Genomic DNA, 70,381 nt, shown 5'->3' on the forward strand with positions numbered 1-70,381 from the left:
TTTAGTTGGAGGAAACGTTCCCGTCGTCTACGAGGCGCCTTTGGTGTCTTCGTCAACCACAAGATGATATGCCAGCTCAGTCTCTCGGAGCTGCTCATAGTGATAGCGTGTGCGTGTGTGTTCATATGAATGAGAGTATGCGCGTATATATAAGCGCCTACAATTGTACTGTGTACAAGGAAAAAAGACTCTCGCGTGAAGTCGATCGCAAAATGGGCTCGCCGAGGTGCACGGGAGCCATACGTTCGTTCTTTGTTTTTTCCATGTTTCTTCTTTTCTTTTTTGTTGTATTTGATTTTTGTTTATCCTTCCAACTAAATAACGGGATTATTAAAAACACTTTACATAAAAATACTTGAAAAAACTATTATCCCAGCCTTAGAAAAATGTGTGTTTATAGAAAATATTTCTCATGTATACGAAAAATGTTTTAAAAATTACAATGTGAGTGTAAAAAGTTGATAATGCATTAAAAAAACTCAATCAACATTTAGAAAATATTAAACAAGTGTTTAAAAATGTTAAAAAATTTGAACAAGCATTTGAAAAATGTTTAAAAGTGTATAGAAAAAAATATTGACCATGTATTAAAAAATTGTTAAAATCGCATTTAAAATTGTTAATAAAGCATTGAAAAATGTTAAACATGCGTAGAAAAATTGTTGACCATGTATTCATAAATTTTAATTTTGTATTTGAAAAATGTTGGTTAAGTATATGAAAAATGTTAAAGGTGTATAGAAAAAAGTTGATCATGTATAAAAAATTAATATTGTACCTGAAATTAATCAAGCAATTAGAAAAAAAATAAATGCATGTAAAATTATATTCACCATGTATTTTTAAAATAAACTTATATTTGAAAGATGTTAAATATATATTAGAAAAATGTAGATATATATAATAAAATATACATTGTGTATGAAAAAAGTAGAGATTATAAAATAAATTTTTTAAATGTAATCAGGAATTTGAAAATATAAAAGATGTATATAAATATTTTTCTGATGTGGGTGAAAAATGTTGAATGTGTACTGGAAAAAAGTTAACATGTGTTGAAGAAAAAAACACGACGAAAATTAACAAAAAAAAGAAAAAAAAGGAAAGCCAATAAAAACCAATAAGAAAAACAAAAAATCAAAATAAATGAAAATCCGAAGAAAGCACTGCGAAAAGAATGAAACTGAGAAAGAAATAATGGAAAAAAACAAAGGAAGAAAGAAAAGCCCGAAAACAACGGATACCGATAAAGAAAGACATAAAAATGAAGAAAAAAAATGGATGAAAGGCAAGAAAGAAACGGAAACGAAAAAAAATCAGACAAAACTATGAATAAAACAAATAAAACCGATAAAAACAAAGGGAAAACAAAAAAACTAGAGAAAACTAGATAAGAAACAAAACAAAAAGAGGAAAGAAAAACATATACGAACCAGCAAAGCGATCGACCGCCCGCGAGCGAGCTTCACGTGGCAGTGATCGGAAAAATGAATATAGATGGGCCGGCCCAATTGCTATGCGGAGATAAGAAGTCCTTCAGCGAGAGAAGCTACCATCTTTTATAAGCGAGAATTTCTCAAAAAAATAAATTATAAGTGAGAAATAGCTCTCGCAGTCGTTAACACATTGGTTGCACCAAATGCCCTCGTGCATCAGATACATTCAACCCCGGTGAAATTTTCAAAGGGAGGACAGAATTAGTGGGAAGGTTTTGTAAGTGGTAAGTCATGCCCGGACCCTCTACATGCCGAGCTGGCAGGGTGCATGGAGGGCATAGCATTGGCCCTCCAATGGACGGAGTTGCCGTTCATCGTCGAGAGCGATAGTCTGCAGGCAGTGCAGCTGATCAATGCCTCAGGTCAAGACCGCTCGCAGTACGCCATGGTGGTCTCGGAGGTGAAGCGTCTTATGAGTGAAAGGGCGTGTCGTGTTGTTCATATTTCTCGAGAGCAGAATAATGTAAACCATATGTTGGCTAACTTTAGGAGAACGGAAGACCGTACTGTGGTCTGGCTCAGCTATGACCCTTCTTGGCTCTTGAGTAATACAAATCCCTTTTACCCCCGCAAAAAAAAAAAAGTGGTAACAGCTCGCAGGTCTAGGTTTTCTGCCGCCGTGGTTCATCATATATGGTTTGGTCAAGGGCACTAAGGAAAATGAAGGTGCCAAATGCAGAGAGATTAAAATATGTGATATTTTGACGATGCAATTGATCGAGGATCTCTCCATTGGAGGCGGGAAAGGAATTAACCATGCACCGCATGGCATCAGTAAGCCACCGGCTACCACTGGCGCATCACCGCCAGACGGACTCCAAGACAAGGGAGTTCCCTATGCACTCGTGGCTGCAGAATGCCCCTCGCCCCCGAGGACACAGACCGGTCGAGACGTGTCAGCGCGCGGGCCAACTGGAGCAGCGTCAGGCGTCCAGGCGGCGGAGGCGCCGCTAGCGTCCCGGCGACGTGCCGGGCCCGGGCCGGCGGCGCGGCGAGCGCGGCACCTGGCAGCGGCAGGAGAGCCGCGCGCACGTGAAGCAGATGACGGTTGTCCCGATCGATCGATCGCCGTGCCAAACTGCGAAACGAGGCCAGCGCTCGACGACCACTTGTTGGCGCCACGGCGCCGTGGACGGGACACCTGGACCTCGGCCCTTTTTCCTGTTCGGCGTGACGGCGTCGGTGTCGTGCCTTGCCATGGCCCATGGCGTTCAGCCTTGGCGTAACGCTTTGTTCTCTGGAATCCAACAGTGCATGCATGCTTATCACATGTTCCAGATGGCGCCACACCTTAACTTTATAGAAGGAGAGAAATACAGCCATACAACTACATCTACCTCTCGCTGCGAACAAGGAGCGTAGCACAACTCCACACCCGACACAAACAAAGACAACCACACACGACTACACAACTACGACATACAAGAGCCTACCCAAACCGATAGCCTCGCCGCATCTCGACCGACACCGGTGATCACCGAAGAACAGCAACTCCAGCTTCCTTGATAGAGCCAGCGACGACCGAACATGGCGTCAGAGAAGAACGATCCGGGCAGCGATGCACGCCGGAAGAGCGCAACATAGGGCCTCTTATCTCCCAGCATGATGCTCCCAACAGAGAAACAACGTCAGAAGATGCCGCCATCGTGCCAATCCTACGAATCAAGGCTTTCGCCCCGGAGATGCTTGCCGATACAAGGTAACGTGGAAAATGGCGCTACACTCGGCGACGCCTCCAGAAAGGGGAATGACACCCACGGGTGCACATATCCACGCCTCCAAGATTTCGGCCAGCCCCGAAAGTTGTCTCGCATCACCAACACCGCAGCCACTTGCAGTCGGAGCCACAAAACACTGCCGAGGAAGCACGCCTCAAGCCACCACCTTCAACACACTTGGAACCGCAGCAACCACCAGGCGACGCGGGGACCAGATCCGTCGCAATGGCCTTCACCCGCACCTAGGGACTGCCACACCGGTGGATCTGACCCGCACCATCAACCACACTTCGACGCCAACTTCACCGAGGCATCACCGCCGGCACCTCACACGTAGGTGGTCGGGCGCCCGCTGCTCGCCAGGGCCCTGCCTAGCCGAGCCTCGCAGCACCGCCGCCTCCATGGCTGCACATGCGCTGCCGCCTCCGACGACTTCAGTGCACCACCCACATCCACTCTCCCGCTGCACCCCTCGTGCAAATCAAGGGGACCGCCGTCGTGCATCCCGTTGTGAACCTGCCACCCGCTGCACCCGACCGGGAGCCGCCCGACGCGCCAGATCTGGCTCGAGTAGCCATGGATCCGTGCAAGGGAGGCCGACCGGCGGCCGACCCGACGCCGACCAAGGGCGCCACAGGCCGGGCGAGGTCGCGCCGAGCCGCCCGGAGCAGGGCACCGCCGACCCCAGACGCCGCCGGCTCGTCCCGCGCCACCCGGAGCAAGGCCACGCCACTCCGCCCCGACGAGAACCAAGTGCCCGCCGCGCCTCGCCAGAGCCACCCCCGCCCGCCGCCGGCACGCGACGACCACCCCGGCGAGAGGACCTCCGCGACAGATCTGGGCGTCCCGCGCCGCCTGGAGCCTGGAGAGGAGGGGAGAAACCCTGCCGCCGCCGACACACCCGGGCTTTGCCCGGCGTCGTCCCTTTGGCGGCGGCGAGGGGGTGGGGAGGCGGGGTGGGAGGACTGGCGGCGGCGCGCTTAGGGTTCCACCCGGGCCGCTCGCGGGAGCGGCACGGGGGACGGGGGGTGGGGTGGTGTGTGTGTGTGTGTGGGTGTGTGTGTGTGTGTGTGTGTGTGTGTGGGGGGGGGGGGCAGGTCACCGCATTAATCTGATGGCGCCATGTCCAAAGCGTAGTAGCACTACTAGTAGGAAGTACTGTGCTCCGCGGCAACTTTATCACGTTTCTCTTGTCTGAACTTTTTCCGTGGTGCAGTGCAGCACAAACCTACGGTGTTAATCCTCACACAGTGGCACGTATGCTAGCGCAGTTGTGCATTATACTCGAGGATTAGCAGACAGAAGCAACTGCACCCCGATAGTTTCCAGTCTCCTGTTAGATAGTTTAAGCACTGGGAACGGATTAATAAGTCGGCAGCCATGTGAACCGGAATGACCGAGACTTCTCGTGTGATTCAGGGGGGCAGCATTCAGTAGCACACTAGCATAAAATACGTATGCCTCTTGAGCCGGAAGAAAGGGCAAATTAAAGATGCAACGAAGCCCCCCTCTATAAAGTACGATTACACCTGGAATTGGTTACTTCATAAGCTACATAAAACCAAACCATATGACTACATGAGTAAGCGTAACAACACAAGTAATTGACCAATCAAATTGATCAATCCACAGCTAGCAGATTGCCGTATCCTACCTGCGAACTGACCAAGTGCCCCCAATAGTTTGTGCCACCTGTTTGAAGTAAAAAGTAAAGAACGAGAGAGTTGAATGAAAGATAATCCATAAGTCTTTATTGATGATAGAAGTGGGGTATTTATACCTAGGTGGAAGTACACATGGTGCTTGGCGGTCAAGTAAACACATAGTTACTTGAGACCCAAGGAATTACATAGTTGCCTTGAGAGCCAAGGAAGTACATGGTTGCTTGAGAACCAAGCAATCTATCTAACAGTTAACTTAATCCTAATTAGCTTAATTAATAAGCAACTATCCTATTCTTAACACTCCCCCTTGTACAACGCCTCTTCTTTGGTATATCCATCATCTTGACAAATTCTTTGAATAATCTTGAATGTCTCCTCCAAAAATCATGTGGGAAAAATATGAGGAGAATAGTGCAATATGTTGCTAAAACTCCTTTAAATCCAGTGAGAAAAATATATAATAAGGAGAAAATGATGCGACATATAATGATTATTGTCTCTTGAACTCATATAAGAAAAACCTTTGAAGAAGGAGAAAACCCATCAGTGAGTTTAGAGAACAATTAATATGTCTTGAGTACTTTCTTTAAAGAAAACCGATAGGAAAAATAGAAAGTATGACGTATGATCTTTGGTAAGATATTGCCTCGTTAAAAACCATTATGAGAAACTTTGAGATAAAACTCATAAGGGAAAAGAGTGCGATATGATATGCCATTGAAAACTCCTTTAAAACCCAGTGGGAAAAATATAAGGAGAAAGTGTATGACATATACGGGCACTTGTGTTTATATTGTCTCGTTAAAAACCTTTATGAGAAACCATTAGGTAAAACTCATGAAGGGAAAAAGAGTACAATATATGCAATCTTAGGATTGTTAATAGGTTATAGATTTAGGAAATTACTCCCCCTGAACTTTGCAAACCTGGAGAATGTGTAATAAAAAATCCATTGATATGATCATGACATTATGAATAATCTGTAGGATTTTCAAAGTATGTTGTTTGCATATTGTTTCCTCACTTCCTATAATTCGTGAGGATAAGTAATTTTCGAGCAATGTACTTTATGATATTGCTCTTCATATAACCTGTAGTTTTTGAGTAACACAAGTGGTAGGGTCTTGATAAATCAAGTTATGCGATTCTGATGAATCTCAACCACATGATTTTGAGTGTGGATAATCATTCTGTTATGCCATGCATATTTTGCAATGCTTTTAGATAAAGCAATTATGTCAGAACGATAACTGGAAATAGCCATTAAAGCCAATTTAGATGACTTCCATATGAAGGCTATTCCAGCAAATCTAGTCAATTATATGGCATTGTTGGGATCAAAGAAAGAGCCAATATCATTATATCATATTATGGCCATATCTTGTATTTCCTGATGGAAATATCCAAGATTTATTGTGAGCTTGAGATATAAGCTGATATTTCTTATATTGACCATATACCTTTTGTTGGGGGTTGCACTCTGGACAAAGATAGCAAATATAGTGTCAGGCCTGACTTAGTTTGCAATTATATGAGTACTTTGACATTAGTGAGATATAAAACTTCAGGTCCTGATATCACTTCATTAACACCCATAGGTATGAATGGATTTGTACCCTATCAAGGGTAGTATGACCATATTACATGTCTTTTATTGATATGATATATCCACATTGAACTTCTCGTATATGTTTTGGATATATGTAGACTGATATATGTACTCTTGAGAGAATGCTCAAGTTGTAAACTTAAGCTAAATTTGGTTGAATCCAAATTTCCCGTCTTGAGATGATTGTGTGGATGTTTAGGTCTTGTATAGACATTGATGATGAGGTCATCAATATACACTGAGGTGATGAAAGGAAGTCAAAATGATTCCTTTATTAAACATGTAAATAATCAACATTAATCGAGTAGTCCTTTTTAAGAAGGAACTCATTTAGTCGGTAGTACCATATGATTTCCTACTATTTCAAGTCATGGAGCGACTTATGAAGTTTTACACAAAACTTGTTGCGATTTGCTTTTGGATTCAGGAGTATAAGCCCTTCAGGGACTTAAAAAAATCCGAAATGAGTGACTCATATGAGTATGTAGCCACTTCATCCATGAACTGCATGGATAATGTTATTATTTTTATTGCCAATGATATTTAGTATCGAAACGTAAATCCACCCATACCAAGAGGGTATGTTACATCATAATTGATGTCGAGTCTCTGCGTGAACCCATTTGCTACAAGCCTCGCTTTCTCACCAACTCGTTGACTTTGTCTATGAATGTAAAGTTTTTAGTATTCCATATGGAAGATACTTATGAGGAGTAGGTATTACTGCGGTAAACACCACTCATTTGTTGAGCGAGTGCTATTTTTCATTACTTGCTTCCTTTTATGTGAACCAATATGAGTGTAAGAGGCACTCTACCATGGATTTTGATTCTGGGCCCAAAAGGTTTTAGCAAATTGAGAAGAAATATATGTCGACAAATGTAGTCTTTAGTTTATATGATCCTGGTGGAATCATTGAAGTTTGTGGATAAAATATTTATTCCTTTTTAACTCCTTGTGATTTCCTACAACAAATGGAGTGAAGGTGTTTCGATGTCCCGGCACCAAAACATTTGTGCACATTTATGCCGGGCTTTGGATGATGAGCATCCAGTGAGGTGTCTTTCAACTTGATGTTGAATTACATTTACTGGTTGAGGATTTGATTTCCTCTGTTTCCGCGGAAGCATATGAGAAGTTATATCTCGTCTTGTCAGATTTTCTCCCCTCTTGCTCTCATTTGGGGGAGAAGAGTGGTTTATCAGGTACCTCCACTCTTTTTGATACTTTATTGCAGGAATATAGAATTTAGTGACACCTTGTCATCAGTAAATGTATGTGGCAGATTTGCAATGTGTTACAAATATATGATTCTCTAAACTTCTAGTTCAGATTCTTTGAGTACGTGGATATAAGGATAGAATGTCAATAACATTTCTAATTTATTTCTCGGCATTCTTTGTGGTACTTATCTCCCCCTAATGCTGAAAAATATCCTTATTGTTGATGCAATCAGCATACGGGCTATGAATAATTTTGATTGACGGATAAATTGTTATTCCTCACATAGATCCCTAATTTTCGTGAGTGCCCATTGATGTACGCTGGAGTGGTGATATCGGTATGTAACCGAATTATCGCAGATACGAAATACTTTGTTGATTTCCACGTAGTAACTACAAGGGGAAAGTAGTATGCTTGCAATTGGTATGATTTAGATTATAATTACGGTGTGTAAGGCCGTATGTGTCCAGCAAGAGGCTGGTAAATTTACAATTCTTTAAAAGTGGTCATGTAATTCATTTAACTCTCTTTGATAAGAAATTTAGGTAAACCATTCTGGGTATGTACATAAAGTACTTAATGCAAAAAAATTTGCTCATTGAATGAGTTCAACAACATTCTTCATTCGAATGGGTTTATAGATCCTGTTTTCAGGAGAATTTGCTCTTACTTTGATAAGTTGAGCAATTTATTTAGTAAGATCATGCATGGTTGTGTGTGAGACACTTAAAAACATTTTATGAATGTGTATATGAGTACCATGAAGTATCTAAATTACCCCAGATAATGGTTAAGCAATATCTTTTGAATGTTTTTAAGGAAGAATAAGTGTCTTGCTTAGAATTTTAAGGTGAGAGTGGCTTAAAACTTATTTCCCCTATGGCACATGTGGTGCACATAAAATCTGATGATTTGGGAAATTTGTAATTTGATAAGTTGTGACCAACAGGATTGTCAATAATTTTCTAATCATCCCCAAACCAGGATGGTTAAGGCTACCAAGTCAAATATTTAATTTGTTAAGATCTAGAAAATTATTGTGTATGCAACAATATTGAGTATGACTTGAGAGTTGTCTTTGTGATCCTTTGAAAATGATATATTCCCTATTAAGAGGTAATTTTGTCTTTGGTTGTCTATTAGCCTCCACTTTACTTCGTATTCCTCATGGTTCTATTTTGTGGCCACTGTCTTGCATAGTATTCTTAGTACCAGCAAATATTTCAAATAATGGTATATCACCTGTTGGGTGAATCTGATGATTTTAAGAAATTCTATGTTACTTGATCATGGAAAATTGTAGTACCATCATAAGAGGATGTAAAGTGTATGAAGGGCATATGGAAATATTTGATCACAAGATCTCAACTTGAAGTTGATTAAGTGATAGAATTGTGAGCTGCGATAGACTTGAGGTCTTGAAAAACGATGGGTAATCATTCGCGATGTGCTCAAGGCACCATGTTTATATTAAGGGAAATACTCAAGGTGAATAAATATTCATCCATTATATGTTTAGTTTGAGAACTAAGTGGAGTTCATGACACATAAAATGCATATGAGCATTGCAACTTTAGAGACACCACCAAAAACATAGACATTGCATGTTTAACATTGGTTAGTCACCATGAAAGTATAACCACAATGTGATTTGGACATGGCAAAAGTGTTGAGACACTCAATCATTGCCATAAATTAGGGGATCCATCTTGATGGATGGACGACACTATAATTATAAATAGTGACATAGGCTCCATTGCCATGTATTTTACCAATGTAATAGAAGGTAATCCCCATGGTATGCAAATATTTGCGTAATTTTCTATGAAATATTCAAGCAAAGTGAGGCTTGAATTAGCACAAGATTACCATTTCGGCATATAGTGATTGCTAATGAATAATATTTACTATGAGAGTAAATCATTTTAGTGAACAACAACAAATGCTTCTGAGGAGCAAATTTTATAAATGTAGCTGATGCTATCGGGGTCTTATATGTATACCACAAATTAAATAGATAACACTTTAAATATAATCACCAAATGCGGTGTAGATCTCGCAGTAATAGAAAACATAGTCTGACTTTTGTCAGTAGATGTTCATACCTCTATTACCTTATGTTATGCTAAATGTATGAAATCACTTTGAAGGTAATCATCTGTCAGAGTGACATGATGTAGACCTTGCAGTAATAGTGGATAGTCTGCAAAATTTTGCAGTAGATGCCAATATTACCTAATGATATCTTGATGAGGTAGTCATATCTAATATTAATATTCGGAAGAGCACGTTGAAGGTAGTCATCTTGTTAAAGTGGCAAGACGTAGACCTCACAGTATTGATGGATAATCTGCAAATTATGCAGTAGATACCACCATCACCTTGTGATTCACAAATTTCTGGGTAGTGGCATTAGTTTTGACACTAATTCTTGTTTGATTACGTCGACATTTGCAAAAAGAATGATTTTTTATTGCAAAGTATAGCCATTGTATTAAAATGACGTAACATAGACAATGCCGAGGCAAACATATGCCAAAAGTTCTATGTTGTCTATGTTAGTCAATGCCAAAGGCAATACCACACGGTGTGTAGTAGTGTGCATAAAATGCATTGTGGCTATATATCATGAACTCCATCTTGAGTACGACCGATGCAGTCACATAAATTACATTGTGAACAATGCATGAACAACTTATAAATTGTATGTTTATAATTTTATGCACAATATGGAAAGACCAGAGAGGGTCTAAGTCATATAAGAGTGAGCCTGATGGCTACTATACTAATACTCCCTCTGTTCCTAAATATTTGTCTACGTAAAGATTTCAACAAGTGACTACATACGAAGCAAAGTGAGTGAATCTACACTCTAAAATATGTCTATATACATCCGTATGTGGTAGTCCATTTGTAATCTTAAAAAGACAAATATTTAAGAGCGGAGGGAGCAGTTATGATGAGCCTGATGGCCTAAAAATGCAAAACAATACAATATTGATGCCAAACTGCATAAATAATTAAGCCAAAGGTCAATCGATTTATTTGTATGCAGCTTTGTACAGGGGCCTCCACTGTCTTGAGAGATCAGGATGGAGAGGTGTGCCGGCGAGCCAGAGGACGTCGTCCTCGTGCATGGGCCGTTGGCCGGCCTTCGCCCCGTCTTTTGCGGTCGCACGGTGGAGTACCGCAATTGTCGGCGCTGCCGTCCCTCCAGGATGTAGGCCGGGCGCCGCATCAGTCACCGCCGTTCCTACTTCCTAGATAGAAGGTCGAGCCATGGAGGGATGGATGAGGATCATTGTGGGCGATGGACCACGTCGATCGCCATGCACCGTCTTGCCGTGGGCAATGCTTGGTCAAAACGGTTTTTCCATTCCGTTGAAATAAAGTGGATGCTGATTATATGAGTTCATCCGTTGAAATAAGTACATGATCATAATCAATCCTATCAAGGTAGTATTTTAATGAGTGCATGCAAACTGGAAAATGATCAATCCAATCGATTTTCCTTCAGTGTGTTGGCAAGTCGTGATTAGGAGCAGGTGCCCGCTACATGCTTCTTCCCGCTGATGCCGCTCTCGTCGATTCACATCGCCGTAATTTTTTATTTCGAATACTTGCTGATTCAGGAAAAATATAATTGGTCAATGAATCACTGATGCTAATCATAAATAGAAAATCAAGTTGGCTTTCTCCCAATGGATTTCTTGTATGCATGCATCATAGATGCATGTTCGTCTTTTCCATGGATGGTGTGCTAGAGCCAGCCGATGGCTAGGACCAGGCTGCGTGCCGACTGTGACCCGGGACATGGCAGAGGGCCACGCCGGGGTTGTCTTGTTCGCCTCGGTTGCCGTGAGGACGAGTGCGTCGTGCTGAAGGCTGTACCGCCGCCGTAGTTGGTGCCGAGGACGCTGCCGTGCGGAGACCGACGCCATGGGCTGCTGTTGTGCCGCCACCGGGTGTGCAAGTCCGGCGCCGCTGCGTCTGCTTGTCAGAGATAATTCGCCTCTGTTCTACTCTGTTTTAGCCTATCGCTCTAAGAGCAACTCTAGCAGACCCCGCATCCTCCCGATACGCAAAACATTTTTGCAGTTCGCGGAAAAACGTCTTTGCGGGTCGGCACGGACGGCCGCAGTTGCAGAACCCGCATAATGGACCGTAAAAAAGGATAATATCCTTTTTACGGGTTGGGGTTGCGGCGTCTGATCTGGCGCATCTCCTCCCGGCCCGCAAAACTTAAATTTGCAACTCAATTTGATCTAGCGTATTGCATTGCTTTGACAACATTGAATACAAAAAGCATCACCAAATCTTTGCTAGAATAGCAAGACCAAAGAAAACAAGAACTACAAGAATGCATTTTAGAAGATTTCCAATTTCCATAACTGCTCCCACTAGTTGGATTAATATCTTCTCCATGCATTCGTTGTTGATCTGTGGATTCTTGATTTTGCATTCTTCTTTCTTCATCTTTGGTTCGGTAGAAGTAGATGTTGCTTCCCCTCTAGTTGCACATGCAGCCGCATCATTGCCTTCGATTGTACTAAGGAGTGCACTAACATCTATTAAATTTCTTTCTATCAACAAATCAATGTATTGCCCTTCCCAAAACCAAAATGAGCATCCTTCGTCCTACACAAAAGAATGAGCAAGCTCGAAGTGAGCCACCGCAATTTAGCTAAAGAATGAACTATGAAACGAGCTACCGCAAGTGCACGTACCCCGTCGTTTTCGCATTTGAAGAACACCCATCCGGGGTGCTTCGGCGTGCTCGAAGTGAGCCACAACACTTTCCGTGCACAGTCGTCGCACTCTATGAGCGGCATCGGCAAGCCACAAAGATGCTGCGCGAGCGCCGAGCCCGGTGGACGGCGACGGCGGGCGGACGAACTCGCACCTGCATGCGGCGATGCACCCTTGCCTGGGTTGCGGGAGAGGCTCTCCGACCACTCCATCGCTTGGGGCAGCAACCGGCGGCCGGAAAAAGCCAAATCCGGCGGCCCGCGATGAAGTGTCGCAGATCTGCAAATCCGGCGGCCCGCCGACGCAGGGGGAGGGGGAGGCCTCGTGCGCGTGGCGGCCTTCTGGCGTGCTCCTGCCGGCTGCGGTCGCCGGAATCTTGGGCGGCGGCCGGCGGCGGCGCGAGAGGGGAGAGGGGAGGTGGTTGGTGGGAGAAAGCGCGGGATGAAATGTCCCCCCACCAACCGCTTCCGCGAGGGGGAAACCCGCGTTTTCCCGGATTGGGCTCGGGATTTTGCCGCGTCCCCTAAAATTTTTTGCGGGCCGGGGCGGAATGCGGGGTCTGATCGGGCGGGTTTTTCCGCCCCGGCCCGCATTTTGGCGGTTATTTTACGGGTCGGGACGGGATGCGGGGTCTGCTAGAGTTGCTTTAATGGAGAGCAAAGTGCATGATAACGTGTTTGAAGTAAAAAGTAAAGAACGAGAGAGTTGAATAAAAGATAATCCATAAGTCTTTATTGATGATAGAAGTGGGGTATTTATACCCAGGCGGAAGTACACATGGTGCTTGGCGGTCAAGTAAATACATAATTATTTGAGACCCAAGGAATTACATAGTTGCCTTGAGAGCCAAGGAAGTACATGGTTGCTTGAGAACCAAGCAACCTATCTAACAGTTAACTTAATCCTAATTAGCTTAATTAATAAGCAACTATTTCACCTGGAATTGGTTACTTCATAAGCTACATAAAACCAAACCATATGACTACATGAGTAAGCGTAACAACACAAGTAATTGACCAATCAAATTGATCAATCCACAGCTAGCAGCAGATTGCCGTATCCTACCTGCGAACTGATCAAGTGCCCCCAATAGTTTGTGCCACCCACAGCGGCCACCACAACTTACGTTTGGGATGTTATGACGACACATGGCCACACTAAACATGCTACTCTTGACTCGCAGAAGGTGCATGCATGCATGGGACCTAAAGTAGATTCATCCATTCCTTAGCTGAGCCACCTTTCTCCCGGCCAAGCGACCGACAAACCTCGATCGTACGATAGCTTCCAGGTTCAGCGGCATATTATTTTGGTATCACTATATCACAAGCCGGTTGATCGATCTGCTGCAGCTTTAGTAGTAGACGCGGATGTGGATGGAAAAGAAGGCGGCCGGGTCCAATGTCCCCCGGACTGCAAACCAAAGCAACATCCATTGAGTACAAAACGCAACTGCAGCTAGAATATATAGCACCATGACCACATAAAAGTCTATGCACGGCGTGGTGGTGATTGATAGCTCGCTAGATTGCTACCCTGCCGGTTTATCGCGTTGCCGCTGTCGTGCGACAACAAACAATTACTCCCTCCGTTTTTAAATATATTTTTTTAGAGATTTTGAATGAACTACCACATACAGATATATATAGACATATTTTAGAGTGTAGATTCACTTATTTTGCTCCGTACGTAGTCACTTGTTGAAATCTCTAGAAAAACAAATATTTAGAAACGGAGGGAGTACATGTCATGGCGCTTCTTCGTGTCCTAGTAGTATCATAATATAAGGTACATCTGTTGCTTTCGAGAGAAATATACTGCATCCGTTCTCTCTGTGAAGGAACGGGTGATGAAGTATACATCGTGACCTTGCGAGGCAGGCGTGAAAGCAATGAGGCTGTTTGCGGTAATGCTACACCCATGTAAGGCTACGTATGTGTTTTACGTAATATGCAAGGTGGACCAATCAGATTAGAGGAAGGAGGATGAAGCGGCCCACCCTCTTGAAAATTAGGGAGGGGGGGGGGGGTGAAGTTAATTAGTTAGGAAGGTAGGATTATCGGGCTGTTTGTAATGGGTAGTACTATCATAAGTTAGTATCATGCATATGATACTACCTTCCTAATGCATAGTATCATACTCCCTCCTTTCTGGTTTATAGGGCTCAATTCAAAAATCTCACCAACCAAGGTAGATGATGAGTGCTGGAATAATTTTTGTAATTTACAAAAGAACCCAATTAATGCTCTTGTTTTCCTCAAAAATTTATGTTTATCAATGCATTAATTGCAATGCATGCATGCATAAAGTACATCCATTGGTCAATTTTCTCTTAATACTTGCATGCAATTATTTAATGCACCCTTGAAATCTGAACTTGTGATGGGGAACAACAAAATTAAGCCTTATAAAATGAAAAAACTAAGATTTTGAGATAAATGCATATGACACTCGGCTGTGCACGTCAGTGTGTCAGACAGATGAAGCTGTGGAATGTGTGCATTTCTAGGCCAGCTGCTTCTCACATGCAATAAAATCGAGTTGACACGTCGTGCATCTGATCTGGTCCGGCCGCAGGTTGGACGTCTAGGAGGGTTCATGGATACGTTTTAGTCCCATGACTAAAAGTAGTGGGATTAAAACTGGCTAGCCTCATCCATGCTTGGATCTAAATACTAAAGAGACTAAAATTAAGTTAATGAACATTTATTATCCTTCAAACCCTCCAATCCAGAACTCGCGTGTGTTAAAGGGAAAGAGTTAAATGAGGAGAGAGATGACTAATCCACATTTTAGTAGGGGTACCCCTGACTAAAATTTTTTAGTCTCAAGGCTAGTTTTAGCCCCTCTTTAGTTAGGGGTGCTTGGAACTTTAACCTCTTAAAGAGACTATTTTTATTTAAACTAAAATAAGCCCCTTGGATCAAAAACCCTCTAGGATAGGCTAGCATCACAGACGGGCGTGGTCGCGCCTCGCTTGGCTGGCTGCCTTATCTGTCTCCGCTTCCCGAGGCGAGGCCCATTGTCGCATTGCTCTCAACGACCCGGCCGCGTATCAGGTTATCTATCGGTCATGAGCGAGCAGCAATGGAAAATGAAGGTGCCATACGCAGCAGACGGAATGAAAACACGTGCAATTCGACGATGCAATTGATCCATGGCGTCACATGGCACCAACGACAACCGCTAATAAACACCCCGGCTACCAGGTCGATGGGTGCATCAGATCGACGGACTACTACTGTAGCTTGTACACGCGGACGCCTTAAACACGAGGGCGGAGGCGCCCACAGCGCGTCGGCGACGTGCCGGGCCAGCGGCGCGGCGGGAGCGGCACCTGGCTGTCGCAGGGGAGCCGCGAGCACGTGAAGCAGATGACCATTGTTCGTTTGTCCGCCGAGCCAAACTGCCAAATCGAGGCCAGCGCTGGACAACCACCTGTTGGCATCACGGCGTCGTGGCGTAGACACCTGGCCCTTCGCCGTTTCCTTCCCCGGCACCTTTGCGTCGGTCGGTGTCCTTCATCTTTGGCATTGCACTTTCTTCTCTCCAATAGTGCATGCATGCTTTTCATGTTCCAGATGGCGCATGTCTAAAGCCGTACTACTGTACTACACGGCTCCTCGTCGTGTGATCTATGGCGGACAACGCCATCTTTTTATTTTGCCGGCAAGTGTGCCGCATGACCACGGGAGATGGCGTGGTTGTTCCCACATCTCTTTTTGTGTGCTGGTAGTGCCGCCCGTTGGCAAGTGCGCCGGTATACACTGTGTAGTGTTTGTTTTAGGTTGTCATGGCGTCGACATGAACTCTGGTCGATGGCATGGCCACTGACATGATCTATTGTCGTGTGCCTTTTTAGAATTCATACCGTTTTCTGCGCGAACGAGAATTGGGTCGGCCGGCTGGGCGCACGACCGACCCAAACGCAGAAGGGGCGGACGAGCTGACCCAAACGGACAAAAATTAAGCGGACAAAGCGCCATCCAGCGCGGTGGAGTTGCTCTTAGGCCAACTTCGACCTTGGCCGCGTCCTTTGAAGCTAAACAGACATAAATCACGGTCCAACGTGTAGGAGCAAATGGATAAACGTTCGTTTTTTGTCTGTTTTTATACATTCCCGGTCTAAATTTGGGCCGCGTTTGCGTCGAAACGGACAGCGCGCGAACGGGCGGTTGTCCTCCCCTGGCCCGCCCGTCAGGGACACAACACCCATTTTCTCTTCCCCTACACCTCTCCCCGCCCTCCGCCCCCCGCCACAGCCGCCGCCACCCATTTTTCCGACCGCCTCATCGCTTTCTAACCCAGCCGCCCAAACCACGATCATCCCTCGCCATAGCCGCCCCACGCCTGCGTTTCGGAGGAATTTGTGTGCTACCAAATGTCACAACCATGACTATGAGATTATGCAACTCCCGTTTACCGGAGGAACACTTTGTGTGCTACCAAATATCACAACGTAACTGGGTGATTATAAAGGTGCTCTACAGGTGTCTCCAAAGGTACTTGTTGAGTTGGCGTATTTCGAGATTAGGATTTGTCACTCCGATTGTCGGAGAGGTATCTCTGGGCCCACTCGGTAATACACATCATTATAAGCCTTGCAAACATTGTAACTAATGAGTTAGTTGCGGGATGATGTATTACGGAACGAGTAAAGGGACTTGCCGGTAAAGAGATTGAACTAGGTATTGAGATACCGACGATCGAACCTCGGGCAATTAACATACCGATGACAAAGGGAACAACGTATGTTGTTATGCGGTTCGACCGATAAAGATCTTCGTAGAATATGTAGGAGCCAATATGGGCATCCAGGTTCCGCTATTGGTTATTGACCAGAGAGATGTCTCGGTCATGTCTACATAGTTCTCGAACCCGTAGGGTCCGCACGCTTAACGTTCGTTGACGATATAGTATTTATGAGTTATGTATGTTGGTAACCGAATGTTGTTCGGAGTTCCGGATAAGATCACGGACATGACGAGGAACTCTGGAAGGGTTCCGGAATTCATCGGAAGGGGTTCCGGATGTTTCCCGAAATGTTTGGGCACGAGAACACTTTATTTGGGCCAAAGGGAAAAGCCCACGAGGTTTTTGGAAAGTGCAAAAGGAAGTTTTACGGAGACCAGAGGCTAGACGCCCTGGCGTCTAGGGGGTAGACGCCGGGAACCCTGGCGTCTAGCCCTGGAGTCCGAGAAGGACTCTTGCCTTTCGGGCAAAACCGACTTTGAGGAGGCTTTTACTCCAAGTTTCGACCCCAGGGCTCAAAATATAAATAGAGGGGTAGGGCTAGCACCCAAGACGCATCAAGAAACACCAAGCCGTGTGCCGGCAACCCCGTCCCCTCTAGTTTATCCTCCGTCATAGTTTTCGTAGTGCTTAGGCGAAGCCCTGCGGAGATTGTTCTTCACCAACACCATCACCACGCCGTCGTGCTGCCGGAACTCATCTACTATTTCGCCCGTCTTGCTGGATCAAGAAGGCGAGGACGTCATCGAGCTGAACGTGTGCTGAACTCGGAGGTGCCGTGCGTCCGTTACTTGGATCAGTCGGATCGTGAAGACGTACGACTACATCAACCGCGTTGATAAAACGCTTCCGCTTACGGTCTACGAGGGTAGACAACACTCTCCCCTCTCATTGCTATGCATCAACCATGATCTTGCGTGTGCGTAGGATTTTTTTTAAAATTACTACGTTCCCCAGCAGTGGCATCAGAGCCAGGTTTATGCATAGATGTTATATGCACGAGTAGAACACAAGTGAGTTGTGGGCGATACAAGTCATACTGCTTACCAGCATGTCATACTTTGATTCGGCGGTATTGTTGGATGAAGCGGTCCGGACCGACATTACGCGTACGCTTACGCGAGACTGGTTCTACCGACGTGCTTTGCACACAGGTGGCTGGCGGGTGTCAGTTTTTCCAACTTTAGTAGAACCGAGTGTGACTATGCCCGGTCTTTGAGAAGGTTAAAACAGCACTAACTTGATGAACTATCGTTGTGGTTTTGATGCGTAGGTAAGAACGGTTCTTGCTCAGCCCGTAGCAGCCACGTAAAACTTGCAACAACAAAGTAGAGGACGTCTAACTTGTTTTTGCAGGGCATGTTGTGATGTGATATGGTCAAGACATGATGCTATATTTTATTGTATGAGATGATCATGTTTTGTAACCGAGTTATCGGCAACTGGCAGGAGCCATATGGTTGTCGCTTTATTGTATGCAATGCAATCGCCCTGTAATTGCTTTACTTTATCACTAAGGGGTAGCGATAGTCGTAGAAGCAATAGTTGGCGAGACGACAACGATGCTACGATGGAGATCAAGGTGTCGCGCCGGTGACGATGGTGATCATGATGGTGCTTCGGAGATGGAGATCACAAGCACAAGATGATGATGGCCATATCATATCACTTATATTGATTGCATGTGATGTTTATCTTTTATGCATCTTATTTTGCTTAGATCGACGGTAGCATTATAAGATGATCTCTCACTAAATTTCAAGGTATAAGTGTTCTTCCTGAGTATGCACCGTTGCGAAAGTTCTTCGTGCTGAGACACCACGTGATGATCGGGTGTGATAAGCTCTACGTTCAAATACAACGGGTGCAAGACAGTTTTGCACACGCGGAATACTCATGTTAAACTTGACGAACCTAGCATATGCAGATATGGCCTCGGAACACTGAGACCGAAAGGTCGAGCGTGAATCATATAGAAGATATGATCAACATAGTGATGTTCACCATTGAAAACTACTCCATCTCATGTGATGATCGGACATGGTTTAGTTGATATGGATCACGTGATCACTTAGATGATTAGAGGGATGTCTATCTAAGTGGGAGTTCTTTAATAATTTGATTAACTGAACTTTAATTTATCATGAACTTAGTCCTGGTAGTATTAGCATATCTATGTTGTAGATCAATAGCTCGCGTTTAGCTCCCCTGTTTTATTTTTGATATGTTCCTAGAGAAAACTAAGTTGAAAGATGTTAGTAGCAATGATGCGGATTGGATCCGTGATCTGAGGACTATCCTCATTGCTGCACAGAAGAATTATGTCCTTGATGCATTGCTAGGTGACAGACCGATTGCAGGAGCAGATGCAGACGTTATGAATGTTTGGCAAGCTCGATATGTTGACTACTTGATAGTTTAGTGCACCATGCTTTACGGCTTAGAATCGGGGCTTCAAAGACGTTTTGAACGCCACGGAGCATATGAGATGTTCCAAGAGTTGAAATTAGTATTTCAGACTCATGCCGATGTCGAAAGGTATGAGAACTTTGCCAAGTACTTTGACTACAAGATGGAGGAGAATTGCTCAGCTAGTGAGCATGTGCTCAGAATGTCTGAGTAATACAATCACTTGAATCAAGTGGGAGTTAATCTTCCAGATATGATAGTGATTGACAGAGTTCTCTAGTCACTATCACCAAGTTACTAGAACATCGTGATGAACTATAATATGCAAGGGATAACGGAAACGGCTCCCAAGCTCTTCGTGATGCTGAAATCGACGAAGGTAGAAATCAAGAAAAGCATCAAGTGTTGATGGTTGACAAGACCACTAGTTTAAAAAAAGGCAAAGAGAAGAAGGGGAACTTCAAGAAGAACGGCAAGCAAGTTTCTGTTGAAGTGAAGAAACCCAAGTCTGGACCTAAGTCTGAGACTGAGTGCTTCTACTGCAAAGGGACTAGTCACTGGAAGTGGAACTGCCCTAGATACTTAGCGGATAAGAAGGATGGCAAAATGAACAAAGGTATATTTGATATACATGTTATTGATGTGTACTTTACTAGTGTTTATAGCAACCCTTCAGTATTTGATACTAGTTCAGTTGCTAAGATTAGTAACTCGAAACGGGAGTTGCAGAATGAACAGAGACTAGTTAAAGGTGAAGTGACGATGTGTGTTGGAAGTGGTTCCAAGATTGATACGATCATCATCGCACACTCCCTATACTTTCAGGATTAGTGTTGAACCTAAATAAATGTTATTTGGTGTTTGCGTTAAGCATGAATATGATTTGATCATATTTATAGCAATACGGTTATTCATTTAAAGTCGGAGAATAATTGTTGTTCTGTTTACATGAAAAAAACCTTCAATGGTCATACACCCAAGGTGAATAGTTTATTGAATCTCGATCATAGTGATACACATATTCATAATATTGAAGCCAAAAGATGCAAAGTTAATAATGATAGTGCAACTTGTTTGTGGCACTGCCGTTTAGGTCATATTGGTGTAAAGCGCGTGAAGAAAATCCATGCTGATGGGCTTTTGGAATCACTTGATTATGAATTAGTTGATGCTTGCGAACCATGCCTCATGGGCAAGATGACTAACACTCCGTTCTCTGGAACAATGGAGCGAGCAACAGACTTGTTGGAAATAATACATACTGATGTATGCAGTCCGATGAGTGTTGAGTCTCGCGGCAGGTACCGTTATTTTCTGACCTTCACAGATGATTTGAGCAGATATGGGTATATCTACTTGATGAAACATAAATCTAAAACATTTGAAAAGTTCAAATAATTTCAGAGTGAAGTGGAAAATCATCGTAACAAGAAAATAAAAGTTTATACGATTTGATCGTGGAGGAGAATATTTGAGTTACGAGTTTGGTCTTCGTTTGAAACAATGCGGAATAGTTTCACAACTCACGCCACCTGGAACACCACAGCGTGATGGTGTGTCCGAACATCGTAACCGTACTTTATTAGATATAGTGCAATCTATGATGTCTCTTATCGATTTACCACTATCGTTTTGGGGTTATGCATTAGAGATAGCTGCATTCACGTTAAATAGGGCACCATATAAATCCGTTGAGACGACACCATATGAACTGTTGTTTGGCAAGAAACCAAAGTTGTCGTTTCTTAAAAGTTTGGGGTTGCGATGCTTATGTGAAAAAAGTTTCATCCTAATAAGCTCAAACCCAAATCGGAGAAATGTGTCTTCATAGGATACCCAAAGGAGACAGTTGGGTACACCTCCTACCACAGATCCGAAGGCAAGACATTCATTGCTAAGAATGGATCCTTTCTAGAGAAGGAGTTTCTCTTGAAAGAAGTGAGTGGGAGGAAAGTAGAACTTGATGAGGTAACTGTACCTGCTCCCTTATTGGAAAGTAGTTCATCACAGAAATCTGTTCCTGTGACTCCTACACCAATTAGTGTGGAAGCTAATGATGATGATCATGTAACTTCAGATCAAGTTACTACCGAACCTCGTAGGTCAACCAGAGTGAGATCCACACAAGACTGGTACGGTAATCCTGTTCTGCAGGTCATGTTACATGACCATGACGAACCTACGAACTATGAGGAAGCGATGATGAGCCCAGATTTCTCGAAATGGCTTGAGGCCATGAAATCTGAGATGGGATCCATGTATGAGAACAAAGTGTGGACTTTGGTTGACTTGCCCGATGATCGGCAAGCCATAGAAAATAAATGGATCTTCAAGAGGAAGACGGACGCTCATAGTAGTGTTACTATCTACAATAGACTTGTCGAAAAAGGTTTTTGACTACGATGGGATTTTCTCACTCGTAGCAATGCTTATGTCTGTCCGAATCATGTTAGCAAATTGCCACATTTTATGAAATCTGGCAATGGATGTCAAAACTACATTCCTTAATGGATTTCTTAAAGAAGAGTTGTATATGATGCAACCAGAAGGATTTGTTGATCCTAAAGGTGCTAACAAAATGTGCAAGCTCCAGCGATCCATCTATGGACTGGTGCAAGCATCTCGGAGTTGGAATATACGCTTTGATGAGTTGATCAAAGCATATAGTTTTATACAAACTTGCGGTGAAGCCTGTATTTACAAGCAAGTGAGTGGGAGCACTACAGCATTTCTGATAAGTATATGTGAATGACATATTGTTGATCGGAAATAATGTAAATTTTTTTCTGGAAAGCATAAAGGAGTATTTGAAAGGAGTTTTTTTTTAAAGAAAGACCTCGGTGAAGCTGCTTACATATTGAGCATCAAGATCTATAGAGATAGATCAAGACGCTTGATAAGTTTTTTCAATGAGTACATACCTTGACAAGATTTTGAAGTAGTGGAACAGTCAAAGAAAGAGTTCTTACATGTGTTACAAGGTGTGAAATTGAGTAAGACTCAAAGCCCGACCACGACAGAAGATAGAAAGAGAATGAAAGTCATTCCCTATGCCTCAGCCATAGGTTCTATAAAGTATGCCATGTTATGTACCAGACCTATTGTATACCCTGCCCTGAGTTTGGCAATGGAGTACAATAGTGATCTAGGAGTAGATCACTGGACATTGGTCAAAATTATCCTTAGAGGACTAAGAAAATATTTCTCGGTTATGGAGGTGATATAGAGTTCGTCGTAAAGAGTTACGTTGATGCAAGCTTTGACACCGATCTAGATGACTTTGAGTCTCGATCTAGATACATATTGAAAGTGGGAGCAATTAGCTAGAGTAGCTCAGTGCAGAGCATTGTAGACATAGGAATTTGCAAAGTACATACAGATCTGAATATTGCAGATCCGTCGACTAAACTTCTCTCACAAGCAAAACATGATCACACCTTAGTACTCTTTGGGTGTTAATCACATGGCGATGTGAACTAGATTACTGACTCTAGTAAACCCTTTGAGTGTTGGCCATATGGCAATGTGAACTATGGACATGGTGATGTGAACTATTGGTGTTAAGTCACATGGCAATGTGAACTAGATTATTGACTCTAGTGCAAGTGGGAGACTGAAGGAAATATGCCCTAGAGGCAATAATAAAGTTGTTATTTATATTTCCTTATATCATGATAAATGTTTATTATTCATGCTAGAATTGTATTAACCGGAAACTTAGTACATGTGTGAATACATAGACAAACAGAGTATCACTAGTATGCCTCTACTTGACTAGCTCGTTGAATCAAAGATGGTTAAGTTTCCTAGCCATAGACATGAGTTGTCATTTGATTAAACGGGATCACATCATTAGAGAATGATGTGATTGACTTGACCCATTCCGTTAGCTTAGCACTTGATCGTTTAGTATGTTGCTATTACTTTCTTCATGACTTAAACATGTTCCTATGACTATGAGATTATGCAACTCCCGTTTACCGGAGGAACACTTTATGTGATACCAAATGTCACAACGTAACTGGGTGATTATAAAGGTGCTCTACAGGTGTCTCCGAAGGTACTTGTTGAGTTGGCGTATTTCGAGATTAGGATTTGTCACTCCGATTGTCGGAGAGGTATCTCTGGGCCCACTCGGTAATACACATCACTATAAGCCTTGCAAGCATTGTAACTAATGAGTTAGTTGCGGGATGATATATTACGGAACGAGTAAAGAGACTTGCCGGCAACGAGATTGAACTAGGTATTGAGATACCGACGATCGAACCTCGGGCAAGTAACATACCGATGACAAAGGGAACAACGTATGTTGTTATGCGGTTCAACCGATAAAGATCTTCGTAGAATATGTAGGAGCCAATATGGGCATCTAGGTTCCGCTATTGGTTATTGACCAAAGAGATGTCTCGGTCATGTCTACATAGTTCTCGAACCCATAGGGTCCGCACGCTTAACGTTCGTTGACGATATAGTATTTATGAGTTATGTATGTTGGTAACCGAATGTTGTTCGGAGTTTCGGATAAGATCACGGACATGACGAGGAACTCCCGAATGGTCCGAAGATAAAGATTGATATATGGGATAATAGTGTTTGGTCTCCGGAAGGGTTCCGGAATTCATCGGAAGGGGTTCCGGATGTTTCCCGAAATGTTTGGGCACGAGAACACTTTATTTGGGCCAAAGGGAAAAGCCCACGAGGTTTTTGGAAAGTGCAAAAGGAAGTTTTATGGAGACCAGAGGCTAGACGCCCTGGCATCTAGGGGGTAGACGCCGGGAACCCTGGTGTCTAGCCCTGGAGTCCGAGAAGGACTCTTGCCTTTCGGGCAAAACCGACTTTGAGGAGGCTTCTACTCCAAGTTTCGACCCCAGGGCTCAACATATAAATAGAGGGGTAGGGCTAGCACCCAAGACACATCAAGAAACACCAAGCCGTGTGCCGGCAACCCCGTCCCCTCTAGTTTATCCTCCGTCATAGTTTTTGTAGTGCTTAGGCGAAGCCCTGCGGAGATTGTTCTTCACCAACACCGTCACCACGCCGTCGTGCTGCCGGAACTCATCTACTACTTCGCCCGTCTTGTTGGATCAAGAAGGTAAGGACGTCATCGAGCTGAACGTGTGCTGAACTCGGAGGTGCCGTGCGTTCGGTACTTGGATCGGTCGGATCGTGAAGACGTACGACTACATCAACCGCGTTGATAAAACGCTTCCGCTTACGGTCTACGAGGGTACGTAGACAACACTCTCCCCTCTCGTTGCTATGCATCAACCATGATCTTGCGTGTGCGTAGGAATTTTTTTGAAATTACTACGTTCCCCAACAGTATATTCATATTGGACCAGAAAAAAAAACAAATTTTAGGACGCAGGGGATTCTCACCATGTGTGCTCGCTTGCCTTCATGTGGCAGCTGCACGCGTGGGATGGAGGCGGAGCCGCGCAAGGCCGCCACGTGCGAAGAAGAGGGGCGCTGCTGCTTCCCTTCTCCGGATCAAGGCCGCGACTGCTGCTCCCCTCCAGATCTCACTAATGGCTGCCGCCGCGTGGAAGATTCCGGTTCTGCTTGGGGTGCCATCATGGAAGGAGAATGAACATCCGACAGGGTTCTTTGGCTTACCGCTTGTTGGGCAGCCATAGCTATACGTGACAGAATTAATTTTTATAACAGACTATACATAAGAACCACAAACAATTAGAATTTAAAAACAACTTCCAGAAAAGATGGCAGCCATAAACATCTATCATGGATGCACACGCAGATCACTTACGTATTCATGAAACATGTCACAATTATAAGCATCTAATCAACGTAGTATGGTACTACTAAACCATCTGTACCACGGAGCGCTCAGCATCATACATTCCATGTTGTTAACTTCCTCGATACTTCAGATTTAAAAATGCTTTAGCATCATTAGGGTGTCTTCATTTAACATTTTTTTAGGACTAAATGTATTTCTGTGCAGACCTAGTTTACAAAATCAGAATACAAATTTAGCATAACAACAAAAGAAAGCAAACAAGTATCAGTTCTTGATAGGAAAAAAATGGCAGCATCGAAGATCCAAAAGCAAGTGAGTACCAACCATTAGCAAAGGCAGCAGCAGTTTTATATATGTTCTCATAATTAATCATCACTAAGAAGCAATACAATAGGATATCATGAGTGCATCAATCATATGTGCGTAGTTGTTCTTATAAGTGAATTTTGTGATTGAATATTGAATGGAATCCAAAAGTTATGAATCTAGTAATGGAATTATCTTCCAATAGCTCTAGTGCACATTCTAAATAACCAAATTCTTCGTCCATATCGCAACCATCTACGAAGAAACACACTTCTCAGTTTTTACTGATGAGCAATCCGGCTAAAGCTCCTACAAATTAAAATAAAATATTCAGAAGGGGAAAAGAACATCAATAACTTTCAGATGTTGGCATAGGCATAGCTGGACCAACTAAGATGCAAGATTTGCCGATATAAATCCATTCATAAAATAATAATGTTGCTCTGCAATCTTTTCAGTTGTTGTGGTGTAATCTTCAGGAGCAAGGTCGCTAGCTGAGTTCATTTCAGCAAGAAAAATTAACCCTCTTCCTTTTGGTAAACCATTCAATACCACAACACAAAAGTACTAACACTATTTTGACACATGAACGTTTTTTAAGCCAATCAAGTAAATTAATCTCCAGTTGTACTAACTGGCACCAATATATTAACTACCACCATTTTTTCCTGCCCAAGATACCTCGAACATTTAACACAAGCATCAAATTCGCACCCAGATAACCCAAAAAGAAACGGTCACCCTAATTAACCTAATAAACCAAATCAAACAGGTTTACCCGTAAGAATCAGAGCAAAAATGGAGGTAAGGAAGAACAAGGAGATGCATGGCAGGAGGCACGTACCTGGCAGAGAGGCAATGGATGAAGATGCGGGCGCTCTCGGCGAAGGCGGCCATGGTGTCCTTGTCCTTGACCAGCCGCCGCACGATGGCCTTGGGGAGCTCCTCCACCTCCGCCTCCGTCATCGGAGCAGCCAGCGCAGGCTTGGCCCTTGACCCCTCCCCATCGTGGTCGGCTGTAACTCCTTTGTCTTCCACACCATAGATCCCTGCGCTGCCTTTGGTGTTGGCTGTTGAGGCGAGGCACGACGTCGTCGAGAAAGAAGAGAGGAAGAGGACGAAGGGGTGGAGGCGCCGGACTTCCCACAGCCTGCTACCCCCGCTCCAACTGCTCCGACCACATCACGTGGTCTAGATCCGGAGGCAGGGAAGGAGGAGAGGAAGGGGAGGAGAAGGTGCTGAAGGCGGAGGGGGCGAGGCAGCCGTGAGGGACGGGGAAGAGGAGGAGGCTGCGGTGGCATGGGGAAGAGGAGCCGGATGAGAAGGGAGAGGGAGAAAGAGGAGATATTTTCTTAGAAGAGAGAGGGGTCAACCAATCAGGCTCGCTGTGGTCCATCCCAATTCTTTTACTTTTCTCTCGCTACCCCCGCTCGCTCGCTCATTGGCTGTCCGGTCGCTCACTATTCATAGCTGACGTGGAGCCATCGGTTGCACCGAGCACCCCAGCATCCTTTATAAGGTAAATGGCTACCATTACAATAAGGGATACTACCTAGCTGATGGTATCTATCCTCAATGGTCAACTCTTTTGAAGACAATACCCAATCCGCAAGGAGAAAAGACACAGAGATTTGCCCAAATGCAAGAGAGTGCTAGGAAGGATGTAGAGCGTGCTTTTGGTGTGCTTCAATCTCGATGGGTATCGTTCGAAATCCTGCAGTGACATGGAGCACCGAGAAGCTTTGGGAGGTGACGATTGCTTGTGTGATCATGCACAACATCATTGTGGTGGATGAGCGTGATGACAACATCGACGACCGAGGGTTTGATTTTCAGGGTGAAAATGTTGAGCCTCAGCACCAAGAACTGGCAAAGTTTGAACTGCTCACCCAATTCCATCGTGAAATGCGTGATTGGCATATACTCATATGCAGCTCCAAGATGACTTGGTTGAGCACATGTGAAATCACATTGACCAGTATGTATTGGTTCATTTTCTTTCCATCTATTGAAGACAGTTTCGTTTGGGTTGTAAAATTATTTGATTATGTTTTTTCTCGGATATGAAACTATTTGTTTATAAAACTATTTGCAATGCTTTATTTATTTGATTGTAAAAAATATTTACAATGTGTATAGTGCATACATAGGGGCTCCAGCGGCCGTGGCGGACCAGATGCGTCCGCGCGTTGGGCACACGGCCAGCGCATCCAGAAAAAAACGGCCGGACGTCGCCCCATTTCCCTATCCAAGCGGATAAAATTCGGACAAAATAGACGTCTGTTTGGGGTCGTACGTTGGAGTTGGCTTTAATCCCCACACTGTAGTATACTAGCTCCATGCTAAATTTTATACTCCTACAATTTAGCCGGACGTCAGTCTTAGGAAAGAAAGCCTAGTGGTTGGTCTGGTTGTCATGCTTGGGTTGGGCCTCGGTTCAATCTTGCCGATTCTACCTAGACATGGCTCAAAATGAAGAATTTAAAATTTGAGCCAGTTAATGCTTTTGGGAATGAAGCGGCAACCGTGCGGAGCACCAAGGCCGCCGATAGCAGCACCGGGGCGAATGAAGCGAGGCCCGGTGATGCGGTCAAGGCCACGGCCAGGAACGAGCCGTAGTCGGTGGCAACCGACGGTGGCAAGCATGGAACTTGATAGTTTGGGGTGGAAGGGGGTGCAGGCCTCGGTGAAATCTGGTGCTTCGCCGGTTTAGAGGGATGGCTGTGGGCAGCGCCAGCACGGCCGTGGCCGACGGTGAGGCTGACGCAGGGGCGCCGGTTACGGATGGCGGAGGCCAGCGGTTGGGTTGGTGGTACTTTGGGCGGTTTGGAGAAGAGGGGAAAGATACGAGGTTGAAGAAGGACATCTTCATTGGTTTTGCATGACATTTGTTGATGTCTTCACTCCGGCCATGAGATTTTTTTTATTTTGGACAGGTGACAAACCTCCGTGCAACTGTATAGATGTCCATGCAGTGCAGTCACTGCCGTGTGGATCCGGCCCCATACGTCATCCTCACTACAGCACTGTACGGTACTGCAGAGGATCTCAACCCCCAAATGTTATACTCCCTCCGCTTTTATTTAGTTCGCGTATTAGCTTTGGTCAAAGTCAAGCTTTGTAAACTTTGACAAAATTTCTAAACAAAAGTATTAACATATATAATAACAAATCAATACCATTATATTTATTATTAAATGTACTTTCACATTATATAGATTTGATATGGTAAATGTTTACATTGTTTTTTATAAACTTAGTCAAACTTTACGTAGTTTGACTTCAGTCAAATCTAATACGCGAACTAAATAAAAATGGAGGGAGTACCTGTATTGATTGATCGGCTGTAACTCGATTGCAGCGAAATGGGAGGGAAGGGCCATGGGGTCTCTGTCCCCCGGACTGCAGACCAAAGCAACCATGAGAGGTACTCTACCTCTACGGTGCAAATATATGGGCTTGACCACAAAAAAGCTGGAGCATATACAACGTAATGCGACACAGAGGAAGATTGGTACCCTGCCGATTAATTCTATCGTGTTGCAGCTCTACAACGGCATGAACGCGGGCAGTTGACGCCGGACAGTAACACGCATGGGCGAGGGAGAAGGGTTTTGCATGGGTCAAGATGGTCAGATGCGGACGTGACTGCTGTTCGGATGTCCGCAAAGCCTCCATGTTTGTTTTTGTTTTACGGGAAAAAGTGCGTTCAGACAGTCTTGCAGACTGATGCAGGCCCGTATTGAATGACACAACACGTCTGAACGCGCGGTCCAGACGGTTTGAAAGTAGGCGTGTTGGAGATGCCCTGAGCTACATAAAGCCAACCGTATAAATAGCAACACAAGCAATTGACCTATCAAAATTAATCAATCCAATTGCAGTATATTGCCTGCGAACAGGTCAAGTGCCCTAAATAATTTGTGCCACCCATGGGCGCCTTCTTTGCAGAGGTGGAGGAGTGGGCAGCGGAGAGTAGATAGTCTTTCAGACTAGGTGGAGGGTGGAAGTAGAGTTAGTGTGCAGTGTATATATGTAATCTGTAATGCTAACGTGGACGGGCTCTTTACCCCGATTCCTTCTATATAATATAGTACGCACACTCGTGCGTATTCGAGAAAAAAAAAGAACCATTGCTAAAAAATAGGAGTGCATGCATGGGACCTAAAGTAGAGATTCATCCATTTCTTAGCTGGGTTTCCTTTCTCCTACCCAAGCTACAAACCTCCTGTCATACTAGCTTCCAGATCCAGCGACATTTCCTTATCACAAGCGGGTAGATCGAGCTGCTGTAACTTGTTCTAGTCCATGTGGATGTGTATGTGGATAGGAAAGAAGGCGGCAGGCTCCAATGCCCCCCGGACTGCAAACCAAAGCAACCAGAGTATAGAACGCACGAGCTATAATATAGCACCATGACCACACAAAAAGAGGTGATGGTTAGCTAGATTGGTACCCTGCCGGTTTATCGCGTTGCCGCTGTCGTGTTAAAGTTCATTGGGGCTTCTCTATCCTACTACCCCTATTATATGGACATTCTTTTATAAAGGGTCCGTCTATTGCTTTCGTGAAAAATATACCGCATCCTTTCAATCTGAGAAGGGGATGATTAAAGAATGAGACGACACGAGATGATGAAGTATGCAGTGTGACTTTGGGAGGCAGGTGCCTAGCGTAGGAGGCAGGCATGAAAGCCATGGAGCACTCGACGGTACGCTCTGCATCCGAGACGCCGACAGTCCAGGCTCGCCGGTGGCCCGATGTGCGTCATCCGCACTTTCAGAAGTTGCAACGTAACACGGTTTTGAGGCAATCGAAGCTCCACTGTCAGGGTTTTAGGTGTGGCCGGTTGACCGTGTTGCCGCTGTCGTGTTAAAGTTCATGGCGCTTCTCTGTCCTACTACTACTCTTATATGGACATTCTCTATAAAGGGTCCGTCTGTTGCTCTCATGAAAAATATACTGCATCCGTTCTCTCCGAGAAGGGGGGATTAAAGAATGGGACGGCACGAGACGATGAAGTATGCGGCGTGACTTTGGGAGGTAGGTGCCTAGCGTAGGAGGCATGCATGAAAGCCATGGAGCACCCGACGCTACGCTTTGCACCCGAGACGTCGACAGTCCGGGCACGCCGGTGACCCGACGTGCGTCATCCGTACCTTCGGAAGGTTGCAAGTAACGCGGTTTTGAGGCAGTAGAAGCTCCACCGCTAGGGTTTTAAGTGCGGCCGGTTGACCGCGTTGCCATTGTCGTATTACAGTTCATGGCGCTTCTCTGTCCTACTACTCCTATTATATGAGCATTCTGTATAAAGGCCCCGTCTGTTGCTTTCGAGAAAAATATACTGTATCCTTACTCTCCGAGAAGGGGAAGATTAAAGAATGGGACGACACGAGACGATGAAGCATGCAACGTGACTTTGGGAGGCAGGTGCCTAGCGTAGGAGGTAGGTGTGAAAGCCATGGAGCACCCGACGCTACGCTTTCGATCCGAGACGTCGACAGTCCAGGCTCGCCGGTGGCCCGACGTGCGTCATCCGTGCCTTCGGAAGGTTGCAACGTAACACGGTTTTGAGGGAGTAGAAGCTCCACCGTTAGAGTTTTAAGTGCGGCCGGTTTATAGCGTTGCCGATGTCGTATTACAGTTCATGGCGCTTCTCTGTCCTACTACTCTTATTATATGGACATTCTCCATAAAGGGCCCATCTGTTACTTTCGAGAAAAACATACTGCGTCCTTTCTCTCCGAGAAGGAGAGGGTTAAAGAATGGGACGGCACGAGATGATGAAGTATGCAGCGTGACTTTGGGAAGCAAGTGCCTAGCGTAGGAGGCAGGCGTGAAAGCCATGAAGCACCCAACGCTACGCTTTGCATCCGAGACGTCGACGGTCTCACTACTGGAATCAGCTAATTTGCCATTTGCCAGCTCTTTGCCGTCTGCTAGCTGACGGCAAAGAAGCTCTTTGCCATCAGCTACCAAAAAGCGGACGGCAAAGAAATGGCAAACGACAAAGAAGCTCTTTGCCATCTGCCAGCTCTTTGCCGTCCGCTGGCAGACGGCAAAGAGGGAGGTGGCCCCCACCCCCCGCCCGTTTGAAAAAAACTTAACGCCCCACCTCTTTGCCGTCCGCCAGCGGACGGCAAAGAGGCAAAAAGGCGGACGGCAAAGAGCCGATTACCTAACCTTCTTTGCCGGAGCCTTTTGCCGTCCGCGGCTGACGGCAAAGGTCTTTGCCGTCCGCCGTTCGAGCCTTTGCCGTCCGCCGTGGCAGACGGCAAAATAGCTGTTTCCTGTAGTGTCTGGGCTCGCCGGTGGCCCGATGTGCGTCATTCGTACCTTCCGAACGTGACGTGGTTTTGAGGCAGTGCAAGCTCCGCCGTCAGGGTCTCAGGGAGATCATACTCCTAGCAGAGCTCAGGGGAAAGTATCAGGTGATACCAGCCCTAGGATGCTACCATGATACCAACTCTGAAAATTCAAATTTAAACATGTCAAAAAATTCTAAAAAAATCATGGATGCTTAAAACACATATGTAGACAACCCCTAAACAATTTAGATTAAAATTCGACAGACACACGAAGAAACAAAAATGACAAATTTAGATGTGAATAGTGTCATTTTTGCTTTTGTCTTCTTTTGGCACTATTCATGATGGATTTGTCTTTTTTGTTTCTTCTTCTTCTGTGTTTTAAATTTTGATCTGAATTTTTTAGGGGTTGTCTACATATGTGTTTTAAGCATCCATGATTTTTTTCAGAATTCTTTGACATGTTTAAATTTGAATTTTCGGAGTTGGTATCATGGTAGCATTCTAGGGCTGGTATCACCTGATACTTTCCCGTCAGCTCAGCTGTGAACGTCAGCATGTCAGGTAGACGAAGCTGTGAAATCGGTGATGTTGATCCATTCCTAGGCCAGCTGCTTCTCACCTGCAATAAATAGTGATGGGGTTGACACGTCGGGCATCCCGTCCGGCCGGCCGCAGGTTGGATGCCTAGGCTAGTACTCCCTCCGCTTCCAAATTACTCGTCATGGTTTTAGTTCAGACGAGTAATTTGGAACGGAGGGAGTAAATTAGTATGGTCACGCCGGAGAACGATGACCCCCGGCGTCGCATCACCTCGGCGCTGTCCTTGCCCACGGCGCGGCGCGTCAGGTCACGTCGGTGTTTTGCGTTTCATCGGACCTAGACGGCGAAAGCAAATTTACCGTACCGGTAGGCCGGTGCCGCTTGGATTTGCCCCGGCTGCAGCGGCGGTCGTCCTTGTGGATCAGCCACGGATTGATTGCACCGAGGCTGATGAGGTCCTCACGGGCGAACGCCGCACCCCAGGACTGGACCACGCCGCCGTCTAGAATGTGCATGCATGCATATGCATGTGTCTGCTCCCCGAGGCGAGGCCCATTGTCGAATCGCTCGGAGCGCCCCGGCCGCTTATCAGGTTAGGTTATCTTCAGCACAGGCTCGGGAGAGAGCTCTCATGGCTTATCTATCGGTCAAGGGCGAATGGAAACATGTGCGATTCGACGATGCAATCGACACGACAGATTATATATCCACCGGGCCAGGAAAGGATTTAACCATGCGTCACATGACATCAGCAAGCCACCGGATACCAGTTCCATGGGTTCATGAGATCGACGGGCTCCTAGCTTGTACACGCCGACGCTTTAGACAGGAGGGCGGAGCCGCGGAGGCGCCGACGGAGCCTCGGCCACGTGCCGGGCCAGCGGCGCGGCGATTGCGGCACCCGGCACTGGCGTTGGCGCGAGAGCCGCGCGCGCGTGAAACAGACGACGATTGTTCATTTGTTCGCCGTGCCAAGCTGCCAAACGGCGACGTGGCATAGACACCTGGATCTTCGCCTTCTCCTGCCCCGGCACCTTTGCATGCCTCGGTGTCGATCATCTCTGGCATCACACTTTCTTCTCTTCAGCAGTGCATGCGTTACATATGTTCCAGATGACGCCATGCCTAAAGCGTAGTACTCCATCCGTTTCAAAATAGATGACCCAACTTTATACTAACTTTAGCAAAGTTAGTATAAAGTTGGGTCATCTATTTTGAAACGGAGAGAGTACTACGCTAGGAACCAGTGTACTCCACGGCTCCTCATCCTGTGTTCCGGTTGCGCGATAAGCCTGTCTCAGCTACTACAGTGTAGTACTAGAGTCTGTACAGAGAGTACTGGGGTTTTCGCCAAACCTTCTTGTCCACCGAATAGTTAAACTAGTTTATTAGACACCGGGAAACCGATTAAATACTAACCACGTGAACTGGAATGATTGGGACTTCTGTTTGATTAGGGGGGGGGGGGGGGGGGGGGGGGCACACTGAGGCAAATTGCCATAGAAAACGAGTATGCCTCTTGAGCCGGAAGAAAGGACAAACTAAAGATGCAACGGAGCACAGGCACCAATATCTTCTTAGTTATAAACAACGATCATCACACCTGGAACCGGTTACTTCAGAAGCTACATAAAACCAAACCGCATGAATAATAACACGGGCAATTGTCAAATCGATGGCAGATTGCAATCCTGCCTTTGTACTCCTAATCTGTGCCCCCAATGATTTGTACGCCCACCCGAACTGTTCCTTTGGATGTTACGGCGACACATCGCAATACAAAATTAAAGAGGTCCTTGCTTCTCGAAAAGTACATGCATACATACATGCATATTGGACCGAGCAATGCTAGACTTATGTATGATTTACTACTGTTTTTACGTAAAGTCAACATGGAGGATTGTGATTGGAATCAGGGCAGGAACGGGCCCACCCCACTGAAATTTGAATTAGTTGAAAAGTTACGTTAAATGTACATAATTTTTTGGGTGTGGTTAGGTCTTAGTCGAGTCAAGTGACATAACATGCAAGAGAGAAAATGAAAAAACTGAAAATTAATTTTGCATGGATCTTAATGTAAGATCTCACGGATATAGCATCAAATGGGACTTAATGAAGTCTCAGTCGACATAGACATAGCAAGATTGTAAATTTACGTAGGTGTAGGATTTTCTTATTGGACCCACAAACACATCAGGGCATCTTCAACGCAGATCCTTCCGGCCCCAAATGTCCATGCGGTATCTTTTCTTTTATCTTGGCCAAGTGACAAACCTCCATGCAGTTGCATAGATGACCAAATAGCATACCTGTACTGATCGATCGTCTGTAACTCGATTGCAGCGAGATGGAAGGGAAGGGCCATGGCGGTCCCTGTCCCCCGGACTGCAAACCAAAGCAACCATGAGAGCTACCGTTGCTTTCGAGAAACGCATCGTCGGGAACTCGGGATGGCTCCCCGCATCCATGGCAGCAGGCCGTCGGGGGTGAAGCATGCAACGTGACTTTGGGAGACAGGCGCCTAGCGTAGGAGGCAGGCGTGCTGAAAGCCATGGAGCACCCGACGCTACGCCTGCATCCAAGACAGTGACACACTGACACTGCAGTGCAGGCTCGCCGCTCAGCGATGGTCTGACGTACGTAACCCGTACCACAGGAAGGTTCCAACCCAGCGCAAGCATGAAGTGACAGAAAAAGAGAGAAAAATAGCACATGGTGGTACAAGTGCAGAAGCTCTACGGCTCCACCGTCGAGGAGATCAAGCGGTACCTACTCCCTCCGTTTCAAAATAGATGATCCAACTTTACGTTACGTCCGTGTAATCAGCAAACTCAGGATGCTCCTACAGAAAAGCCTTGCGATATAGCTGTGCGTCAACGTCAGCGTGTCAGATGGTAGATGAAGCTGCGGAATGTGTGATGATGATGATGATCCATTCATAGGCCAGCGTCTCACTGCAATAAATATGGGTCCAGATGCGGGCCATTATTCTTTGGCTCTCGGCTAGGGTAAACTGATTCCCGTTTTACCGACGAGTCCGTGGACCTACCTCCCTTTTGTCTGCCGTTTCGATGGTCGGTGATGGGGAAGGGATCCGATGCCTTGGCTTCTGTTAGAGGTTAATATTATTTTCTCGCAGGGATGACACTTCATCTTCGAATTGATCATCCCGCCTTCGATGCACCTTGATCGCCTTGTCGAGACGGGGTTGGTACAGCTTCGACGTAGACTACCGCCGTCTCCTTCGAACGACAAGTACAATATTTCTCATTGTTCATGTGCGGCGACAAGATTTGGTGTCTGACGCAACAAACTAATTAAGGGTTCAGTGGCAACAAGTACGACTCCACGACATTGTTCCTTAGGGCCACGTGCATAAAAACTTTCCAGCTATCATCATCAATGACAGGTCTGCTTCAATTGGGGAGCGGAGCGGCATGTTAAGGGCATCTCCAATGCCAATACTCAAACCGCCCGCATACCCCCCTCCCCCGGCCCACCCAAAAGGAAGGCGAAGCCCGCACTTTTATAGCAACCTGCACTGTTTCTGTGCCAAATCCCCCACTCTCTTCTTCCATACCCCGACGCTCTCCACCCAATTCCTGCCCTTTTCTCCGACCCTTTCCTTCCTTCCATCGCCGATGCATGAAACCGGAGGAGAACGTGCCTGAGATGGAGGTGATGGAGGTGCCGGAGGATCCGAGCATCACGCTCGCCCGGATGATCAGCTCGGCTACGAGGCAAACTCGTTGTGTCAAAGCGAAGGCCGCAAAGGAGAAGAAGCACAAGAAACGGATGGCCGCCGGTGGGCTTGGTGGGGGTGTTTGGCGAGGTAGTCGTGGTGGACGTCACGGCGGAGGCCGCGATGCCCAGACGGACGCGCCCACGGTACAGACGGCTCCGTAGCCGGAGCATTCCAAGCCTTCAAACGGGCGTGCCCACAATATGTGCTTTTGGATTTGGGCATATAAAAACTAAGCATACTTGTCTCATTTTGGTTATGACCTGGCAAGCGATCCGGTGCTGTGTGATCCGGCGCGCTGTATGGATTAGACTACTAAATTTGAATTTTAAATTGCCCTTTACTGATGCAGATATACAGGATAGCATTGGAGGCCGACACTCGCATTCGTGTCCGGAGACTGGGACCCCATATCCGTGGCCAGATGCAGGAGAAAATTTGCGGTTCGGTGTTGAAGATGCCCTAAAGAATAAAGACTCCCGAGTGGATGTAGCAACCGTTTGTATGGTCCAAAGATCTTGTTGTCATTTCTACTATATTTAAGATACTTTTGAAAAGTAAACAAAGACATGGATTCGATCGATCACATTCACATAAATACTCCATCCGTCTCAAATTACTTGGCGTGAAAATGGATGTAATTGACAAGTAATTCGGGATGCAGGGAGTACTCCCTCCGTTCCACAATGTAGTAAATGTAGGTTTTTAAAAAAATCAAACTTTATAAACTTTAACCAAGTTTGTAGAGAAAACATATACATTTAGAATACGAAACACATATCCTTAGATGCATAAAGAGACGTACTTTCATATTTGTATATATTTAATATTATAGATATAAATACTTTTCTTTATAAATTTGGTCAAAATCTGTAATGTTTGATCTTTTAGAAATCTATATGCACTAAATTATGACATGGAGTAAGATTTTGCTGGGCACAACACATCCGGGTCCTAGCATTCCACATGGTTCCCTTTGCTCCATGTCTTGACACGTCCCCGCATGATGTGATCCTGCCGCTGCCCGCAGGTTGGATGTGTCGGCCGTATAGGTGGTGTTGTCGCCGTCACGAGGTGGCCGCCGCCGGAAAAGGGTGACCCCGCCGCGTCACCACCTCGACGCTGTCCTTGCGCGTACGCGCTCGCCGTTCCGGCCCCCGGCCACGCGTCACGTCGCGTCTCAGTGTTAGTACCTTTCATCGGCGCACGACGACGTCGACGGCTTAGCTAAAATTACCGTCCCGAAATGGCCGTTTGTTCTGCGGTGAAAGAAGACAGAGCATTGCTGGTACCAACTTATCCAGTGAAACCAAACTGCTCGCTGCTTCTGACAAAGAACCTGCAGATTCCATGGATTCTGGAGGGTGCCAAGACGCTGGACAGATCGCTTCGTTGCAGGGGTATTTCCAGATCCCAATCAACACTGCAGAACACGCATCGAGTGTCGTGTCCAGCGATGGACAGCAATATACAATGAGCCGCACAGAAACCCGGCCCTCAGGTGGCCGGTCAAGCAAGACTCGCGTAGCCCATGGCTTCCCACGTTCTGATCTGCAGCGGCGGCGGTCGTCCGGTGAGATCAGGTCACGGGCGCCCGTCTGCAGACCAGACCAGGCCTGGACCGGACCACCGTCTAGAACAAACGACACGCACGCTTCCATGCGCTTGACTGCTCCTCTGTCTCTTCTTCTCCACTAGCCACCCCTCAAGGCGAGGCACATTGTCAAATTCTTCTGAACACCCTGACCTGACCGCCGCCTCAGCGACAACGGAGACTTGAGAGCGTTTTTGACGCTATCAGACAACTTCGTCAAGAGCAGCAAGAGAAATGCACGAAAACACCGGCGCAAACAGGAATTACTACGAAAAGACAGTACGCAATTTGATGTTGCATTGCAGTCCAGGTTCGGTTCTCCACTGGGGCAGGAGAGGAAACCACCATGTTCCATGTGTCACATGGCATCCTCAGTCACCGGCCACTACTGGGGCATCACCACCCACAACAACAACTTCCGGCTACCCAGTTCGATCTGTATACACGGACGGGCGGTTTAAACATGGCGGACATGTGCCAAATATATGTGGCACATCACTAGCAGCTAGTATAATAGAGTAAGCTAATGGCCGCCCGGCTATGCGGCGGCGACGGCGTCCCCGGCGCCGCCCGAGCCGCCGCCGCTGCCGGACTGGTCCGACGGGGCCTCCCGGATGGATGTGATGGTGCAGTTCTGTTCCATGAGCTCGTCTTTCTTGATCCGATGCTCCCTGCACTCCTGGCTGCAGAATGCCACCTCGCCCCTGCAGGTAACACGGACAGACAAGGGAATTCAGCATCAGTCCATCATGTCACAATGTCGCGGACATCTTTAGGGAATAATTGTAAACCTTCTTTTATTGCAGTAAAGAAACCATCAATTTTTTTTAGTATTTGTTCAAGTCCGTGTGGTCGATGACAGATTGTGACAATGAAAGAAATACTGGAGTTAGATGGCACCGAGTGACCAAGTTTATGGTATGATAATCAAACAACAACTCATATGATTGGCTGATTAATATTCTTTAATGGGTTGCTTAGAGGAGCACAGTATGTTGCCTTGACTCTTGACTAGTAAACTAAACCTAAACGCATCCCAATGACATTATATTTTGGGACATGACAGTTCATACATGATTCAGGGACCAAAATTAAAAGAGAAAAAAAAAAAGCTATGAGCACACCATGCACCAACAGTACATGTCTGATTAGCAAATACACACACCGAGTACTGGCAGTATTAATGAACATGATAGAGCAAGCCAATAATGTATCGGCAACAAATAATATGCCGAGAGAAAAAGTTCGCATCGGCATATTCTGTACAAAAAAATACAGGAGAGAATAAGATTCATACTATGAACTAATTAAGCATTGATGGACTGCCTATACTAGCGTCGAATCAGCATTACCTTTCTAATGAACGAGGTTAGGTTCGTTAAATTACTACTCGCCTAAACTAAACAGATGGAATTCCAAATAATTAGCACTGGATTTTCATAATTGAAAACGGGTCATGAATAACCCCGTTGCATAAACCAGCAGAACCACGAGGCCGTCACGGAATTTCGCATCTAAGCAAGCATGTCCGCAGAATCGTAGGCTGCCGGCAACATGATAAGAAGATTCGATCTAGGTGCAGTGCAACCCTGACGTGGAAAACGAGCGAGCGGCGCGGAATTCGCACCGCAAAGCAACACGAGAGATTGATCGGCGCCTGGCCAAAAATCGCCAGCAAGCCACCGAAAAGGGACAAAAATGGAACCCATGGCCGAAACACGAGGATTTCACCGGACATTTCCGAACAGAGGGTGGGAAAGCAGGGACGGCGGCGGTACCTGTAGATGTAGGTGTCCTCGCCGGGGCCGAGGGGCTTGGCGCAGAAGCCGCAGGCCGACAGGAACGCCGCCGTGATCATCAGCCCGGCGAAGGCGTCCCTCCCGGGAGAGGGGTAGCCGCCGCCGCCCGTCCCCACCGCGCCGGCCGACACGGAGGAGGACGGCCGCGCGCGCGCCGGCTTGTCCTTGTCGCCGCCGCCGCCGCCGCTGCCCTGGCGCACCTGCTTGGGCACCGACGGCATGGACGCCAGGCTGGTCGTCCGGCGCATCAGCATGCTCCTCTGCCGCTTGCCGAGCATCTCGCCGGGGCCGGGTTCGCGCCGAGCTCGCTGGCTCCCGCCCCGCCGCTGTCAATCTCTAATTCGGTACGGCGGCCTTTCTGTCCCGAGATTTGGAGAGAGACTGGATGGTGGGGAGAGGGGTTTTGGGGGAGGAGCAGCGGGGCAGGGGCATAAAAAGAGGGGGAGGGGCCGGGCGCGGCAGATCTGGGCCGTCCACTCCCCGCTCGAGACACCTGGACGCTTGTCGATCTGGTGATTTTTGGCATGGATTTATAGCGATTAAGGCACGTTGTTAGGCCTTGTACAATGAAAGATGCTTAGGGTGGTGCTTAGGAAAATAAACCGGATTTTTCTGAAGCACCAGTGCCTATTTCTACAGGAGAGACGCTTAGCTAAGCGTCTACCCTGTACAAATAAGCACCGGTGCTTAAGAAATTCTGGTTTATTTCTCTAAGCACCTCTCCTAAGCACCTCCCATTGTACAAGGCCTTAGGGTTACCCCTCGCGCCGCCCACATTTCTCTGTGCCGTAAAACCATCGCTTCTCTGTTACAGTATTTCGTAAGGGGAAATGGCTGCTCTATGTTATGTGCATGATGGTTTTTGTTGTGGTGGAAGGAAAAATGGCTAGTACTACACAGCAAAAACCATCCTATTATATTTGGCGTTAGAAGATTAAAAAAACCCAACAAATCTATTACATTTGGTGTCAACATAACACCGTATCACATTATTATGATCCGTGTTGCTTATTTATTTATTTGAGTTATTCTATTATTCTCACTAATCTAATATGCATATTGGTGGCACGAGAGTTTCGCGACACAAATTTATGATGCGAGCTATGTGGGCTGCGCGAACCGTTGCTACGCGTGACTAGCCTAGGTGAGGTTCTAAAATCGCCACAATTGTGTACCCTCACCTATCCCCCACTATGACATATCAAAAGAACCCAACACAAGTTCACATTATCATGACCAACGTTACTGTCATTAGTTGGGCTGTTTTTTGTTTTCACTAATGTTTTCTATGTATTTGGTGGCAAAGTTTTATAATTACTAGATCAATGGCCTTTGGTGCCACATTATAATGCAAGACATGTGGGTTGCACAAATTGTCTAGTAGGCGAAATTACGACGAAGTTTGGTCTATGTTGACCCATAAATGAAGGCACGTTACATTTGGTGTTCGGAATCACCCATATCTTTTCCGTAGCACTTTTAATGGAAGTGTGTTATGTGGCTTGATAGATCGACGTCAACTTGTGTCCCACTTTTTTCTTGGATCACTTAGCGAGCACGTCACATGTCTGGCTTTGAGTTAAAGTAAGACTTTTGTTTTGTTTTTTTGCATGCATTATGATTGACACCATGGCGTCAAACAACGCTTCCCTAAGCACTAAAATGTGAAATCATGTGCTCTTTAAGATTTGATGGAGCTAAATTCGGAAGATCCCGAGGTAGGGGATCCGGAGCTAGGCGTCTAGACACGATGGTAACATGGACACAAGGTTTACCCAGGTTAGGCTTCTACGAAGAGATAACACTCTACGGCATGCTTGTGTTTATTGCAATGGTTTGGGTACAAAGTACAAATGATCTATCCTGAGATTGTTGTGTGTCTTCTACAAGCCCTGCTCCTCGGTTTATATAGATACCAGGGGTTCATAGGGTTACAACATCCTAGTTGGCTACGTATGAGGAGATCGAGTCTTCGACGACCCAGCATCTTGGAGTACATGACAAATCTTTGGGAGCTTTTCGTTTACACGCCGTGGGCCACCAAATGTGTCCCACTCCTGATCCGATAAGGGTGTCCTCGGCCCAGCCACCAGGGCGGAAGACGAAGTCGTGAGAGGCCCCTAGCTGGGACACCATCAGTAGCCCCTGAACCAGTCTTCAAGTCTGGACGCACCTTAGTTCTTTCGAGATGCTCTCATCTTCAGTCGTCAGTCTTGAAAACTTGTTCGACGAATCTATCTTCTGTAGCCAAGTCTTGATCGTCGGATTAAATCTGAGGTGTTCAGGACCGCCTCGGTTTCTGACAAATGTCTGGACATATCAACGTCGAATTGCACGTCGAAAATACTCTTGCGCATTCGTTCCTTGGTCATGAAGTATTCCCGTGCTCAAGACCTGATGATGATCTGGTCTGGCTCTAACAACACGGACCAATATTATCCGTGGGCCCACTTGGTCACATGGTATTCGGCCCTGACGGTTAGCGTGGCGCGCAGATGTGGGTTAAGGGCCCACAGTCGTCACGTCCCATCAAAAAAATATGGTGCACATCGATACGCACGATAATTAACAAACGCCCCCTGGATTCCCGTGTGTGATTACCGCACAACGCTTGGGTTAGTGGGTGATTTATTGCCACGCTACGGGATCATCCTGATGTCGTTCCGCGTTTTACCCCGCCTATAAAAGCTGGGAGGCAATGAGGAGGTGGGATTTATGCTTGTTGGAAATATGCCCTAGAGGCAATAATAAAATGGTTATTATTATATTTCCTTGTTCATGATGATTGTCTATTGTTCATGCTACAATTGTGTTATTCGGAAATCGTAATACATGTGTGAATACATAGACCACAACATGTCCCTAGTGAGCCTCTAGTTGACTAGCTTGTTGATCAATAGATGGTTACGGTTTCCTGACCATGGACATTGGATGTCATTGATAACGGTATCACATCATTAGGAGAATGATGTGATGGACAAGACCCAATCCTAAGCATAGCACAAGATCGTGTAGTTCGTCTGCTAAAGCTTTTCTAACGTCAAGTATCTTTTCCTTAGACCATGAGATTGTGCAACTCCCGGATACCGTAGGAATGCTTTGGGTGTGCCAAACATCACAAAGTAACTGGGTGGCTATAAAGGTGCACTACGGGTATCTCCGAAAGTGTCTGTTGGGTTGGCACGAATCGAGACAGGGATTTGTCACTCCGTATAACGGAGAGGTATCTCTGGGCCCACTCGGTAATGCATCATCATAATGAGCTCAATGTGTCTAAGCAGTTAGTCACGGGATCATGCATTACGGAACGAGTAAAGTGACTTGCCGGTAATGAGATTGAACGAGGTATTGGGATACCGACGATCGAATCTCGGGCAAGTAACGTACCGATTGACAAAGAGAATTATATACGAGATTGTTTGAATCCTCGACATCGTGGTTCATCCGATGAGATCATAGTGGAACATGTGGGAGCCAACATGGGTATCCAAATCCCGTTGTTGGTTATTGGCCGGAGAGATGTCTCGGTCATGTCTGCATGATTCCCGAACCCGTAGGGTCTACACACTTAAGGTTCGATGACACTAGGGTTATAGGGATAGTTTGTACGTGGTTACCGAATGTTGTTCGGAGTCCCGGATGAGATCCCGGACGTCACGAGGAGTTCCGGAATGGTCTGGAGATAAAAATTTATTTATGGGAAGTCCTTGTTCGGTCGCCGGAAGTGTTCGAGGGTTTATCGGTATTGTACCGGGACCACCGAAAGGGTTCGGGGGGTCCACCGGGAGGGTCCACCTGCCCCGGAGGGCCCTATGGGCTGAATATGGAGGGGAACCAGCCCCTAGGTGGGCTGGGCGCCAAACCCCCCTAGGGCCCATGTGCCTAGGGTTGGGGGGGAACCCTAAAGGGGGCGCCCCCCATGGCTTGGGGGGCAAGCCTTCCCCCCTTGGCCGCCGCCCCCCCTCTAGATCCATCTGGAGGGGGCCGTCCCCCCTCTCCCTTGCCCCTATGAATAGAGGGGGGTGGGAGGGCAGCCGCACCACATCCAAGGCGCATCCCTCCCCCTCTCCAACACCTCCTCCTCCTCCCGCGACGCTTGGCGAAGCCCTGCCGGAGTACCACGCTGCTCCAACACCACCACGCCGTTGTGCTGCTGCTGGAGTTATCTTCCCCAACCTCTCCCTCTCTCCTTGCTGGATCAAGGCATGGGAGACGTCACCGGGCTGCACGTGTGTTGAACGCGGAGGCGCCGTTGTTCGGCGCTTAGATCGGAATCAACCGCGATCTGAATCGCTACGAGTACGACTCCCTCATCCGCGTTCTTGTAACGCTTCCGTGTCGCGATCTTCAAGGGTATGAAGATGCACTCCCCTCTCTCTCAGTTCTAGTTTCTCCATAGATTGATCTTGGTGATGCGTAGAAAATTTTTAATTTCTGCAATGATCCCCAACAGTGGCATCATGAGCTAGGTCTATGCGTAGTTTCTATGCACGAGTAGAACACAAGTTGTTGTGGGCGTCGATTTTGTCAATTTACTTGCCGTTACTAGTCTTATCTTGATTCGGCGGCATCGTGGGATGAAATGGCCTGGACCGACCTTACACGTACGCTTACGTGAGACAGGTTCCACCGACTGACATGCACTAGTTGCATAAGGTGGCTAGCGGGTGTCTGTCTCTCCCACTTTAGTCGGATCGGATTCGATGAAAAGGGTCCTTATGAAGGGTAAATAGAAATTGGCATATCACGTTGTGGTTTTGGCGTAGGTAAGAAATGTTCTTGCTAGAAACATATAGCAGCCACGTAAAAATTTGCAACAACAATTAGAGGACGTCTAACTTGTTCTTGCAGCATATGTCGTGTGATGTGATATGGCCAAAAGGATGTGATGAATGATATATGTGATGTATGAGATTGATTATGTTCTTGTAATAGAAATCACGACTTGCATGTCGATGAGTATGACAACCGGCAGGAGCCATAGGAGTTGTCTTAATTTATTGTATGACCTGCGTGTCAATGAAAACGCCATGTAATTACTTTACTTTATTGCTAACCGTTAGCCATAGTAGTAGAAGTAATAGTTGGCGAGACAACTTCATGAAGACATGATGATGGAGATCATGGTGTCATGCCGGTGGCGTTGATGATCATGGCGCCCCGAAGATGGAGATCAAAAGGAGCAAAAAGATATTGGCCATATCATGTCACTATTTGATTGCATATGATGTTTATCATGTTTTTACATCTTATTTGCTTAGAACGACGGTAGCATAAATAAGATGATCCCTCACTAAAATTTCAAGAAAGTGTTCCCCCTTATTGTGCACCGTTGCTAAGGTCCGTTGTTCCGAAGCACCACGTGATGATCGGGTGTGATAGGTTCTAACGTTCGCATACAACGGGTGTAAGCCAGATTTACACACGCAATACACTTAGGTTGACTTGACGAGCCTAGCATGTACAGACATGGCCTCGGAACACGGAAGACCGAAAGTTCGAACATGAGTCGTATAGAAGATACGATCAGCATGAAGATGTTCACCGATGATGACTAGTCCGTCTCACGTGATGATGGGACACGGCCTAGTTGACTCGGGTCATGTATCACTTAGATGACTAGAGGGATGTCAATCTGAGTGGGAGTTCATTAAATAATTTGATTAGATGAACTTAATTATCATGAACATAGTCTAAAACTTTGCAATATGTCTTGTAGATCAAATGGCCCACGCTAATGTTGCCCTCAACTTCAACGCGTTCCTAGAGAAAACCAAGCTGAAAGACGATGGCAGCAACTACACGGACTGGGTCCGTAACCTGAGGATTATCCTCATAGCTGCCAAGAAAGCATATGTCCTTGAAGCACCACTAGGTGACGCACATGTTTTCCTAGCAACTCAAGACGTTATGAACGCCTGGTAGTCGCGTAGTGATGATTACTCCCTGGTTCAGTGCGGCATGCTTTACAGCTTAGAACCGGGGCTCCAAAAGCATTTTGAGCAACACGGAGCATATGAGATGTTCCACGAGCTGAAAATGGTTTTCCAAGCTCATGCCCGAGTCGAGAGATATGAAGTCTCTGACAAGTTCTACAATTGTAAGATGGAGGAGAACAGTTCTGTCAGCGAGCACATACTCAAAATGTCTGGGTTGCACAACCGCTTGTTTCAGCTGGGAGTCAATCTCCCGGGTGACGCGATCGTTGACAGAATCCTTCAGTCGCTTCCACCTAGCTACAAGAGCTTTGTGATGAACTTCAATATGCAGGGGATGGAGAAGACCATTCCTGAGGTATATTCAATGCTGAAATCAGCGGAGGTGGAGATCAAAAAGGAACATCAAGTGTTGATGGTGAATAAAACCACTAAGTTCAAGAAAGGCAAGGGTAAAAAGAACTTCAAGAAGGACGGTAAGGGAGTTGCCGCGCCCGGTAAGCAAGCTGCCAGGAAGAAGCCAAAGAATGGACCCAAGCCTGAGACTGAGTGCTTTTATTGATGGGGAAACGGTCACTCGAAGCGAAACTGCCCCAAGTACTTAGCGGATAAGAAGGCCGGCAATACCAAAGGTATATGTGATATACATGTTATTGATGTGTACCTAACCAGCGCTCGTAGTAGCTCCTGGGTATTTGATACCGGTGCGGTTGCTCATATTTGTAACTCAAAACAGGAGCTGCGGAATAAGCGGAGACTAGCGAAGGACGAGGTGATGATGCGCGTCGGGAATGGTTCCAAGGTTGATGTGATCGCCGTCGACACGCTACCTCTATATTTACCTACGGGATTAGTTTTAAACCTCAATAATTGTTATTTAGTGCCAGCTTTGAGCATGAACATTGTATCTGGATCTCGTTTAATGCGAGATGGCTACTCATTTAAATCTGAGAATAATGGTTGTTCTATTTATATGAGAGATATGTTTTATGGTCATGCCCCGCTGGTTAATGGTTTATTCTTATTTAATCTCGAACGTGATGTTACACATATTCATAGTGTGAATGCCAAAAGATGTAAGGTTGATAATGATAGTCCCACATATTTGTGGCACTGCCGCCTTGGTCACATTGGTGTCAAACGCGTGAAGAAACTCCATGCAGATGGAATTTTGGAGTCTCTTGATTATGAATCATTTGACACGTGTGAACCATGCCTCATGGGCAAAATGACCAAGACTCCATTCTCCGGAACAATGGAGCGAGCAACCAACTTATTGGAAATCATACATACTGATGTGTGCGGTCCAATGAGCGTTGAGGCTCGCGGTGGTTATCGTTATGTTCTCACCCTCACTGATGACTTAAGTAGATATGGGTATGTCTACTTAATGAAACACAAGTCTGAGACCTTTGAAAAGTTCAAGGAATTCCAGAGTGAGGTTGAGAATCAACGTAATAGGAAAATAATGTTCTTACGATCAGATTGTGGAGGGGAATATTTGACTCACGAATTTGGCACGCACTTAAGGAAATGTGGAATTGTTTTACAACTCACGCCGCCTGGAACACCTCAGCGTAATGGTGTGTCCGAACGTCATAATCGCACTCTATTAGATATGGTGCGATCTATGATGTCTCTTACCGATCTACCGCTATCATTTTGGGGTTATGCTTTAGAGACTGCCGCATTCACTTTAAATAGGGCTCCGTCGAAATCCGTTGAGACGACACCGTATGAATTATGGTTTGGGAAGAAACCTAAGCTGTCGTTTCTAAAAGTTTGGGGATGCGATGCTTATGTCAAGAAACTTCAACCTGAAAAGCTCGAACCCAAATCGGAAAAATGCGTCTTCATAGGATACCCTAAGGAAACTATAGGGTATACCTTCTACCTCAGATCCGAAGGCAAGGTCTTTGTTGCCAAGAATGGATCCTTTCTGGAGAAAGAGTTTCTCTCGAAAGAAGTAAGTGGGAGGAAAGTAGAACTTGATGAGGTATTGCCTCTTGAATCGGAGAGTAGCGCAGCTCAGGGAGATGTTTCTGTGGTGCCTGCACCGACTAGAGCGGAAGTTAATGATGATGATCATGAAACTTCGGATCAAGTTGCTACTGAACTTCGTAGGTCCACAAGGACACGTTCCGCACCAGAGTGGTACGGCAACCCTGTCGAAATCATGTTGTTAGACAATGGTGAACCTTCGAACTATGAAGAAGCGATGGCGGGCCCGGATTCTGACAAATTGCTTGAAGCCATGAAATCCGAGATAGGATCCATGTATGAAAACGAAGTATGGACTTTGACTGACTTGCCCGATGATCGGCGAGCCATAGAAAATAAATGGATCTTTAAGAAGAAGACAGACGCGGATGGTAATGTGACCATCTATAAGGCTCGGCTTGTCGCTAAGGGTTATCGACAAGTTCAAGGGGTTGACTACGATGAGACTTTCTCACCCGTAGCGAAGCTGAAGTCCGTCCGGATCAAGTTAGCAATTGCCGCATTCTATGATTATGAGATATGGCAAATGGATGTCAAAACGGCATTCCTTAATGGTTTCCTTAAGGAAGAATTGTATATGATGCAGCCAGAAGGTTTTGTCGATCCTAAGAATGCTGACAAGGTATGCAAGCTCCAACGCTCAATCTATGGGCTGGTGCAAGCATCTCGGAGTTGGGACATTCGCTTTGATGAGATGATCAAAGCGTTTGGGTTTACACAGACTTATGGAGAAGCCTGTGTTTACAAGAAAGTGAGTGGGAGCTCTGTAGCATTTCTCATATTATATGTGGATGACATACTATTGATGGGAAATGATATAGAATTCTTGGAAAGCATAAAGGCCTACTTGAATAAGTGTTTTTCAATGAAGGACCTTGGAGAAGCTGCTTACATATTAGGCATCAAGATCTATAGAGATAGATCGAGACGCCTCATTGGTCTTCCACAAAGCACATACCTTGACAAGATATTGAAGAAGTTCAATATGGATCAGTCCAAGAAGGGGTTCTTGCCTGTATTGCAAGGTGTGAGATTGAGCACGGCTCAATGCCCGACCACGGCAGAAGGTAGAGAAAGGATGAGTGTCATCCCCTATGCCTCGGCCATATGGTCTATTATGTATGCCATGCTGTGTACCAGACCTGATGTAAACCTTGCCGTAAGTTTGGTAGGAAGGTACCAAAGTAATCCCGGCATGGAACACTGGAGAGCGGTCAAGAATATCCTGAAGTACCTGAAGAGGACTAAGGATATGTTTCTTGTTTATGGAGGTGACGAAGAGCTAGTCGTAAAGGGTTACGTCGATGCTAGCTTCGACACAGATCTGGATGACTCCAAGTCACAAACCGGATACGTGTATATTTTTAATGGTGGGGCAGTGAGCTGGTGCAGTTGCAAGCAACGCGTCATGGCGGGATCTACATGTGAAGCGGAGTACATGGCAGCCTCGGAGGCACCACATGAAGCAATCTGGATGAAGGAGTTCATTACCGACCTAGGAGTTATTCCCAATGCGTTGGGCCCGATGACTCTCTTATGTGACAACACTGGAGCTATTGCCCTTGCCAAGGAGCCCAGGTTTCACAAGAAGACCAGGCATATCAAGCGTCGCTTCAACTCCATTTGTGAAAATGTTCAAGATGGAGACATAGAGATTTGTTAAGTACATACGGACCTGAATGTAGCAGATCCGTTGACTAAACCTCTCCCTAGGGAAAAACATGATCAACACCAGAACTCTATGGGTGTTCGATTCATCACAATGTTACTAGATTATTGACTCTAGTGCAAGTGGGAGACTGTTGGAAATATGCCCTAGAGGCAATATAAAATGGTTATTATTATATTTCCTTGTTCATGATGATTGTCTATTGTTCATGCTACAATTGTGTTATCCGGAAATCGTAATACATGTGTGAATACGTAGACCACAACATGTCCCTAGTGAGCCTCTAGTTGACTAGCTTGCTGATCAATAGATGGTTACGGTTTCCTGACCATGGACATTGGATGTCATTGGTAACGGGATCACATCATTAGGAGAATGATGTGATGGACAAGACCCAATCCTAAGCATAGCACAAGATCGTGTAGTTCGTCTGCTAAAGCTTTTCTAATGTCAAGTATCTTTTCCTTAGACCATGAGATTGTGCAACTCCCGGATACCGTAGGAATGCTTTGGGTGTGCCAAACGTCAGAACATAACTGGGTGGCTATAAAGGTGCACTACGGGTATCTCCGAAAGTGTCTGTTGGGTTGGCACAAATCAAGACAGGGATTTGTCACTCCGTATGACGGAGAGGTATCTCTGGGCCCACACGGTAATGCATCATCATAATGAGCTCAATGTGTCTAAGCAGTTAGTCACGGGATCATGCATTACGGAACGAGTAAAGTGACTTGCCGGTAACGAGATTGAACGAGGTATTGGGATACCGACGATCGAATCTCGGGCAAGTAATGTTATCGATTGACAAAAGAAATTGTATACGGGATTGTTTGAATCCTCGACATCGTGGTTCATCCGATGAGATCATCGTGGAACATGTGGGAGCCAACATGGGTATCCAGATCCCGCTGTTGGTTATTGGCCGAAGAGATGTCTCGGTCATGTCTGCATGATTCCGAACCCGTAGGGTCTACACACTTAAGGTTCGATGACGCTAGGGTTATAGGGAAAGTTTGTACGTGGTTACCGAATGTTGTTTGGAGTCCCGGATGAGATCCCGGACGTCACGAGGAGTTCCGGAATGGTCCGAAGATAAAGATTTATATATGGGAAGTCCTTGTTCGGTCGCCGGAAGTGTTCGGGGGTTTATCGGTATTGTACCGGGACCACCGAAAGGGTTCCGGGGGTCCACCTGCCCCGGAGGGCCCTATGGGCTGAATATGGAGGGGAACCAGCCCGTAGGTGGGCTGGGCGCCAAACCCCCCTAGGGCCCATGCGCCTAGGGTTGGGGGGGAACCCTAAAGGGGGCGCCCCCCTTGGCCGCCGCCCCCCTTCTAGATCCATCTGGAGGGGCCCGGACCCCCTCTCCCTTGCCCCTATAAATAGAGGGGGGTGGGAGGGCAGCCGCACCACATCCAAGGCGCAACCCTCCCCCTCTCCAACACCTCCTCCTGTTCCTCGAGCTTCAACGTCCCTAACAGTGCTCTCATTCCCATTCATCTTCATCTTGTTCCTCGAGCTTCAACGTCCAAGCCTCCCCACGCGTCCGATTCCAAAAAGACAGTGTTTTCCAGCCATAGCCTCATCAGCCTCCTGAAGGAAATATTCCCTAGAGGCAATAATAAAGTTGTTATTTATATTTCCTTTTATCATGATAAATGTTTATTATTCATGCTAGAATTGTATTAACCGGAAACTTAGTACATGTGTGAATACATAGACAAATAGAGTGTCACTAGTATGCATCTACTTGACTAGCTCGTTGAATCAAAGATGGTTAAGTTTCCTAGCCATAGACATGAGTTGTCATTTGATTAACGGGATCACACCATTAGAAAATGATGTGATTGACTTGACCCATTCCGTTAGCTTAGCACATGATCGTTTAGTATGCTGCTATTGCTTTCTTCATGACTTATACATGTTCCTATGACTATGAGATTATGCAACTCCCGAATACCGGAGGAACACTTAGTCTACTACCAAACGTCACAACGTAACTGGTTGATTATAAAGGTGCTCTATAGGTGTCTCCGAAGGTACTTGTTGAGTTGGCGTATTTCGAGATTAGGATTTGTCGCTCCGATTATCGGAGAGGTATCTCTGTGCCCACTCGGTAATGCACATCACTATAAGCCTTGCAAGCATTTTAACTAATGAGTTAGTTGCGGGATGATGTATTACGGAACGAGTAAAGAGACTTGCCGGTAACGAGATTGAACTAGGTATTGAGATACCGACGATCGAATCTCGGGCAAGTAACATACCGATGACAAAGGGAACAACGTATGTTGTTATGCGGTTTGACCAATAAAGATCTTCGTAGAATATGTAGGAGCCAATATGAGCATCCAGGTTCCGCTATTGGTTATTGACCGGAGACGTGTCTCGGTCATGTCTACATAGTTCTCGAACCCGTAGGGTCCGCACGCTTAAAGTTCAATGACGATCGGTATTATGAGTTTTTGTGTTTTGATGTACCGAAGGAGTTCGGAGTCCCGGATGAGATCGGAGACATGACGAGGAGTCTTGAAATGGTCGAGACATAAAGATCGATATATTGGACGACTATATTCAGACATTGGAAAGGATCCGAGTGATTCGGGTATTTTTCGGAGTACCGGGGGAGTTACGGGAATACGGGAATACATATGGGCCTTATTGGCCTTTAGGGGAAAAAGAGAGGGGAGGTTGCGCACCCCCCAAGGCTTAGTCCGAATTGGACTAAGGGGAGGGGCGGCGCCCCCTCCTTCCTTCTCCTCTCTTTTCCCTTTCCTTCTCTCCTACTCCTACTACTTGGAAGGGCTCCTAGTTCTACTAGGAAAGGGGGAATCCTACTCCCGGTGGGAGTAGGACTCCCCTAGGACGCGCCATAGAGAGGGCCGGCCGGCCTCCCCCCTTGCTCCTTTATATACGGGGGCAGGGGGCACCTCTAGACAACAATTGATCTCTTGATCTCTTAGCCGTGTCCGGTGCCCCCCCCACCGTATTCCACCTCGATCATATCGTAGCGGTGCTTAGGCGAAGCCCTGCGTCGGTAGCAACATCATCACCGTCATCACGCCGTCGTGCTGATGGAACTCTCCTGTGAACCTCTGCTGGATCGGAGTTCGCGGGATGTCATCGAGCTGAACGTGTGCTGAACTCGGAGGTGCCGTGCGTTCGGTACTTGGATCGGTCGGATCGTGAAGACGTATGACTACATCAACCGCGTTGTGCTAACGCTTCCGCTTTCAGTCTACGAGGGTACGTGGACAACACTCTCCCCTCTCGTTGCTATGCGTCACCATGATCTTGCGTGTGCGTAGGAATTTTTTTGAAATTACTACGTTCCCCAATAGAGAATATTTGAGTTACGAGTTTGGTATTCATTTAAAACAATGCGGAATAGTTTCGCAACTCACGCCACCCAGAACACCACAGCGTAATGGTCTGTCCGAACGTCGTAACCGCACTTTATTAGATATGGTGCGATCTATGATGTCTCTTAGTGATTTACCACTATCGTTTTGGGGTTATGCTTTAGAGGCGGCTGCATTCACGTTAAATAGGGCACCATCTAAATCCGTTGAGACAACACCTTATGAACTGTGGTTTGGCAAGAAACCCAAGTTGTCGTTTCTTAAAGTTTGGGGCTGCGATGCTTATGTGAAAAATCTTCAACCTGATAAGCTCGAACCCAAATTGGAGAAATGTGTCTTCATAGGATACCCAAAGGAGACTGTTGGGTACACCTTCTATCACAGATCCGAAGGCAAGACATTCGTTGCTAAAAATGGATCCTTTCTAGAGAAGGAGTTTCTCTCGAAAGAAGTGAGTGGAAGGAAAGTAGAACTTGATGAGGTACCTGTACCTGCTCCCTTATTGGAAAGTAGTTCATCACAGAAATCTGTTCCTGTGACTTCTACACCAATTAGTGAGGAAGCTAATGATGATGATCATGTAACTTCAGATCAAGTTACTACCGAACCTCGTAGGTCAACCAGAGTAAGATCCGCACCAGAGTGGTACGGTAATCCTATTCTGGAGGTCATGTTACTTGACCATGACGAACCTACAAACTATGAGGAAACGATGATGAGCCCAGATTTCGCAAAATGGCTTGAGGCCATGAAATCTGAGATGGGATCCATGTATGAGAACAAAGTGTGGACTTTGATTGACTTGCCCGATGATCGGCAAGCCATCGAGAATAAATGGATCTTCAAGAAGAAGACTGACGCTGACGGTAATGTTACTGTCTACAAATCTCGACTTGTTGCGAAAGGTTTTCGACAAGTTCAAGGAGTTGACTACGATGAGACATTCTCGCCCGTAGCGATGCTTAAGTCCGTCCGAATCATGTTAGCAATTGCTGCATTTTATGATTATGAAATTTGGCAAATGGATGTAAAGACTGCATTCTTGAATGGATTTCTGGAAGAAGAGTTGTATATGATGCAAGCTGAAGGTTTTATCGATCCAAAGGATGCTAACAAAGTGTGCAAGCTCCATTGATCCATTTATGGACTGGTGCAAGCATCTCAGAGTTGGAATACATGTTTTGATAGTGTGATCAAAGCATATGGTTTTATACAGACTTTTGGAGAAGCCTGTATTTACAAGAAAGTCCGTGGGAACTCTGTAGCATCTCTAATATTATATGTGGATGACATATTGTTGATTGGAAATGATATAGAATTTCTGGATAGCATAAAAGGGTACTTGAATAAGAGTTTTTTAATGAAAGACCTCGGTGAAGCTGCTTATATATTGGAAATCAAGATCTATAGACACTACTGCAGGATGCTGCTAACACGACACTATGATCAGAGACCCTTCGACGAAACTGTGTGCGATGCAATAATTGCAAACGGTGGTGTAAAAGAACCGTCAAAAAAGGTGCAAAACGTTTGCGATGGCGGAGCCATCAAACATAGTTCAGATTTTAGTTGCGTGTGCGGTCCAGGGCATACGGTTCAGTCCAATGAACTGTTTGCGATGAGGCGGAAGAAAAGAAACGGGCAGCCTGATGAAGGCGTGTGCGATATAGAGCATACGGTTCACTCGGATGAACTATTTGTGATTAGGCAACACAAAAGAAACGGTCAACCAAATCAAGGTGTGTGTGATTGAGGGCATACGCTTCAGAAGGATTAACTGTTTGCGATTAGGCAACAGAAAAGAAACAGGTCAGCCAGATCAAAGTGTCTGCGATTGATGGCATACACTTTACATGGATGAACTGTTTGCGATTAGGCACAACAACTGAAACAGTTAGATAGATCAACGTGTGTGCGCTAGATGGGCACACACATCTATTATATATAAAAAGTATTTGACGGGTTAACCAATAAAAAGAGAAATAAGCTAGAAATTACCACAATAATTAGAATGGCTCCGGTTTGTAAGAAGATTGTGCCAAAACTTGACCCAAATTGGACTAGTTTTTTACCACAACATGTTGGTGCTATGACATAACACCATGCCAAGTTTCATGATTTTGTGGCGAGTTTTGGATTTACAGTAATTTTAAAACCAGGTTTCTCAATGTTTACTGTCGAGTCGGCACCGCCCTGGATAGGCTTTTTCCTCGTGGGTCCCTAATGATAAATCCAAATATGTGACTACCATGCAGCTTTTTTATTAAGAATTACAACCCTTGGTGTGCAAGCTGAAAATAAGTTTGTGGGTGCTGGTGGGCACTAAAAACTTGTGGTTCTGTAATGAACAAAGATCTCAAGGATCCCGCGAGAGTGATGTTCTTTGCCTATGTTGTGAATGCTTATAATATTTATGTCTTAATTAAAGAAATGCAAGCCATTGGCCCAGTATGAAAGAAAATATGGGTCAAAGCCGAGTTGAAAAGGGCAACAATATCTAACTCCAACTAACAAACAATACAAAAGCACGAGGATTAATTGCTCATCAGGTTTAGAGAAAATCCAGATTGAACAGGACAATGACATCTAACTCAACCAAAGTTTTCGGCAGTCACAATCAAATGGATTAGTCTGATCCATAAAATCAAGATCAACGGCCAGAAATTCTACTGGTCCATGATGACAAGTTGTTGTAAATAGAAGCCGAGCACGATCAGAAGCCCTTAGGTCCACATGAAACTTCTTTTTATGTTGTTCAACACCTGCAGCCGTAAGAAATTTCTTGTTGAAAAACTTAATCCTCACGAACAATAGTGCCCTCGCATTCGACATGAAGAATGTGACAAAGCTAGTGTTTGCATTGTTGGATGCATATCCTTCCAGTGTTACTGTCTTCAAATGAATGTCGTGAGATCTGAGAAAATCCTAGTGCTTCTTGAACCATTGATTGGTTATACCCTTTTTCCATGTGTTAGTGCCTAAATATAGATGAAGATTGAAAATAGTTAATGTCTAAAAAAGATTATGTTGAAAGAGTGATAGCTGAACGATTAATTATAGTACATTATATATGGGCTTTCAATGTGCGTGAAATCATCACCTTCATATACAAATTCTCCAGACATGGAAAGCATTGCAGCAAGGCAATAATGATGTTGAGATCAAAACACCACATAGTGATATATAAGGTCTTGACAGAATCCACCACCACTGATAGGATGGACAAGCGCTTCATTGAGCATAGAACATAATATTAGCACTGAAAGTGTACTCCAAGATGATACTTAACTTATTCGCACAAATGAAAAATGAAAATTACAAAAGTGTACGTGAATAATATACAATACCTCAATAGGTGTGGAGGAAAATACCATCTCAGACCATTCAAACGGATCACTAATTGCACCCAAGGTCTCCAGTTTAGGCGCAGAGACCACAGTTATTTGTGAAGGTTTATAACAACAATTAAGGAGCAACCTTTGAAGTGAAGGGGCGTCTTCGATGATGAGCTCCCGTCCTTCAAAATGAATTCCCATGCTTACAAGGTGAGACGACTTTATTTTGAGATAAGGGATATGGGTTCCTATTCCAAAAACAAGCACCAAATGCTGCATTGCAGGGCAGCTAGAGTGGATGATGCTGTGAAGTGAGGCCACCGACAGATCAACCAACACAAGCGCAAGTTTTTTCAGCACTGGTAGTCGAAGCATTTGTACCAGATAGTCTGCTAGATGGCACCGGGTCAAGGTGATGGTGTGGAGAGAGGAGGAAAACCATGAGATGGGCATCGGTGGTGAGGGCACAGATGCAGCTCTTGGTGGAAACCTCTCGCTGTAATGGTAGAACTCAAGCTGCTGAAGTTATGGGATGTCAGGCAGGCGGCCACCGTGCAGGGTATGTCTAGCAGGTAGCATGCCGGGATGCAGATGCGTTGAACGGAGCCCCTGTGGGAGGAGATGATGGCTCCGGGGAGTTCAGAATCATCATCGACAGATAGCTGATGACAGTCGAGATTAAGAGGCGCGGTGCGCCACAGAGTGCGCCACCGAGATGCGAGGACTTGTGTGCGGCAGCCATCCTTGGTGGGGAGAAGGGAGATGATCTCCCCAAGGATTCCGTCTGGGAGATTGCTGATGCGGCCCGCCGGAGATTCTACTGGTTCATCAGGTCCAGGGGGGCGCTTCTGGCCGCACAGCTGGGTCGAAGATCTACATTCGGCGGCGGCGCTGGTCGGAGCCTCATCTGTGTTCATACCAATCTGAAAGAAAAAATGCATAACATGTGGGACATTCAAAATAAATTCCCAAGATCAGGAAGAAAAAAGGCACAAACATATATGTAGGTGACTAACCGGTTTTCCGTCGGAGTCGCAGTTGTTGCCGGAGTTGCTGTTGACCTCCGGCTCCAGCTGGGGGGGCACAACAGCGCCGATGAATTCAAGGTCGTGCTGCTGCCCGCGCGAGACCTCGTCGGCGGCGACAGAAACCTCTGTGGCCAGCTTGACGCATTGTGCGGGTGCTTCACCAGCCCCGGCGTCGCCACTCCCTCCGATGGTGTGCTTCGGCGGCATAGTCATACACTCCGGAGTCCAGACGTCGGTGACCACTGTGGACCGGGGGGTGCGGCCACCTATTATGGCCGGTGGCTCGGGCGCGCAATTAATACGGACCAGTGGGAGCGAGGAGGCTGCGGTCAAAAGTTGTCTCGCCTCCCGGTGAGCCTGCGCGGCAGACGTCTGCCATTCGTACCATCATTTCACGCAGCTACTCGCACGCTTCCCCGTCGATACACACACCTGCATGCGTGCCTCTTGGTATGCATGCGCGGCGGACTGCTCGCATGCGTCCCGTCAACTCACGCCTGCTCGCACGACACACGGGGCGTGTGGCAGCACGTATATTTTTTGGTTTATTTTCTGCCGCTTTACTGCTTCACTGAACCATTTGCGTTGAAGAGATGCACAAATCCTGCGTTGAACATCTCGTACGCTTCCCGGTGAACCTGCGCACCGGACGAGTTTTCGATTTACTAGAATTTAAAAACCAGGCATCTAAATGTTTTGCCGGCAATCAATAGTGCCCTGGTGTTTGAAATTCATTCTCATTTCTTCCACATAAGGAGACAGATTTGATTTTTCAACCTATTTATAGTCACTGGAGCATGCGCATGTAGTTCAAATTTGAATTATGCACATAAATGCATTGAAAACTCAGTTAATGCATAAAAATGTCCAAATGAACCCCAAAAAATCACAAAAATTGACACAACACTCCTATTGTTCTATGTTGGCATGAGAAAAAAAATTGAAAGCAATAAGAGGCAACGGATATCGTTTCGTCCCCAAAGGTGGGACGTTCCCTACCGAAAACCATCATGCTTGTTGTGAGAAGCTTCGGTTTGTGAGAAGCATATACCCAAACCTGACCCAAATGGGATAAAATTTGTACCACGGCAAGTTGATGCCGCTCCATGATAGCTTGCCAAGTTTCATGAATTTCAGACAAGTTTTGGATTTACTAGAATTTAAAAGCCAGGCATCTCAATGTTTTGCCGGCAATGAACGATGCCCTGGTGTTTGAAATTCATTCCCATTTCTTGCATGGGACCTAAGCATGCACCCAAGGAGACAGCTTTGATTTTTCAACCAATTTATATGCACTGGGGCATGCACATGTAGTTCAAATTTGAATTATGCACATAAATGCATTGAAAACTCAGTTAATGCATAAAAATGTCCAAACGAACCCCGAAAAATCACAAAAATTCACACAACACTCCTGTTGTTCTATGTTGGCACGAGAAAAAAACTTGAAAGCAATAAGAGGCAATGGATATCGTTTCGTCCCCAAAGGTGGGACGTTCCCTACCGAAAACCATCATGCTTGTTGTGAGAAGCTCCGGTTTGTGAGAAGTATATACCCAAACCTGCCCCAAATGGGACAAAATTTGTACCACGGCATGTTGATGCCGCTCCATGATAGCATGCCAAGTTTCGTGAATTTCAGATGAGTTTTGGATTTACTAGAATTTAAAAACCAGGCATCTCAATGTTTTGCCGGCAATCAACAGTACCCTGGTGTTTGAAATTCATTCCAATTTCTTGCATGAGACCTAAGCATGCACCCAAGGACACAACTTTGATTTTTCAACCAATTTATATGCACTGGAGCATGCGCATGTAGTTCAAATTTGAATTATGCACATAAATGCATTGAAAACTCAGTTAATGCATAAAAATGTCCAAACGAACCCCGAAAAATCACAAAAATTCACACAACACTCTTGTTGTTCAATGTTGGCATGAGAAAAAAACTTGAAAGCAATAAGAGGCAATGGATATCGTTTCGTCCCCAAAGGTGGGACGTTTCCTATCGAAAACCATCATGCTTGTTGTGAGAAGCTCCGGTTTGTGAGAAGCATATACCCAAACCTGCCCCAAATGGGACAAAATTTGTACCACGTCATGTTGATGCCGCTCCATGATAGCATGCCAAGTTTCATGAATTTCAGACGAGTTTTGGATTTACTAGAATTTAAAAACCAGACATCTCACTGTTTTGCCGGCAATCAAAGGTGCCATGGTGTTTGAAATTCATTCCCATTTCTTGCATGGGACCTAAGCATGCACCCAAGGACAAAGATTTGATTTTTCAACGAATTTATATGCACTGGAGCATGTGCATGTAGTTCAAATTTGAATTATGCACATAAATGCATTGGAAACTCACTTAATGCATAGAAATGTGTCTTCATAGGATACCCAAAGGAGACTGTTGGATACACCTTCTATCACAGATCCGAAGGCAAGACATTCGTTGCTAAGAATGGATCCTTTCTAGAGAAGGAGTTTCTCTCAAAAGAAGTGAGTGGGAGGAAAGTAGAACTTGATGAGGTAACTGTACCTGCTCCCTTATTGGAAAGTAGTTCATCACAGAAATCTGTTTCTGTGACTTCTACACCAATTAGTGAGGAATCTAATGATGATGATCATGTAACTTCAGATCAAGTTACTACCGAACCTCGTAGGTCAACCAGAGTAAGATCCGCACCAGAGTGGTACGATAATCCTGTTCTGGAGGTCATGTTACTTGACCATGACGAACCTACGAACTATGAGGAAGCGATGATGAGCCCAGATTCCGCAAAATGGCTTGAGGCCATGAAATCTGAGATTGGATCCATGTATGAGAACAAAGTGTGGACTTTGGTTGACTTGCCCGATGATCGGAAAGCCATCGAGAATAAATGGATCTTCAAGAAGAAGACTGACGCTGACGGTAATGTTACTGTCTACAAACCTCGACTTGTTGCGAAAGGTTTTCGACAAGTTCAAGGAGTTGACTACGATGAGACTTTCTCACCCGTAGCGATGCTTAAGTCTGTTCGAATCATGTTAGCAATTGCCGCATTTTATGATTATGAAATTTGGCAAATGGATGTAAAGACTGCATTCCTGAATGGATTTCTGGAAGAAGAGTTGTATATGATGCACCTGAAGGTTTTATCGATCCAAAGGATGCTAACAAAGTGTGCAAGTGCTACCTCTTGAGCACTGTGTTGGTTTTCCCTTGAAGAGGAAAGGGTGATGCAGTAAAGTAGCGTAAGTATTTCCCTTAGTTTTTGAGAACCAAGGTATCAATCCAGTAGGAGGCCACGCACAAGTCCCTCGCACCTACACAAACAAATATAAACCTCGCAACCAACGCAATAAAGGGGTTGTCAATCCCTTCACGGTCACTTACGAAAGTGAGATATGATAGATATGATAAGATAGTATTTTTGGTATTTTTATGATAAAGACTAAAAGTAAAGAAAACAAAATAAATGGTGCCAGAAATAACTTGTTGTCGGGAGATTAATATGATGGAAAATAGACCGGGGGCCATAGGTTTCACTAGTGGCTTATCTCAAGAGCATAAGTGTTACGGTGGGTGAACAAATTACTGTTGATCAATTGACAGAATTGAGCATCGTTATGAGAATATCAAGGTATGATCATGTATATAGGCATCACGTCTGCGACAAGTAGACCGACTCCTGCCTGCATCTACTACTATTACTCCACACATCGACCGCTATCCATCATGCATCTAGAGTATTAAGTTCAAAAGAACAGAGTAACGCTTTAGGTAAGATGACATGATGTAGAGGGATAAACTCATGCTATATGATATAAACCCCATCTTGTTATCCTCGATGGCAACAATACAATACGTGCCTTGCTGCCCCTACTGTCACTGGGAAAGGACACCGCAAGATTGAACCCAAAGCTAAGCACTTCTCCCATTGCAAGAAAGACCAATCTAGTAGGCCAAACCAAACTGATAATTCAAAGAGACTTGCAAAGATAACCAATCATACATAAAAGAATTCAGAGAAGATTCAAATATTGTTCATAGATAAACTTGATCATAAACTCACAATTCATCGGTCTCAACAAACACACCGCAAAAGAAGATTACATCGAATAGATCTCCACGAGAGTCGTGGAGAACTTTGTATTGAGATCCAAAGAGAGAGAAGAAGCCATCTAGCTAATAACTATGGACCCGAAGGTCTGAGGTAAACTACTCACACATCATTGGAGAGGCTATGGTGTTGATGTAGAAGCCCTCCGTGATCAATGCCCCCTCCGGCAGGATGCCGGAAAAGGCCCCAAGATGGGATCTCATGGGTACAGAAGGTTGCGGCGGTGGAATTAGGTTTTCGTGGATGCTTCTGTTGGGTTGGGGGTACGTAGGTATATATAGGAGGAAGAAGTACGTCGGTGGAGCAACATGGGCCCCACGAGGGTGGAGGGCGCGCCCCCTACCTCGTGCCCTCCTGGTTGCTTTCTTGACGTAGGGTCCAAGTCCTCTGGATCACGTTCGTTCCGAAAATCACGTTCCCGAAGGTTTCATTCCGTTTGGATTCCATTTGATATTCTTTTTCTGCGAAACACTGAAATAGGCAAAAAAACAGCATTTCTGGGCTGGGCCTCCGGTTAATAGTTTAGTCCCAAAAATAATATAAAAGTGTATAATAAAGCCCATTATTCATCCAAAACAGAATATAACATAGCATGAAGCAATCAAAAATTATAGATACGTTGGAGACGTATCAGCAAGCTCCAGCGATCCATCTATGGACTAGTGCAAGCATCTCGGAGTTGGAATAAACGTTTTGATAGTGTGATCAAAGCATATGGTTTTATACAGACTTTTGGAGAAGCATGTATTTACAAGAAAGTGAGTGGGAGCTCTGTAGCATTTCTAATATTATATGTGGATGACATATTGTTGATTGGAAATGATATAGAATTTCTGGATAGCATAAAAGGATACTTGAATAAGAGTTTTTCAATGAAAGACCTCGGTGAAGCTGCTTATATATTGGGCATCAAAATCTATAGAGATATAGATCAAGACGCCTAATTGGACTTTCACAAAGCACATACCTTGATAAAGTTTTGAAGAAGTTCAAAATCGATCAAGCAAAGAAAGGGTTCTTGCCTGTGTTACAAGGTGTGAAGTTGAGTCAGACTCAATGCCCGACCACTTCAGAAGATAGAGAGAAAATGAAAGATGTTCCCTATGCTTCAGCCATAGGCTCTATCATGTATGCAATGTTGTGTACCAGACCTGATGTGTGCCTTGCTATTAGCTTAGCAGGGAGGTACCAAAGTAATCCAGGAGTGGATAACTGGACAGCAGTCAAGAACATCCTGAAATACCTGAAAAGGACTAAGGATATGTTTCTCGTTTATGGAGGTAACAAAGAGCTCGTCGTAAATGTTTACGTCAATGCAAGCTTTGACACTGATTCGGATGACTCTAAGTCACAAACCGGATACGTATTTATATTGAACGGTGGAGCTGTCAGTTGGTGCAGTTCTAAGCAAAGCATCGTGGCGGGATCTACGTGTGAAGCGGAGTACATAGCTGCTTCGGAAGCAACAAATGAAGGAGTCTGGATGAAGGAGTTCATATCCGATGTAGGTGTCATACCTAGTGCATCGGGTCCAATGAAAATCTTTTGTGACAATACTGGTGCAATTGCCTTGGCAAAGGAATCCAGATTTCACAAGAGAACCAAGCACATCAGGAGACGCTTCAATTCCATCCGCGATCAAGTCAAGGAGGGAGACATAGAGATTTGCAAGATACATACGGATCTGAATGTTGCAGACCCGTTGACTAAGCCTCTCTCACGAGCAAAACATGATCAGCACCAAAACTCCATGGGTGTTAGAATCATTACTGTGTAATCTAGATTATTGACTCTAGTGCAAGTGGGAGACTGAAGGAAATATGCCCTAGAGGCAATAATAAAGTTGTTATTTATATTTCCTTATATCATGATAAATGTTTATTATTCATGCTACAATTGTATTAACAGGAAACTTAGTACATGTGTGAATATATAGACAAACAGAGCGTCACTAGTATGCCTCTACTTAACTAGCTCGTTGAATCAAAGATGGTTAAGTTTCCTAGCCATGGACATGAGTTGTCATTTGATTAATGGGATCACGTCATTAGAGAATGATGTGATTGACTTGACCCATTTCGTTAGCTTAGCATTTGATCGTTTAGTATATTGCTATTGCTTTCTTCATGACTTATACATGTTCCTGTGACTATGAGATTATGCAACTCCCGAATACCGGAGGAACACTTTGTGTGCTACCAAACATCACAACATAACTGGGTGATTATAAAGGTGCTCTACATGTGTCTCTGATGGTACTTGTTGAGTTGGCATAGATCAAGATTTGGATTTGTCACTCCGATTGTCGGAGAGGTATCTCTGGGCCCTCTCGGTAATGCACATCACTATAAGCCTTGCAAGCAATGCAACTAATGAGTTAGTAGCGGGATGATGTATTACGGAATGAGTAAAGAGACTTGCCGGTAACGAGATTGAACTAGGTATTGGGATACCGACGATCGAATCTCGGGCAAGTAACATACCGATGACAAAGGGAACAACGTATGTTGTTATGCGATTTGACCGATAAAGATCTTCGTAGAATATGTAGGAGCCAATATGAGCATCCAGGTTCCGCTATTGGTTATTGACCGGAGACGTGCCTCGGTCATGTCTACATAGTTCTCGAACCCGTAGGGTCCGCACGCTTAACGTTCGGTGACGATCAGTAATATGAGTTTATGTGTTTTGATGAACCGAAGGTAGTTCGGAGTCCCGGATATGATCACGGGCATGACGAGGAGTCTCGAAATGGTCGAGACATAAAGATCGATATATTGGATGACTATGTTTAGACTTCGGAAGTGTTCCCGGTAAATTCGGACAAATACTGGAGTACCGGGGGGTTACCGGAACCCCCCGGGGAGTGTAATGGGCCTATTGGGCCTTAGAGGAGAAGAGGAGGGGCGGCCAGGGCAGGCCGCGCGCCCCCTCCCCCTCTAGTCCGAATTTGACAAGGAAGGGGGCGCCCCCCTTTTTCCTTCCCCCTCTCTCCTCCTTCCTTCCCTCCTACTCCTACTCTTGGAAGGGGGGGAATCCTACTCCCGGTGGGAGTAGGACTCCTCCAGGGCGCGCCATAGGAGGTCCGGCCCTCCCCCCTCCTCCACTCCTTTATATACGGGGAGGGGGCACCCCATAGACACACAAGTTGATCAGTTGATCTTTTAGCCGTGTGCGGTGCCCCCCTCCACCATAATCCACCTCGGTCATATCGTAGCGGTGCTTAGGCGAAGCCCTGCGTTGGTAGCATCATCATCACCGTCATCACGCCGTCGTGCTGACGGAACTTCCCTCGAAGCTCTACTGGATCATGACGTCGTGGGACATCACCGAGTTGAACGTGTGCTGAACTCGGAGGTGGCGTGTGTTTGGTACTTGGATCGGTCGGATCGTGAAGACGTACGACTACATCAACCGTGTTGTCATAACGCTTCCGCTTACGGTCTACGAGGGTACGTGGACGACACTCTCCCCTCTCGTTGCTATGCATCACCATGATCTTGCGTGTGCCTAGGATTTTTTTTTTGAAATTACTGCATTCCCAACAATAGATGCTTCAGAAGCAGCAAATGAAGGAGTCTGGATGAAGGAGTTCATATCCGATCTAGGTGTCATACCTAGTGCATCGGGTCCAATGAAAATCTTTTGTGACAATACTTGTGCAATTGCCTTGGCAAAAGAATCCAGATTTGACAAGAGAACCAAACACATCAAGAGACGCTTCAATTCCATCCGCGATCAAGTCAAGGAGGGAGACATAGAGATTAGCAAGATACATACGGATCTGAATGTTGCAGGCCCATTGACTAAGCCCCTCTCATGAGCAAAACATGATCAGCACCAAGACTCCATGGGTGTTTGAATCATTACTGTGTAATCTAGATTATTGACTCTAGTGCAAGTGGGAGACTGAAGGAAATATGCCCTAGAAGCAATAATAAAGTTGTTATTTATATTTCCGTATATCATGATAAATCTTTATTATTCGTGCTAGAATTGTATTAACTGGAAACTTAGTACATGTGTGAATACATAGACAAACCGAGTGTCACTAGTATGCCTCTACTTGACTAGCTCATTGAATCAAAGATGGTTAAGTTTCCTAGCCATAGACATGAGTTTTCATTTGATTAACGGGATCACATCATTAGAAAATGATGTAATTGACTTGACCCATTCCGTTAGCTTAGCACTTGATCATTTAGTATATTGCTATTGCTTTTTTCATGACTTATACATGTTCCTATGACTATGAGATTATGCAACTCCCGAATACCAGAGGAACACTTAGTGTGCTACCAAACGTCATAACGTAACTGGGTGATTATAAAGGTGCGCTACAGGTGTCTCCGATGGTACTTGTTGAGTTGGCATAAATCGAGATTAGGATTTGACACTCCGATTGTCGGAGAGGTATCTCTGGGCCCTCTCGGTAATGCACATCACTATAAGCCTTGCAAGCAATGTGACTAATGAGTTAGTTGCGGGATGATACATTGCGGAACGAGTAAAGAGACTTGCCGGTAACGAGATTGAACTAGGTATTGAGATACCGACGATCGAATCTCGGGCAAGTAACATACCGATGACAAAGGGAACAACGTATGTTGTTATGCGGTTTGACCGATAAAGATCTTCGTAGAATATGTGGGAGCCAATATGAACATCCAGGTTCCGCTATTGGTTATTGACCGGAGATGTGTCTCGGTCATGTCTACATAGTTCTCGAACCCGTAGGGTCCGCATGCCTAACGTTCGGTGATGATCGGTATTATGAGTTTATGTGTTTTATGTACCGAAGGTAGTTCGGAGTCTCGGATGTGATCACAGACATGACGAGGAGTCTCGAAATGGTCGAGACATAAAGATTAATATATTGGATGACTATATTCGGACACCGGATGAGTTCCGGGGGTCACCGGATAATTATCGGAGTGCCGGGGGGTTATCGAAACCCCCGGGGGAACTAATGGGCCAACATGGGCCTTGTGTGAGAGAGAGGAGGGGGCCTTAGGGCTGGCCGTGTGCCCCCCGCCCCTTGAGGAGTCCGAATTGGACAAGGAGGGGGGCGGCACCCCCTCTTTCCCTCCCTCTCTCCCTCTCCTTCTTTTCCCCTTCCCCCCTCCTAGTAGGACTAGGAAAGGGGGAGTCCTACTCCTACTAGGAGGAGGAGGAGGACTCCCCTCCTTGGCGCACCCAAGGGCCGGCCGACCTCCCCCCTTGCTCCTTTATATACGGGGGCAGGGGGGCACCCTGTTGGAGAACGTAGCAATAATTCAAAATTTTCCTACGTGTCACCAAGATCAATCTAGGAGATGCTAGCAACGAGAGAGAGGGAGTGCATCTTCATACCCTTGAAGATCGCTAAGCGGAAGCGTTACAAGAACGCGGTTGATGGAGTCGTACTCGCAGCGATTCAAATCGCGGAAGATCTGATCTAGCGCCGAACGGACGGCGCCTCCGCGTTCAACACACGTACAGCCCGGGGACGTCTCCTCCTTCTTGATCCAGCAAGGGGAGAGGAGAAGTTGAGGGAGAACTCCAGCAGCACGACGGCGTGGTGGCAATGGAGCTCGTGGTTCTCCGACAGAGCTTCGCTAAGCACTACGGAGGATGAGGAGGAGTTGGAGGAGGAGAGGGTTGCGCCAGGCCAGAGGTGCAGCTGCCCTCCCACCCCTCCACTATATATAGGGGCAAGGGAGAGGGGGCCGGCCCCTTAGATCCCATCTGGTGGGAGGGGCGGCGGCCAGGGAGGGTGGCTTGCCCCCCAAGTCAAGGGGGGCGCCCCCTCCAGGGTTTCCCCCAACCCTAGGCGCATGGGCCCTAGGGGGAGGTTGGTGCCCAGCCCACTTAGGGGCTGGTTCCCTTCCACCTACAGCCCATAAGGCCCTCCGGGGCAGGTGGACCCTCCCGGTGGACCCCCGGAACCCCTTCGGTGGCCCCGATACAATACCGGCATACCCCCGAATACTTCCGGTGACCGTATGATGACTTCCCATATATAAATCTTTACCTCCGGACCATTCCGGAACTCCTCGTGACGTCCGGGATCCTATCCGGGACTCCGAACAACCTTCGGTAACCACATACTATTTCCCATAACAACTCTAGCGTCACCGAACCTTAAGTGTGTAGACCCTACGGGTTCGGGAACCATGCAGACATGACCGAGACATCTCTCCGGCCAATAACCAATAGCGGGATCTGGATACCCATATTGGCTCCCACATGTTCCACGATGATCTCATCGGATGAACCACGATGTCGGGGATTCAATCAATCCCGTATACAATTCCCTTTGTCAATCGGTATGTTACTTGCCCGAGATTCGATCGTCGGTATCCCAATACCTCGTTCAATCTCGTTACCGGCAAGTCACTTTACTCGTTCCGTAACGCATGATCCCGTGGCTAACTCATTAGTCACATTGAGCTCATTATGATGATGCATTACCGAGTGGGCCCAGAGATACCTCTCCGTCATACGGAGTGACAAATCCCAGTCTCGATTCGTGCCAACCCAACAGACACTTTCGGAGATACCTGTAGTGCACCTTTATAGCCACCCAGTTACGTTGTGACGTTTGGTACACCCAAAGCATTCCTACGGTATCCGGGAGTTGCACAATCTCATGGTCTAAGGAAACGATACTTGACATTAGAAAAGCTCTTAGCAAACGAACTACACGATCTTGTGCTATGCTTAGGATTGGGTCTTGTCCATCACATCATTCTCCTAATGATGTGATCCCGTTATCAATGACATCCAATGTCCATGGTCAGGAAACCATAACCATCTATTGATCAACGAGCTAGTCAACTAGAGGCTTACTAGGGACATGTTGTGGTCTATGTATTCACACATGTATTACGGTTTCCAGTTAATACAATTATAGCATGAACAATAGACAATTATCATGAACAAGGAAATACAATAATAACCATTTTATTATTGCCTCTAGGGCATATTTCCAACAGTCTCCCACTTGCACTAGAGTCAATAATCTAGTTCACATCACCATGTGATTAACACTCAAAGTTCACATCGCCATGTGACTAATACCCAAGAGTTTACTAGAGTCAATAATCTAGTTCACATCACCATGTGATTAACACTCAATGAGTTCTAGGGTTTGATCATGTTATGCTTACGAGAGAGGTTTTAGTCAACGGGTCTGAACCTTCCAGATCCGTGTGTGCTTTACAAATCTCTATGTCATCTTGTAGATGTAGCTACCACGCGCTACTTGGAGCTATTCCAAATAACTGCTCTACTATACGAATCCGGTTTACTACTCAGAGTCATCCGGATTAGTGTCAAAGTTTGCATCGACGTAACCCTTTACGACGAACTCTTTTACCACCTCCATAATCGAGAAAATTCCTTAGTCCACTAGTTACTAAGGATAAGTTCGACCGCTGTCATGTGATCCATTCCCGGATCACTATTGTACCCCTTGACTAACTCATGGCAAGGCACACTTCAAGTGCGGTACACAGCATAGCATACTGTAGAGCCTACGTCTTAAGCATAGGGGACGACCTTCGTCCTTTCTCTCTCTTCTGCCGTGGTCAGGTCTTGAGTCTTACTCAATACTCACACCTTGTAACACAGCCAAGAACTCCTTCTTTGCTGATCTATTTTGAACTCCTTCAAAATCTTGTCACGGTATGTATTCATTTGAAAGTACTATTAAGCGTTTTTGATCTATCCTTATAGATCTTGATGCTCAATGTTCAAGTAGCTTAATCCAGATTTTCCATTGAAAAACACTTTTCAAATAACCCTGGATGCTTTCCAGAAATTCTACATCATTTCTGATCAACAATATGTTAACAACATATACTCATCAAAAATTCTATAGTGCTCCCACTCACTTCTTTGGAAATATAAGTTTCTCATAAACTTTGTATAAACCCAAAATCTTTGATCATCTCATCAAAGCGTACATTCCAACTCCGAGATGCTTACTCCAGTCCTTAGAAGGATTGCTGGAGCTTTGCATACTTGTTAGCATCTTTCAGGATTGACAAAACCTTCTGGTTGTATCACATACAACCTTTCCTCAAGAAAATCGTCGAGGAAACAATGTTTTGACATCCTATCTGCAAGATTTCATAAATAATGCAGTAACTGCTAATATAATTCCAACAGACTCTTAGCATCGCTACGAGTGAGAAAGTCTCATCGCAGTCAACTCCTTGAACTTGCCGGAAAACATCTTAACGACAAGTCGAGCTTTCTTAATGGTGACACTTACCATCATTGTTTGTCTTCCTTTTAAAATCCATCTGCACCCAACAGCCTTACGACCATCAAGTAGTTCTTCCAAAGTCTATACTTTGTTTTTATACATGGATCCTCTCTCGGATTTTATGGCCTCGAGCCATTCGTCGGAATCCGGGCCCACCATCGCTTCTCCATAGCTCGTAGGTTCATTGTTGTCTAGCAACATGACTTCCAAGACAGGATTACGTACCACTCTGAAGTAGCATGCATCCTTGTCGTCCTACGAGGTTTGGTAGTGACTTGATCCGAAGTTTCATGATCACTATCATAAGCTTCCACTTCAATTGGTGTAGGTGCCACAGGAACAACTTCCTGTGCCCTGCTACACACTAGTTGAAGTCATGGTTCAATAACCTCATCAAGTCTCCACCATCCTCCCACTCAATTCTTTCGAGAGAAACTTTTCCTCGAGAAAGGACCTGTTTCTAGAAACAATCACTTTGCTTCCGGATCTGAAATAGGAGGTATACCCAACTGTTTTGGGTATTCTATGAAGATGCATTTATCCGCTTTGGGTTCGAGCTTATCAGCCTGAAACTTTTCCACATAAGCGTCGCAGCCCCAAACTTTTAAGAAACGACAGCTTAGGTTTCTCTAAACCATAGTTCATACGGTGTCGTCTCAACGGAATTGCGTGGTGCCCTATTTAAAGTGAATGCGGTTGTCTCTAATGCCTAACCCATAAACGATAGTGTAATTCGATAAGAGACATCATGGTATGCACTATATCCAATAGGGTGCAGTTATGATGTTCGGACACACCATCACACTATGGTGTTCCAGGCGGTATTAGTCGTGAAACAATTTCCACAATTTCTTAATTGTGTGCCAAACTCGTAACTCAGATATTCATCTCTATGATCATATCACAGACATTTTATCCTCTTGTCACGACGATCTTCAACTTCACTCTGAAATTACTTGAACCTTTCAATAATTCAGACTTGTGTTTCATCAAGTAAATACACTCAGCATCTA

General features: G+C 45.6%; 1 protein-coding gene across 1 annotated transcript; it reads right to left on the reverse strand.

The window, feature by feature from the left end:
* Window positions 1-38,141: 38,141 nt before the first annotated feature.
* LOC123141796 (FCS-Like Zinc finger 6) lies at window positions 38,142-40,072 on the reverse strand. The gene is made up of 2 exons (XM_044560871.1): window positions 39,657-40,072; window positions 38,142-38,582 (listed from the first exon to the last, which is right to left on the reverse strand). The coding sequence occupies exons 1-2, from the start codon at window positions 39,953-39,955 to the stop codon at window positions 38,417-38,419; spliced, it is 465 nt and encodes a 154-aa protein (XP_044416806.1). The 5' UTR covers window positions 39,956-40,072; the 3' UTR covers window positions 38,142-38,416.
* Between the last annotated feature and the right edge of the window lie 30,309 nt (window positions 40,073-70,381).

This window comes from Triticum aestivum, chromosome 6D, assembly GCF_018294505.1.
Source record: "Triticum aestivum cultivar Chinese Spring chromosome 6D, IWGSC CS RefSeq v2.1, whole genome shotgun sequence".
NCBI lineage: Eukaryota > Viridiplantae > Streptophyta > Magnoliopsida > Poales > Poaceae > Triticum > Triticum aestivum.

Coding starts and splice junctions, on each gene's coding strand:
- LOC123141796 (XM_044560871.1), bottom strand. CDS start 39,955: ATGCTCGGCAAGCGGCAGAGGAGCATGCTGATGCGCCGGACGACCAGC. Junction 38,583..39,656: donor GAGGACACCTACATCTACAG/GTACCGCCGCCG, acceptor TGTTACCTGCAG/GGGCGAGGTGGCATTCTGCA.